Below are 72,089 nucleotides of genomic sequence, written 5' to 3' on the forward strand. Positions count from 1 at the left end.
ATTATTTTCGGATCCAGATGAACGGTGGATAGTGCAACAAATTAAGAAAAGCCAAAACTTGAGTGCTCCTAAACTCGCAACAGAAGTCGCCCAACACCTTAATATAAACTTTAACCCCGAAAGTATGCGAGTACGTACAGTGTTACGAAAGAATAATTATAATGGAAGAGTTGCACGAGAAAAACCTTTCATCAACGAGATTAACCGACGCAAGAGAATAAAATTCGCAAAGCGTCATGGGGATAAGGATTTTGAGAGCTGGAAGCACGTTTTATGTGCAGACGAAAGTAAGTTTAACATATTTAGATCTGATCGGCAATCATATGTGTGGAGAAGACCTAATGAAGAGTTGCTGGAAAAAAAATTTACGTCCTACAGTTAAATATAGTGGGGATCGGTAATGGTATGAGGTTGTACTATATTATATGTCCGCTGCTGGTACTAGAAATTTGTGCCTCATTAATATGGCGGCGGCCGCCGTAGCCGAATGGGTTGGTGCGTGATTACCATTCGGAATTCACAGAGAGACGTCGGTTCGAATTTCGGTGAAAGCAAAATTAATAAAAACATTTTTCTAATAGCGGTCGCCCCTCGGCAGGCAATGGCAAACCTCCGAGTGTATTTCTGCCATGAAAAAGCTCCTCATAAAAAAATGTCTGCCGTTCGGAGTCGGCTTGAAACTGTAGGTCCCTCCATTTGTGGAACAACATCTACACGCACACCACAAATAGGAGGAGGAGCTCGGCCAAACACCTAACAGAAGTGTACGCGCCAATTATTTATTTATTTATTTTTTTTTTTAATATGATAATAATACAAATATAGACCGCAAGCAATACCTAACAATTATGAAAGAAAATTTGTTCCAAAGTGCTGTAAAGTTGGGAATTAAGTACAAATTCCAGTACTAACAAGACAACGATCCCAAGTATAAGGCACTTGATGTCCGTCTATGGTTTATGTACAACTACCCTAAAGTACTTGAAACACCTCCACAATCTCCATATATCAATGTAATTGAACATCTGCGGACTCGTTTGGAAAACCAACTGAAAAAGCATGTTATTAAAGACTAGAAAGACCTAGAAGTTGATATTAAAAAGGAGTAGGGGAAAATAGATCCTTTAATATGTAAGAAGCTGGTCGAATCCATGCCAGGAAGACTGAATGCTATGAGAAAAAATAAAGCCTTGCCGACTAAATATTAGTTGTATCGTTTTTTTTAACATTATTTTCCTAACTTTACTTTATATAAATATACACGTTCTTTTTTGTCATGTATTTTGCAAAGTATTTGTAGATCGTATTTTCTATGTACGAATGTGTTGAAGTTTGTTTAAGTTTTTTTTTTTTTTTTTTAATTTTGAAAAATACACTTGAAGAACGGAAATAAATGTGACACATAAACGCATTGGACTTGAATTTTAAAATATATTTTTTGATTTAAAACCATATCACGTGTGTGTCTGAGTTCTTTATTGAGCCACTGTATGCAATTAAACCATTTTTTTTTACTAAACCGAGACAAATTTCAAAAAATTTCATTAAATTTTACACATTTTAATCTGAATTTTAAAAAAAATGTCATGATCCCAGTGAAACTTTAACAAAATAAATTAAATTGAATTTTTAATACTTACTTGTATCTTAAAAAAAAACGTATCTAATCTTCAAAAGAACATTGTAATTGCGCAAAAAATACATACCAAAATAATCGAATATTAAAGGTTGCGATTGGCTGAGGCCGCAACTTCAAGTGCTACGTTTGCTTCTCTAACTAAATGACACTTCACTTCTTAAAGAAATTTTTAAGTTGTGAAGGTTGGGCCTTTTGATTATAATTAATGCGTTAGGTCAAACAGTGAAAACCGTTATTTGCATAAATTATAAAAAGTGTAAAGAAGAAACTTGTTGTATTCCTTTAATAGGCAGCCTGTCACCTTCCGTTTCAATGAGAAGCTTCTAACAACGAAATTTTAGCACAAATGAATACAAAAAGAACATCGCTTAATAACACAGAAAAGTTTTCCGAAAATCTCTACTCAGTCAACGTTTCAATCTTCATGTCAAGCGAATGCGGTTATTATGCAAATTAAAAAGAAATAAAATGTATTCAGTTCATTGCCAAGTTTTTTGCTATTTTTTTAATTTTTTCACCAACATATTTTTTTCGCGATCTGGCCTTCCAGAATAGAAACTATTCTCCGTATTACCCCTCTTTCGGTGAGTTACGAGTATGAGTGATTGTGTTGCTTCGACATGCAGTGGGTTGTTACCAATTAACTACAAAATTGCTACTGTAGAAGCGAAAAGCCAAAAGGACGAAAGCAAAAATTAGTCGTACTATGGATCAAAGTTGTCAGCAAACGAATATGCAAATGAGCAAAAGTTTGATAAGAAAAAAATCTAAATATTCAGTAAGTGAGTTTTTACCGCGACCACAGAGAAGAAGAGTTTTGATACTAAAAAGCATAAAAAAGCACCCAAAAGGCGAAATTAAAGTAGCAGCAAAAATACTCTGAAGAGCAGTTTTTATTAAAAAATTTCCAAATATTTTGTGTTACTGTTTTCAAGACAAGAAAGTAAGTTTGAACGCTCAGAAAATGTGGGTTTTCACATAGAATACGAGAATCAGAGGGGAAGTATCGATAAATGGTTTACGAGCAGCGGCCATAAAGCTTATTTCACTCAGAGCTCACGTGTTACGTAACTATATACTAGATTCACTTTTTGTGATATAAGCCATTTCTCACTTGAAATTTTTGCTCGAGCATTCGCTTCCACATTTTTGAACGCTTAGCTTAGGTATTTAGGCTATTCAGCGCGAAAAGATACAAAGCAAATATCTCCGATTGATTTTGTAACTCTAAACATATTCGTTTTCGTTAAGAGATTAGAGAAGAGCTCGCATAAGACTACGATTCGATAGGAAAATAAGAATTTGACAATCTTAATACAAAAACTTGGGCATAAAAGTCAAAGAGTCAAAACCTTAGAAACCAAGCCTTTCACTATGTCAACGTTTGTATTGTACAAAATTCATAGCTTCTAAGGTCACAGTTACAAATTGCCTGCCAGACCAGAACTTAGGCCATTTTCACATCACACCAATAGAGTACGACTTACTAACCAAGACGATGAATAGCTCCTCACTTTAAGGTGCCTTTGACTATTTTCGGTTTCTTAGTAATCCGTCAAATATAAAATGTAAATTACGGGAATACACGAGAAATTTATCTGAAAATTATAATTTGAACTCAAGATAACTAACAGCGATTTGTCATTTGTAAACAAATTAAAAAAACTAATAATAAAATTAAAATCAAGAGACAAATATAAACCTAGCTAAAAATTTTTAAAGGGAATATCAACTGGCCTTTAAATATTACATATCGGCTCGAGAGTTTAAAAAGCCCTTGAAAGAACGAAAATGCGTTTATCGCTATGGTAAGGTGACCCGTAAAGTTTGAGGTTAAATGCGATAACGGCCCGTAATATTTTTGCAAGTAAGCCGCTCGTGTGGAGCAATGAGCTCTCGAAATTAAGGGAAGAAACCAGAAAAAAATTTAATCTCAGCTACTCAACAGGTAATTGGCAACTATACAGAGATAGTCGGAGACAGTACAAAAAGGCAACTAGGGCCGCCAAGACGGAGAGCTGGAGAGATTTTTGTTCTTCGATCGAATCTACCAAAGATTCTGCGAGGCTCAGCCGTATCTTGTCCAAAGATCATTCTACGGCTTCTTGGGTTAAGAACCCAGATGGCACTTGGACTTCTACGGCAGAAGAGTCTCTAGAGCTTATCTTAAATACTCATTTTCTGGAATGTAGCGCTCACGATACGGATGTTGGGAGAATTCGGCGGACCTGCTATGACCCACAGCAACTTGCGAATGTAATAGTCACAAAAGAGAAGGTTGCATGGGCAATCAGCTCTAGTATATCAATTACACAACATGCTTACCTCAAAGGCAAATCGACACAACCGAACAACAGAGGGGTCTCTAGCGATCAAACGTTATACCATGGCGGTATTCTTGGATAAAGAAGGCGCCTTCAACAATGTTAGTACAGATGCCATCCAACGAGCGTTGATAGACCTAGAGGTGGACAGTTGCATTAGTAACTGGGTCATGTCTATGCTAGAAACCAGGATCATCAAAGCTAATATGGGTAATATCAACATAACCAAGAAGGTCCACAGGGGTACTCCACAGGGGGAGTATTATCTCCACTTCTTTGGCTATGTGTGATCAGCAAAATCTTGATAAAACTTAATAGAAGTGGAGTAAAAGTGGTGGCGTACGCTGATGATGTCGTGTTAATGGCATAAAAAAAATGATTTTGATTTAATAAACAGGTGGTAACATCAAAACTTACGTGCGCGCACCTTCGGGTCATTCGGTGACCATCAGCTGTTTTACATATAAAGTGTATATTTCGCGCCTTTTTTGTGGTTAGGTTTTTGCTGCAAAAGCTTGTATTTGTTAAATTTTTATAAAAATGGAGAGATTCCAAGCTTCTGTAAGTATTTTTATTATAATATTTAATTATTATTGGTGTGCTTATTTATGAAAATTTGGTTTAGTCAAAGCCAAATAGAGCAAATTATTGACAATGATGACGATTTTGATGAGTGTAGTGAAGATGGGGATAAAGATTATATAGTGGAACAATTTGAATCAGAAGGATCTTCTGACGAATATTTAGATTCTAATAACGATGAAGATATAGTACCTGCATTGGAAAATCAAAGCAGTGTTCCTATGTATTATTGCAAGGATAGAGCTATTGAGTGGTCAATGGAACCAGTTGGGCACAATAGGGGCAGGTCCAGAATAGAAAATATAATCCACGGAAGACAGGGAGTTACTGCATATGCAGTACATCGTATTTCTACTATCAAGGAATCATACGATCAATGCTTTACGTACCAACTAAAGCAAATTATAATACAATTCAGCAATATAGAGGGCGAAAAAAAAATTGGAGCTGGATATAATATAAAAAAATAGATGAGATAGAACTCGATGCATATTTGGGTATTTTAATTTTAGCAGGTAGTTAAATCAATATAATTTTCCGTATTTATGGCTAAAATGAAGACATAAACGTATTTTTTTACAGGAGTATATCGTTCACACGGATAAAGTATTCGAAGCCTCTGGAATGAAGTACACGGCCGACCATTATTCCGTGCAACAATGTCACTTGGCAGGTTTCCTGTTTTGAGGTTCGATGACAGAGACAATCGAAGGGCTCAAAGAATGAACAACAAACTTGCTCCGATTCGCGATTTGTATGAGAAGTGGGTGGCTAATTTACCGCTACTTTTTGTTCCATACGAAAATATTACAGTAGACGAGCGTTTAATTCCTTTTAGGGGCAGATGCCCCTTTTTAGTTTACATGGTAAGTATTGTAAACCAAGCAAATATGGAATGAAAGCATGGGTAGCTGCGGATGTGCGTACAAAATTTTGCCTTAATTTCCAAATGTATTTAGGGAAGGAGTCAGCTTCCGCTCCACCGGAACGGAACCAAGGCCAGCGCGTTGTGTTGGATCTCGTTAGTGGGTATGAAGGGCGGAATATTACAACCGACAACTTTTTTACTACTCGGGATTTGGCACTGGAGTTATTGAAGAAAAGAATTACTTTGGTAGGCACCGTAAGGAGTAATAAACAATTTTTACCGGTTTGTGGTACTAAAGTGGAGTTAAGGAGTCTACCAGTGCTAAGCAGTCGACATTTCTTTAATGGATCAGTTACCCTTGTGCAATACATACCCAAAAAATATAAGATGGTGACTGTTTTAAGTTCCTTGCTCCATGATAAAAGCGTTATGGAAAACCATCCAAAAAAGTTGCCAGATATCATCAATTTCTAGAACTCTACAAAATCTGGAGTGGATACTATTGATCAACTTGTAGAATCATATACATGCAAGAGACAAACTAATCGTTGGCCTGTAGCAATTTTTGCAAACATCGTAGATATCTCAGCGTTGAATGCCTTTATATTATGGACAGAAATTAATCCTTCGTGGAATGCTGCAAAAGCATATAAACGTAGACTTTTCCTCGAAAATCTTGGCTTAGACCTTGTTCATGGAGAAATTGAACGCAGAAAAACGCTACCAAGAACTCAACAGTCAGCAGATATTGTACGCAATATGAGAGCGGACGCAGAGCAACCAAGCAGCTCGGCAGGAACTGTTCCAAAAACAGAAAACCTAGTCAGCGAGCCACCTGTGCAGTTTGCCCTGGCTCAATTCGTCGCAAAACGTATGAAAGCTGCACGGTTTGCAAAAAACCTGTGTGTCCACAACATCGTTCAACGGTTACGGTTTCAAAAACTTATTGTTTGGAGCATTCAAATTAAAAAAAAATGTATCTAATGTATTTAAATATGTATATATAACAGCTTAATAATCAATAAAACTAATGAATTTTAAAAACTTCTATTAAAATTATAAACTTTTATACTGATATCTAAGCAAAACACAGGTAAGGTCATTTCGTGACCCGAATATCACATGTGTAAATTTTTTTGAATGTAACTTAAGGGATAAACAAATTTTCAATAACACTGAAATTTTCTGCATTTCAGCATTAGCTTTAAAAGCAAAAGTGACATTTGTTAGCTTCTTTTTTTAGTTATATATATATTTTTTTCACAGTTTTGGTTGCTTTATATTAAATTAAAGAAGAGTTTGGGTATAAAAAGCCACTAAATTTATTTCGAAAATCAAATGGTTGGCAACATTGCACAACTAATTTGACGTGACACAATCTCTGATGGTCACTTGTTTCTATAATTTTTGTCGTCATCTTATTAAAACAAATATATCATCATTTATAGAAAGTTAAAATTTCTTTACATGCTGGTTTTTCTAAAATGGTTTATTTGTTTCTGAGTAAAGTGGGACTTTAACTGATAGTTTTTCTGCACTTTGCATAGTTGATTTAGAAACTTCTATAGTTCTAGCTATGTCGGATGACTTGCCTATTGCTTTTATAATGATTTCTCCCTCACCTGTGGTCCCTCACCGGTGGTCATTAAAACATTGTATTGAAACTTTAATGGCCTTTTAAAATATTTAACTATTTTTAACAAACTTATCTTTACAAATATGTATAGTACGTGTGTATGTATGAACATACAGCTAACCATAGCATCCAATTACTGCAATTGTTCCCTAATAAATTCTTTATCAAGTGAAAATTTGCTCTCCAACAATGAAACAACACTCCGACCACAGGGAAACAAAAGCAAAACAGCTAAAATTTAAGTACAATAACATCCAGCAAAAAATGAATGCTAGTTAAAATGTAAATCCGGTAAACATTTAGCATAATGAGACATTCGAAAAGCACAACTACATATAAAATGTCATTCTACAAACACGAGTAAATGTGTAGTATGCACCAAATCTGCAATGCTCACTTGTATAGCATTTATATGCATGCATTGGTTATGCGAGTATAGCCGCCAAGAGATGGGGAAAAGTCGCAGATGACTGTGGAGTTACATTTAAAAGTTTCAGCAGTTTAGTGCTTTGCTGTGGAAAAAGGAACTATTTCGGAGAAAATGTGGCACTTTGGGCACAAATGCGAATGCTTCAAACGCATGCACCACCATAGCTGCTGCCTTTTTGCTCAACCAGCTCTAGTTTTGTGCTACAAAATTTTCTACAATTGCAAGTTGCAAGTTTCATTGTAATTTGTGACAGCTTCGAGCGACTTGCGTTAACTAGTGTTGACTGTTGTTTGCGACCTCAGGGGAAATTTTTGCTAAGTACTTTTGGATGTTAAGAGTGCACCCACATAAACTGCAACGTACCTATTGTACATACGCATATGCAGACATACAGTAGCTGACCAGCGAATTATGAACGATGAGTAAAATTAGAAATTCAAGTTTCGCTTAGTGATAAAAATGAGTGATGTGAAAAAAAGTTTATTTGAGTTTTATTTGTTCCTTATATAATCAAGAATAATTTTTGAAAGAATATTTCGAACGGTTTAAGCGCCCATACCATAGTAAAACTGTTATAAGATCGATTATGTACATTGAAAATTATTTAAAAGACTGATCGCAGGTAATTTGCAGAACGTAACATAACATATCAGTCTGTTTGAGAAAGCATTAATACTGCTATATATTTGAATAGGGCTGCCACCTTTCAGGCAAATTAAAATGAAATGAATTAATGAAAGTATTACAAGATGTATAACATCTTGCATTTTAAGCCTTATTCAGTACAATACATTTTTTAAATATAATTGCCACCTCTTTAAAACATTAAATCTAATAAAATTCGAAAGTTAACAAAATAAGTATGTACTACAATATTGATATCAAAGGAAAGCTGTTATGGGAAAGTATTAATCCATACTTAATTTGGTATAGCGTTCCGACCAATCTAAAAATATGAATTAAATAAGTGTGACATCTAGAGGCAGGCACTAAACGTATTTAAGAGTAGCTTAATTTATTAAAGTTTTTGACCAGAGTAGCCACTCTATTTCAAATAACCATTTTTGTTTTGTTTTATTTAAGCATGAAAACTTGAATCACAAAAGCGGGTTGTATTTCGCTTTTTCAAAAAATTGTACCTTTTTAAATATAAAAATAAAAAGGGAAACAGGATATTATACACAGGGTTTTCCAATAACACGTGTTATAAATGAATAGATTGCGCTATGGAGAGATGAGTAATGATTTTTTGAGGCCGAAATTGGATGATATTGATCTGGGCAACGTTTATTTTCAACAAGACGGCGCTACGTGCCACACAAGCAACGAAACCATTGATCTTTTACGGGAAAAGTTGCCGGACCGTGTTATCTCTCGAAGAGATGATCACCATTGACCACCGAGATCTTGTGATTTAACATCTAGTGCCTTTTTTCTTTGGAGCCACGTGAAAGAGAAGGTCTACGCCAACATCCCAGGGTCGATTCAAGACCTCAAAGATGGAGTTCATAAGGCTATCGAGGACATAGGGTAGCCACTTTGCAATTGGGCTGTTTAGCGTGGTCGTGATAGTAATTTGCCTGATGGTATTTTCCTTTATTAACGGCATATCGTCCTCTTCATAATGAAATAAACACCATCTTTGAAAATAAAAATAACACCTCTTATTGGAAAACCCTTTATATATATAATTGGCGCGTACACCCTTTTTGGGTGTTTGGCCGAGATCCTCCTCCTATTTGTGGTGTGAGTAATGATATTGCTCCACAAATGGAGGGACCTACAGTTTCAAGCCGACTCCGAACGGCAGATATTTTTTTATGAAGATCTTTTTCATGGCAGAAATACATTCAGAGGTTTGCCATTGCTTGCCGAGGGGCCACCGCATGTTTGCTTCATTTTGGTGTTTTATCGAAATTCGAACCCACGTTCTCTCTGAATTGCGAATGATAGTCACGCACCAACCCATTCGGCTACGGCGGCCGACAGAATATTATAATGCGTAAAAAATGAAAAATGAATGGAACCTGAACAGGTCATGCAACTTTCTCAAACTAGAAATTATAATTCGATAGCAAATGGTGACATTTATACACTTCAGCTAAGTGCACTAGAACTAAAGATCCAAACTGCCTTTGAAAGCTTAACAAACTTCGGATGACCCCTCAAATTTGGGTTCTTCAAATAACGGGTAACATTGGCATTGAAGGAAATGAGGCTGTTGACAATATCCATAATTGGACAATAAACTAAGTTTTAAGCTCTTCAGAGAAATTTTGGGCTTTTACAATCGAAAACGCTTTAAAGATTGCAGGAGCTTGCATCACAACAACTTGAGTATTGTCACGAAAGTTTTCAATACACCTAATCACCTGGGAACTCTCCAAAATTTGCAGAGCAAAGAACAAAATTGGAAGGCGTGACCGATGCACAAATGCAGAAGACTACTAGGTAACCATATAGTAGTCGACTGCATAATAAGTTCCAATAAAATTCCTTTGGGAAGTGTGATTAAAAGGTATTCTCTAAATCCTGGTTGATAACAGCTGAACGTCTGCTGGGTAAGTAGGATTTTATCCATTCCAATTAGCAAAAATGAAAACTGAGGTAGTCAATTCGATTAGTATCATATGTATGACTTTTTCAAATGCTTTCGAGAAGTTCTTATGCAATAGTCGTTAGACCGCTTAGACACAGAGCAGTGCTGATTATGTCGAATAAAATACTTAATTAGGAGTAAAGTACAGCGTTCGACATAGTTTACGTTAGTACCAGCACAGTACAGTTAGTACCAGCAAAGTACCTGGAAAATTTATAATTGGTTGAGAGCTTTGACAGGACCTGTAATTCCTATCATTGTTTTTTCGCCACTTTTTAGAATTGAAAGTGTGGAAGTAACTTTCCTTTCGTCAATAAATGTACCTGGCGTAAGATATATTTACCGATGATGTGAACTGAGTCAATATAATATGAAACAGGCATTTTTGTAAAAACAAATTAGCAAAAAGTTAGCCACGTTTCCTGGATCCTCTGCGAGTTTACCGTTCAGCCAAACCGAAATAATTCTTTAGATATTTGTTGATATATCAATAAAAAATATTTTTAATGAACAGATTCTTATTTAATATAGCAACAAAAACCAAACTTAATTTTCAAAGCTTTTCTGTTTGAATCTTTAATGTAGCAGGATATTTCATAGGCTAAGTTTTTTTTTATGGGTATATTTTTGAAGCAGAATTCATCAATAAATTCCTTTGAAGTCAAAAAATCGTTAAAAGTAATATACTTAAATCAGATAAAAGTCATCTTGGTAGATGCCAAGCGAGAAATTCTTCAAATTTAAGAAATCGCAATTAATAAATTTGAACGCGATTTTATCCGTAGAGGCTTTACAAGTAGAAGAATATGCATAGAAATCAATACTTATTACTAAATAAATATGGAGTTTTTAGCGATAAACATTCACAAATTGTTTAATCAGTATTATCGAGATGTAATCATCTGCGGAATATTCCAAAAGTAGAACCTCATTGCTGTTCATTACCGCAAGGGACTACTTATACTGTACTACTGTACTGTAGTACTGATCCAACCTTTCTACAGGAAATAGAGCACTAGAAGTAGATCATCACCGATGATGGATGTTTCACTCAAGCAATAGTATACCTATACTTCTTATTTCATTTGACACCTGCGGCATGGTTTTAAATAAGCATTCATCGCTACGAGTACAGTTGTCATATAAATGATAAATGTATGAAACTTTCTTACTTTTTGCATAAAAAAAGTAATTTTCAACAATATTCAGCCGCATCCTTTGTGCAGTTTCACCCACAAGGAATCTATAAGTTTAATCTCTAATTAAACAAAAAAATACGCTTGCCGTTCGTAATAAGTCGGGCAGATACTGTACATGCATTTGTAAGCAAATGACAAAAATATTGTAAATTTTAGATGAGCACAGCAAGTTTTGCAGCATATGTGGTACATAATCATTTTTTATGTACGTATGTATGTACACTTGTGCATATATAAATACTTTGTAAAATTATTCTTCTGAATCGTATATAAACTAATGATGGCAAGTGTACATGTGAAAGGGTGCATTTAAATACCAGATTATTCGTAATTTAGCAGTTTGTCTCTTGAACTTTTTAAGCACGAACACCCCATACAACAACTTTCCTCTTGAAGCAATTGTAAGGACAATAACTTTTTATAGCAATCGATTTTGTGCATTCTTACCCAATCAGCATTTTACTAAAGAATGATTTTTGGAAGCAGAGTAAATCCTAGGTTGAGCTGGTTAGTCACTAAAATGATGAAAAATTGTAAAGGCACATTGGAAGCAGGTTTATTTAGAATAAATTTGATGTATAGCACAATTAAGAAATACAAATTTTTTCTAACCAGGTATTAGGTAAAATATTTGGCAGTAAAGAGTCACCCAAATAAAATTAAAATATTAACATATTTTATAAAAGCAGCTAAAGGTGGCCGCCGTAGCCGAATGGGTTGGTGCGTGACTATCATTCGGAATTCAGAAGTAGGTTCGAATCTCAGTGTAATAGCGGTCGCCCCTCGGTAGGCAATGCCGGAATCGGCTTAAAACTGTAGGTCCCTCCATTTGTGGAACAACATCAAGACGCACACCACAAATAGAAGGTGGAGCTCGGCCAAACACCCAAAAGGGAGTACGCGCCAGTTATATAAATATATGTATATATATATATATATATATGTATGTATGAAAAGTGTACCAAGTGTTAACACTAAACCTACCGGTATTTTATGCATTCCTATTCCTACCAATGTGGGTCAAATGACCCGTCTTTAAAATATTATATACAATATATTATTAAGATCACATATATTTCTCTATGAAACAATTAGCGAAGAGTAAATCTTGAAAAATACATCCGATGTATATTTTAATAAAAGTCGTGAAGGCAAACGACGATTTAATAATATTATTTCTAAGAACTTCTGACGTTTAAAATGGGTCATTTGACCCGTCCATGGTAGGTTTAGTGTTAAATGACAAAGCTTTTGGGTATAAACTTTTATTATTTGACTTCAAAAGAGCTAAAAAAGTATCAGGAGGCTAATTGAACTGAAGCAAAAAGTGTTGCTTGCCTCGCCAGTGGAATAGGAAATGGTAACCAAAAAGGAAGAAGCAGGTAAGGAAGTCAAATTAACGATGTCGGCAGTAGAATAGGAGAGCAATGTAATGAAAGAATTAGTATCAGCCTTTTCAGTTTTTTCTAAAGAATATTTTTATACAAAAATATATCTTATTGATTGAATTGTTGCACACGTGAATATCGGCATCAAATGCTTTAGAAAAAATATTTTTTTTTCGATGATGAGCCACACTAACTGAAGTATAAGTAAACAAAACGAAGTTTTTCACGAATAACTTTTTTTGCTAGCTCGCAGTGTTCAAATAACTCTAAACAAATTTATTATTAAAAATGTTCAACTTTCCAGTGGAAATGTTGCACATTATAGATAATGACCCTCGTACTTTTTCCTTATCTCCCTTACCCTTATATAAATGTATAAGCAGTAAATTTGAAAACAGTTCCAAACAGAATTTGAGCTCAAGCGACTTATATATCTTTCCACATTTTTTATTTTCAAGTTTCACTTTGTTTTACTTCCTCGATTCAATAATAAAAGGTTTGCTCAGTAAGCAGCTTTCTGGGTTGTTAACTCTAGACGTTTTGAGTAAAAGTGGAGGAAAAGTAAAATTTGTAGGAAAAACATTTCGCTTTCAATATGGTGTGCTTATGAACAAGAACTTTCTCGGTATGTCCAGGACCAAAACCATATGAAATACATCCTGACATAGCGCTTAAATCAGGATATCATAGAGCATTTTCTTGGGAGAATGCGCGTGAAAAATGAACCGATGCCTAGGTTGCGGAAGTAACGGGTGATTTTTTAGCTATTATCTTTTTAAACAGTTGGTTTAAACAGCTAGCGCACGTTTCGTGTTTTGTGAAGATGTATGACACTTCTGTTTGGTCTATAAATTATCCATGAATCGTCTTACAAACGAGCAACGCTTGCAAATCATTGAATTTTATTATAATAATGCGTGTTCTGTTCCATTCCATTTTACGGTCAGTTTAATCGACCCACTGAAGCGGCTATTCGAGATACTGTGACTAAATTTAGTACCAATTTGACAATATTGGACATCAAACCACCAACACGCTTACGTAGAGTGCGAACTGAAGAGAATATCGCAGTTGTATCGGCCAGTTTTATGAAGATCATCAATTATCGATTCGTCGACGTTCGCAGCAATTGGGCCTCTGTTACTCAAAAACGTGGAAAATTTTGCTAAAGGATTTAGGTGTGAAGCCTTTCAAAACACAGCTGGTGCAAGAATTGAAGCCGAACGACCTACCGCAATGCAGAATTTTTGGTGAATGGGCTCTTGGAAAGTTGGCCGAAGATTCACTTTTTTATCGAAAAATTGTGTTCAGCCACGAAGCTCATTTTTGGATCAATGGGTACGTAAATAAGCAGAATTGTCGATTTTGGAGTGGAGATCAGCTAGAAGAATTGCAGGAGCTAAAAATGTATCCAGAAAAGGTCACAGTTTGGTGCGGTTTATGGGCTGGAGGAATCATTGGCCCGTACTTCTTCAAAGATGCTGCTAATCGTAACGTTACTGTGAATGGTGAGCGCTACCGTAAAATGATATCCAACCTTTGTTTGCCCAAAATGCACGAGCTTGACTTGCATGACTTGTGGTTTCAGGAAGACGGTAAGACGGTGCCACATGCCACACAGCACGCGAGGACTTTTTGAGAGGCGAGTTCGGTGGACATTTTATTTCATGTTCGGGACCTGTCAATTGGCCACCCAGATCGTGCGATATAACGCCTTTAGATTATTTTTTGTGGGGCCTATGTTAAAGCTCATGTCTATTCAGACAAGCCTGCGTCAATTAACGCATTAGAAGACAACATTAAAGCTTTTATATGTGAGATACCGGCCGAAACATTGGAAAGAGTATGCCAAAATTGGACTAAGCGGATGGACCATTTGAAGCGCAGTCGCGGTCAACATTTACATGAAATAATCTTCAAACATTAATTTATATGGACTATACTATCGATTTAAATAAAAATTTCATGCATTTTTCTAAATTTTACGTGTGGTTTTTTGAAAAACTTTCCTATAGCTCTTAAAAAATCGGCCTTTGTAATATACTTACCATTATTATCATTATTACCATTATTTTTGTTGAGCACGTGGTATTGAATTCGCTGATGACTTGTAAAATTTGCACTACGTCCTCAAGTATGGAGCGATCAAACGCTTTTTTAAGATCAACAAAACACATTAAAGCAGAATTAACGAAATCGATTGACTTTTCCATAATTTGTTGGAAAATAAATATACAATCCAGCACTGAAAGCCCTAGTAGCCGGTGTGCTAATTAAGGGAGGGTTATATTGTATATAACCCCTATAAATAATAATAATAAATATACAATCCGTTATGGGCCTGTTTTGACGAAAGCTTTACTGTTCCTCCTGTTCTTGCAAGGACGGAGTTGCAGCAACAAAATCTTAATGAAAAGCTTTTGGACTGAGCTTAGCAGGGTTATACCGCGATAATTCTGTGGATCATCTTTCTTGCCTTGGTAGCGCTTGATTTCCACTCTTGTGGTATTTTTTCATTTTTCAATGAAATATTGAAGACATGTGCAATCTCTTGATGAAGATACTCTCCGCCATATTTAAGCATTTCATTAGCAATACCGTCAGGAGCAGGAGCTTTTTTTATTTTATTGCAAGTTCAATCTACTACGTATGTATAAATAATAACCCAGGGCTTCCGGAGAAATCAACGCAAGTGTCTTGTAACATTTGCAAAGTACAGGCGTCATAAGGTCCGTTACCCTACAATTCTGTACATATTTGATAGTTACATAAAAGGCCCACACTCAACTTTATATTTTTATGAGCTAGTTGTTCAGAGTAACTACTATAACATTATAAGAATGTAGAAGACCTATTGCAGTTACTTCAAAAATTGTATGCGACAGTTTTCTTTTAGTATAGCCCACTAATCTAATATACTGTGAGTATAAATAGGCCTGCCAAACTAAGACACCTTCAACTACAGTGTTTTAGGACCTTTTTTGATTACTAAATATGCCAAGCGTTTTTATAGTTCATAGCTGAAGAGATTGACTGTGTCAGCACTCAAGTATAGTGGTGGGAGCAAGGCAAGTTCGCTAATGTAATGTGAACTACTTGTACCAACCTATGAAGACGTGATGGCGTACTATCATTCTTATTGACTTCTTAATGGACTATTTAAATTCCATTAAAAAATATTTTCTTCTTTTTTTTAATGTTTTAAGTACATATTCGTATATTTCGAAATTCGGGGCTAATTGCTTCTTGGGAAATATTGGACAATACATAAGCAAGATTTATATGAAAGTATTGAGAGTGTCGACTTTCTGTAACTTGTTAATGATTATAGTTAGTTGATATAAAAATTCATTTATGAAATAAATTTCATACATAGATATTGTAAAATTTTAAATCTAGGGGCTAGTTGTGGGAGACTCCTGTAAAATTTTGTAAAAGTCACGTTTATTCATATGATGTAAATTGATATAAGTGTGTACGTATTTGTGAATCTAGTGAACCTATTTATTCACTGTGTAAGAGATTTGTAGAAAATTTTGCAAAAAATTAACTCATAACGCGTGCAGAATAAATTTTTGCAAAGTATTTTGAACAAATTGGTTACAGCAGTAGTATTTATTTATCTATATCAACTATTCGCCACTTAAGGATAAAACATATAAAAAGAATTGATCAAATAATTGAATTCAATCAATGTTTTGTGAGGCATTGACACTTAAGATAACCAAAAAATTCATTCAAATTCAGGTTTATGTAAACAACCCAGAAAAGTAGAAATGTGCAACTGAAAAAATTTGATTAAAGTTTATCAATATTGACTTTAAAATAAGCGTTTTAATGATTTCCGAGCGTTTTATAAATTTTGCTTTGAACAATGTGCCGCCTTTCTTTGCATTAAATGCTTCTGGTCTCCGGTAGAACTCGATACACTTTGACAACAATACCACTTTCTTTGAAGAGGCTGCTTAGCCTGGACTCTTTGAAGCTTTACTTTTATAGTCATTGTCAAGTAAAAAAGTCTCAATAATCATGGGTCTGCAAACTTAGAGATATTCATACTTGTTCTTAGCTCCTTTGTTACTTGCATATATTTCTTCTTATCATAGTAGGCTGATGTTTTGAAAAGTGGTTTACAAATCCACTTACTATGGTTGATCATACTAATGTTGAACTAGCCGACATGCATTTCGTATATGGTCGTACTATTGAGATTACCACCGAAGCTGAACGGTAAAACAAATATGGATCTTTGTCCGGTTGGCGATTATTTCTTTGAAGACCTGGGAAATTTGCAAAATGACTCACTGGAGGGAATAGGTACCTCCTTAAAAAGTGGTTGAAGGAACTTAGTTAGATGATGGAAATCCAATGCAGGTATCAAAATAGGTCTTAGGGCCACGGAGTGTCTTGTCTTAGACAACCAACCTGGCTAACGTAACCTAACCAATTATTCGGAGCCTCAAGATCGGAGTCTAGGAAGAGCAGAAGGTTAAATTCTGCCACGGGTGGAGCCACTGAAGTGTCTTGCGAAAGCTCAAACACCCTTCAGGCAAAAGTGTCTTACCTGCTTGGAAATGGAAGGAAGGCACTTTGAAAATCTTATATAACTTTGTTTGTTTATGTGTTAAACAAAAAGAGCATTCGCACTCTCACAGGTGCCCTCACGGGTCACTTCACTTGCAACAAACACTTACAGAAATTAGGCATAACTAACACCAGCACCTGCAGATTCTGCTGCGAAGATGAGGAGTCTATAGAATATCTCATTATTGAATGTCCAGGGTTGACGCATAGAAGGAAAAGGTTTTTAAACAAGTTCATGCTTACAGATGAAGACCTTCAATCACTCCCTCAGAAGGAGCTGATACAATTCATAAGCATACTTAACAGTCAATAGACAGCATAGGGTGCACAATAGATCAATATGGTCGCATTGCTAAAGGGCCATACCTTAACCCTTTACAACCATTAACCATTAACCATTGTTTATGTGCACATAATAAATAAACGGGCGATTGTAAAAATAAATCTTTCAGAATAACTGTAACTAATATAGCTATATCTCCAAATTGCTAGTCTGCTGACCCTTTTTGCTTCGTCCATACTTTTACATCCTTTCAATTAAATTTACTTTCTTATGCAACACCCTTTATATGTATGGAAAATTGTATTGAGTGGGCTAAAATAATTATTCATGAATACATAAATATTTTTCGAGGAAACTAAAAAGGTATGTCTTTGAACCAATCTCATATATCTAAGAATTTTTATTTGATAATAACAGCTCTTATTCGATTACCTGTATTTCCATAATAAAAATTTAAAATTTGTTGCACTGTGTTATAAAGGGTTTTTCAATAAGGGCGGGTAGATGTTGAAATGGAATAAAACAGCGTTTGCTGTGTGGCACGTAGCGCTGTCCTGCTGGAACCACATGTCGTCTAGGTCCATAGGGTTCAGTATGGGCCATAAGAAATTGGTTATCATCGTTGTGTAGCGCTCGCTGTTGACGGTGACCGCCTCACCAACGTCGTTTTCAAAAAAGTACGGACCAATGATGCCGCCGGCCCAAAATCCACACCAAACGGTAACTTTTTGAGGATGCATTATCACCTGGTGAACCTCGTGTAGATTGGAGTCGTATACGGTAATTTTGTTTGTTAGCACAGCCATTCATCCAAAAATGCGCCTCGTCACTAAAGATGATTTTTCGCCCAAAACTGGGGTTCTCTTCCAAACGATTCGAAGCCCAGTCAGCGAACAAACGGCCTATGGTCATTAACTTTGAGCTCCTGGGTCAGTTGGATCTTGAACGGGTGTAGGCCCAAGTCCCGACGCAAAATTCGCCAAGTTGAAGTCTGCGAAAGGCCAAGTTCTTGTGCACGGCGAGGAATAGACTGCCTCGGGTTCTGCTGTACACTTTCACGGACCGCGGCAATGTTCTCGGCTGATCTTGCGTTCCTTGAACGTACGGGTGTTGGCTGATTGTTTACTGACCCGGTCGTCTCAAATTTGGCCACCAAACGTTGAAGAGTCGACTTTGAAGGGCCACCACGTCTACCGAAAAATGGGCGCAATGCGCGCAACGTTTGCGTTAATGAAGACTCATTTTGATAATAAAGTTTTATCATTTGGACGTGCTGTTCAATCGTGTAACTTTGCCATGATAATTTGGCATAAACAACTGAATAATAAACAAAAGATTTGACAGATGTCGCCAAAACAAATTGGCTGCCACAGGGCGCCAAAATCGACCTGTGCCAATTGAAAAACCCTTACATTCTGTATTCGGCCACGTCAGTCTGAGGGAGAGTATTGAACCTGTAAATCCTTTTCTGCCATTTTCTTACCAATGCGTAGGTGTAAGAAGACTCTGTGCTATTACGCATTACCATAAATACCTTTCAAACATTTCTTTTATTTTCAAACTAACAACACCAAAACGCCAATAAAATATCTCAAATAGCAGTAATGCCGTTATATTTGCAAGCTAACCTAAGCTGAATCGCACGAAATGGCCTTCAATTTAGATAATGAATGGCGATTAAGGAAGCGTTTGCATGCGTTTGCGATTTTCTGCGATGATAAGAATTACATGAAGCAAAATATGTGAATTATGGTAGACAAATTACAAAAATGGATTTCTGGCAATAATAAATTCATAGCCAAACCTCACATGCTGAACGTAAACACCAATTCAATTTTGTGAAAATTCGATTTTTATGCAAAAATATTCGAAATGGGCAAGAAAATTAGTTTTTATCAGCCACATATGAGATGAACAACGGTAAATGCTTGGTTACTGTCATGTAAAGGAAAATTCGTTTGATAAAAGCACAATTCGCACAATCGCTATCGTGATGGACGCACAAAACTGGTTTGGTTGCGTGAGTATGCGTGAGGATACGTTGAATTTATGCGTTAAAAAATTTATTACGTCAATTTAATAAATGGAACGCATACAGCGGTCACGCACATCACCGTCATTCATTCATTCATTCATTTATTCGTTTTGTAACACTCTCAGGCATATGCAAAGGGTGTTTTTTTAGAGTAGACATATGTAATTTTCACATAAAACACAAAATCAATGAAATTCACAATATTTTCGCTTTATTGGCTTCCAACTTTTATCACCTGTAAAAATTATGCGGAACCATGCAAATTTTGAATGCGAGCGATGATCTTGTGCTTTACCTGAAGTGACTCGATATAAAATTATTTTGAGTTTATGAAGGAAAACGGCAAAAGTTGTTTTTGGACAATAATGCAGATTACTGGAAGATTAGTAGAGAGACTTAAATTGTAAATAGTGCACTTAACTAGCGAAGGAATCAACGGCCTTAAGGCTTTAATTACGTACCAAATACATCTCAAGGAATAGAGCTTTTAATCAATGGGTTTATAAGCATTGCTCTAAGGGCATTCTGCCGTTTCAGCAGTAATATTAAAAAAAGAAAACACTGTGGAAAATTCTTTGGATGTAACAAAACTTTTGACCCGGTCAAAGAAAATAATGCTTCGAGATTTGGTTTTTTTTTTTGGTTCACTGTAACTTCAGTCCCACATCAAGACTTAAACCTTCTCTTAACCTTGCATGACCTCGACGTTATTTGAGACATTTGATTTGATTTGTGTCATTTGCCTTATTCGATTCCAGTGGTTTTATTCAACTGAAAAGTAGGATGGCAAATACACTCTGCTCCATGGAAAATAAGTTAACTATAATTCATAAAATTTGTACGCCTCTATCTTTGGGTAAGGAAACGAGACATAAATCAAACGATAAATGAGCGACCGTGTGGAGAAAATACGACGCACGTGAAGCGGGGTCCTCAAACATACATATATATAAATACATACCAGCTCAAAAAGCTATCAGTAGTCATCTCGGCGATGCCCTCTCTGCAATGAATTGTGGTTGCATATGGATATGCGGAAAATTACCACTCTAAAATGCCACACTGCCCAAGACTTCGGAAGTTACTTGAGCAGGGTATTTGTTATTTGTACAAGTTCAAAATTTTGTAAGTTTGTTCAAATCAGCAAAAGAAAAATGAGTATACTGTATTTTAATTTTGAACATTTTACCCTTAGCAGCCTATTGACTGGCGCTCTTCTTAAGATTACCAAATTTTGGTCAAAAGATATGATGACCCTCGCTCTGTTTGGCGTGTCAAACTATCTCATTGGAAACATTTTTAATTTTAAACTAATTTACCCACAGCATACACTCCTCCGTCTTTAGCTCTTAATAATTATGAACCAGCAAAGTAATTGGAAATCATTACTTAGCTAGAAGTGAGCCTCATCACTAAGCCAAATTTTACGGCTAAAATAGTACAAAATGTTTTCCCTTTTATGATAGTTTGCCAGCAACAAGAGTACATTTTAGAGATATGAAATAAAATATGCGTGAGAGCATCCCCACCGAAAATGAAGTATGTGTAAAAAACCACCCGTTATACGTGAGGAGGATAACAACCGTAAATTCATACATTTTGTCTTTGCACGCCAACTTCGCTCACGGTTGATGAAAACCATTAGTTTTGTGGTTTTACATATCGATAACATCTCGTACATATCGACATGCGTTATGCATAAGGATTCATATGCGATTATTAATTTATTTGAAACAGCTCTGTCAGACATATAGGCATATGAAATAAATGCGTAAGTGCTACTATTAATTCAGGAGTAAATATTTCGATTTGTAGCAGAATAAACGGTTGAATAAATTTTTGCAAGATGTAGCGATAAGACCTTGAATATATATGAGTAAATTAATACTCAGGTCAATTAATTACTAATGAAGGAAAGTCATGCATATACACACGTACGTACATAGTAGAGATATACCCTTCTTCGATTTTTACGATACCGAGATCTTCGGCAGCTAGTTATTGCAATCCCGAGATTTCGGGATTAGTCTGAGGATTTATATGAGCATTATTTTGCAACTAGCTTTAAGAAGCCTCTTACCATGCAATACCTGAAAAATAAATGAGTTTTAACTATATTTTTTTAAGTGAAATTATTTTATTAGTTATAAAACAAATGACGATTTTTATTGGTATGAGAATAAGTTTCCGTCCTTTCTTAGTCAAAGTTACGAATTATTTAAACAATTAAATAATACATGATATTATGTGAAGTCTGTGCCATTGGAAGCTACAACTTTACTCCATCTTTCAGGCAGCATACGGATTCCTCTTGCGAAAAATTCAAGTTATTTTGACTTCGTTCATTCATTGAGCCAGTTTGCGATGCTCTCGTAAGAAAGGATGGTAATCCGAAGATGCAATGTTCGGGGAATATGTCGGGTGTAGCAAGATCTTCCAATTCGGTCCCTCTAAATATTTCTGGACCGATTTAGCAATGTGTGGCCTGACGTTGTTATGCAGCAAAATCAGTTTGTCATGTCTAACGTCCCATTCCGGTCATTTTTCTTTGAGAGTTCGATTCAAATGCATTAGCTGCAGTCGGTAACGATCTCCAGTGATAGTATCAGATGATTTAAGGAGTTCAGAATAGATGACCCTCTTCTGATCTCACCAGATACACAACAGAACCTTTGAAGCATGAATATTTTTTCGTCCAGGTCCATCGGTTCACTTGGCAGGATCCAACATTTTCGACGCTTAGGGTTATGTTTCATCGCCAGTGACAATGTGATGCAAAAAACCTTCTCTTTTCTGCCATTCGAGGAGCATCACACACGCCACTAAACTTCTCTCGGTATCCCCTCCCATGGACCTGCTTTCTGGATAATACCCATCGCGTGCAAACGTTTACCGAGGGTTGATCTGTCAACATCGAACTCTTTAGACATATCATAAGGGTTCGACATTTCGAAATGCGTCTTCCTCCAATAATTGGTGTAGTTGAGTGTCTTTGAATTTTTTCGGTGCTCCTTCGCGGTCTTTATCACTCACGCACTCACGTCGCAGTTGCCACTTTGCAAGCGTCGAAAGCACTCTTTACAAGTATTATTTGATGGATCATGATTACCATAAGTATTTATCAATACACGACACGTTTCAGTTGCACTTTTGTTAAAAATGGAATAATGAGGCATTACTTCCTGCAAATGCTGTTTTTCCGGACGAGCGTAGACATTTTTGACGTCAGATAAAAAAGGATATTTACGCTTCAAACGAATGTCAACAACTGCGATCGAGACCTCACCAAAAATAGTATCGATAGCGACACCTCTTTTATGAGGGCGGAAACTTATTCCTATACCTAAATTCATACGCATTTAATAATACTTTATAACATAAATATCTTTATACTAAATATATGTTAAGATATGTGTATTGAAGTTTTTGGTTAAAAGAAGTGCATACAGTTCCATTCGTGGAACAACATAAAGACGCACACAACCAATAGAAGGAGGAGCTCGGCCAAACACCCGAAATATATACATATATATATATAAGTTCATATAATTTGGTATCTCGCAAAATTTAAGCTGAATAAGTGGAAGTCATTATCATCTTCATCGTTTCGTTTGAACTTTTTGTGATCTTTAACCTGCTGAACGGTACACCTCTACGATATTCTGTACGTTGCCGTTTCCTTTCAGTTCCTTAGTTTAAGTTGATTCATCAGTTAATCCTATATACATCCTTCCTTCACTTCAACTATCCATCTCAATCTTAGTCTTCCTCTTGCTTTATTTGTGGATGCATTCGCCTCCAGTATTTTCAGTTGAGCAGTTGAGCTGTTTATCCTCATAGCGTGGTCTAGCCATTATATTCGTTGCGCTTTAATATAAGGTACTACATTTTCGTCTTTCCTTAGTTCCTCCAGTTCATCATTCCATTGTATGCGCCATTCGTCTTGAGCAATTTTGACTGTGCCAAACAGAACTGATAAATTTCTTTTGAAATGTTTGTAGTTTAGTCTCATATTTTTCACTCAATGTTCGTGTTTCAGCTCCATAGTACAGGACCGGTCGAACAACGGTTTTACATAGTGTCAGCTTGCAAGATCTATTAGGAGTTTTGATTTGAAAAGTTTTATAAGTTCTTCTATAGGAGGACACATTGTATTATCTGTTGTCAGTTTGCAGCCTAGAAGAGTAGGTTCTAATACATATACGAGTGCATTTATATGAAATTAAAAATTCGCGTAGGTAGGTAGGTAAGATGGCAAGAGTACCCCAGGTACGCTACAAGTAGCCCTTACGTGCCGTTTTAATACCATAAAGTGGACCACTACCTGTGAAAGGATTAAGGGAGGAGATAAGACCATCTACAGCCATCCAGTTCTGTTGATGTAGCGGAGGAGAGAAAAGGGATCTAGGCTGGAGAATTTCATCAAGTCATCCCCAAAGGGGACGCTGAGGAATCTCAAGCGCCTAGCCGCCAAAGCCGGACATCTACAGAGAAAGTCTCTTTCTCTGTAGGATCCCCACAGCTTCTGCAATGGGGGTTGTACGGAATTCCAAGCTTCTCCGCGTGAGTGCCGATCACCCAGTGGCCAGTGATCACCGCAATGAGTTTTTACCCCCACCCCCCCTGTTTAAGCGAGTTAAGGCTTCATCTACAGCTACTAGCCAAAGGAGAGGCGAGAGGACGCCGCCCTGCGGTGTGCCCCTATGTACGAATCTGGTGATTCTAGCCCCTCCTGCCACCGCATTTATTTCCCTACCACCAAGTAGGGACGAGATCCAGCGGTAGATAGGTCTTTCCACCCCTAGCCTGTTTAGAGCCGTGACAATTGACTCCGCCGTAATGTTATTAAAGGCGCCCTCTATGTCTATAAAAGCCGCCAAAGTGAATTGTTTCCCCTCCAGAGATTTCTCTACAGTCCCTACTACCTCATGTAAGGCTGACTCGGTAGATTTCCCTTTCAGGTAAGCGTGTTGGGCTGGATAAAGTCTGGTTTCACAGTGCTCTCGAATGTGACAGTCGATTACTCTTTCAAACACCTTGAGAATAAAGGAGGTAAGACTTATAGGTCTGAAGTCCTTGGCCAGGACGTGGCCCCTCCTTCCTGTCTTAGGAATGAAGACAACTTTGGTTTTCTTTCAGCTAGCAGGAACGTGGTTCAGCGAGATACACGCCGAGAAGATCTTTTGAAGAACCACCACGGTCTTAGTCTTCTGAAGCATTACTGGCATGATACCATCGATGCCTGGAGATTTGAAAGGGGAAATACTCTCGATTGCCCAGTTTATTCTGTTGACGGACAAGACCAGTGTCAGGGACATCACAGGTAACCCCTCCTGCCGGTTCGCGTCTTCGTTACAGACCGGATCAATAGAGTTTTCCGGGAAATGGGCATCAATAAGGATTTTTAAGGATTCGCCTGCAGATTCAGCCCACTCCCCGTTCTCTCTTTTGACAAGAGTTTTACAGGAGTGGTCCTTGGGATCCTGCTGAGTCTGGCCGAGTCTTTTACGGATTCGATGGATTCGCAGTACTCTTTCCAAGAGTTGCGCTTCGCATCTCTAATGGCTTTCTTATAAACTTTCAAAATTTCCCGGTAATCTTGAAAGTTCCTTATTTGGTAACATTTGTTGAAGACTCTCCTAACCTTCTCTTTCAAGTCGGTCAGCGTCTTGCTCCACCAGGGAGGAAAGTCTTTCTTGCTAAAGGATACTGGACAGGCCACTTTGAAGGCAGTCTGATAGGACCCTTCTAAGTGCCTAACTTGCGTGTCCAGTTGTTCCTTAGTGGTAGTCAAGAACTTATTCCTATTCAGCTTCTTGCAGAAAACCCTGTTGAAAAGAGACCAGTCTGTTAGTCTAGGGTTCGCGTAAGTCAGTGAAAATTTTATTTAACTCTTGGTTTTTATATTAAAATGAAAATGAACACAAAAACTTTCAATCATATCCAAATTCGCTAAAAATTAAAGTTATAGTTGCTGTTTTTCTATCAAAAAGCTATTTTTTGCTTCCATTCATATGTTCCGCAAGAAACTTAAAGCCCCGAAAATTCCGGACTTAAAAAATACCAGAACTTCGATATCTCGGGTATGACATTCCTAATGAATAGATATATATTTCCGGTAACACAAATATATTCAATGCTTCACTCATATATAGTATTTACAGATGTGCATACATACTTACATTATAATTACGAGTATAGGCAGTTCGAACTTCAGGTAACCTCTTTGATTCAATATTTGAAACCACATACATGAATCCAATATACTTTCACGTTATATGTTTACCTGGTTTTTATAAATTTTTCTCCTTTTAATTTTTTCCCAGTTCCGCCTTAATCTCTTCCTTAATCCTCTAGTGCCTGTCTTTATCAGTGAATTGCGATCATTTGATGCGCAAAAGCTTTTAGGCTACGCAACTTTTAACACCATAATTTTTTTTTAGTAGATAATTTACATCCGCACAGGAATCCAATTGGAAAGGCGAGCCAGTTAATTGTTATTTTATTAATACTCGTACCAGCGAATTTGAGAAATAAGTAGCAGAAGCTTTTTGCTCCTAAAAACAAAAACAATGAAATCAAACACCTATCAATAAAAATATGCATATGTATGGACATACTGCATATGTATACGTGTGAATTGAATAGTGCAATGGTTAAATGAAAGACTTTTTTCATGCTGTCATGGCACATTCCATTTTCGCTTTGAGCGAAAATATGAAGAGAAGCACCAAAATGTTTTCACATGAAAAAACAAACAGGATGCAACGAAACTTTTTCACTTCTTTAGAACCCTGACGACTCTCGTTCTGCCATGCAATGTAAAAAGTTGCCAAAAAATTATTCGCAGCCTATTTATACAAGAAAAAAAAGATGAAATTCTTAATACTTTAATAATTCATTAATTACCAACCTTTACTGCACTTTAAATAACGAAATATTTATTGTATGAGATGCCTAATATATATGGCATGTGAATTAGTAATATTTGTTTTTAATATTTTCCAAACGTTTAGGAACATATGAAGCCTTTTGTACCCGCACATAAGGAAATTGTAACGAAATCTTAAAACTTTTTTAATATGGAAAAAGTGCAGCAAAAAATAAAAATAAAAGAATGAACTTGCATTTTGAGCCACTTTAAATTGCCGTAATACCAGTATTATACCAAAATTAAGTACGAAACCGAATGCCTCAATTTTTTTGAAATTCTCACTAAAAAGTTCGAAATTTTGTTGGATTTTTTTTGAAAAGATAAGAAAAAAAAACATAGAAAAGAAATGAATGGTCGCTGCTATTACCATGTAAAGTAAAATCTCATTTTTTCAAATTAACTTGAAGTGTGAAAAGTATGACAATTGAAATGGTTTGCAAAGAATGTCTCAAATCACTTTTGAGTCGCCGAAACAGTCTTGAATTGGCGGAAAAAAATGAACTGCGATCATTAAACGATGTTTAGTCACCTTCATTATATGGGATTTTCCGAAAAATTGGGAGCCTCACGAGCTCAACGAAAACAACAAAGAAAGCCTTCAAATTTACTCTCAGTATCTCGCTCGCCATCGAGGAACATACGGTCATAAACAGTGCTTTTTTGTACCAAATCGTCACGGGAGATGAAAAATGGTTCCTATACATCAATATGAAACAAAGAAAGGGGTGGGTGGCTCCAGGAGATACGCCGAGGCCGAGAAGTCAAGTCAAAGAAGGTCATGCTAAATGTTTCGTGGGATATGGAGAGCATGATGCACTCGGAAATGATCGAAATGAGTGCCACGGTTTACAAGAAGCTCCACTTTGCCCAGCTACACCGCGTGAATGAGGCTAATCCACTGAAAAGACCTTATCGACATGCTCAAGCCATACTCCTTTACCCCATGTTACACAAATCGTCAAAGCCGCACTCCAAGAACTCGAATGAGAGGTCCTTCAGCATCAGACGGATTTTTCTGACCTTGCACTGACCGATTAGCATCTTTTCCGCTCCCTTTCAAACCATATGAAGGGCGTTACCTTCGATAACCAAAAGGCCTTTAAAAACTGGCTCAACAACTTATTTGACACCAGACCAGGCGAGTTTTGGTGGAACGGCATCAACAAATTGGTCGAGACGTGGGAAGAGGTTGTAAGCAGCAACGGCGAATATTTAATTCAATCACTTATTGATATAATTATTGCTTTTTATTTAAATAAAGCTCTTCGGTGAAAACGCTCGAACTTATTCCCCGTTCCCATAGTTATTTTTAATCAAATAATTTGGTTATAAAACATGATGCCCTAGGTAAATGTAATAGTTTTCGAGATATCCGATTTTAAAAATTATTTTAAAGGAATATTTTTTTTTACAAATTTTTTTTGTGTTTTTTCTAAATATTAGTTAAGGGCTTGATTTATGTTTTCACTTTTTAGTAATTATTATAGTCTATACTTTGCCTGCCTATTCCAGCTGCGTGGAGTTTGGCACATAGCGAACATATCAGGTGTTGGCTCCTTCCAAATTGTGGAAGTTTACTTTGAAAAAAATAAATCTGCTCGCGATTTTCATAGGGTTCTGGCGGTACTATTAATTAGCTTATAACAACAGAATATTCATTCCAACAATGATTCCAATTCTTAGTATCATTTACGTTCTCAAATTCTAAAGGCACGCATTACAATTGCTGTTTCTGAAATATTTTGAAAAAATGTTACTTTTGTTTTGAAAATTTTCATAGTTAAAAAAGATTACTATTCAGTTTGATTAATGTAGAGTAGTAGTAAGGATTTTCAAGGTAAAATAATAAGACTACAATCGGTTGAGTAATTTGTGATTCGTTACAGTTTGAAAACGAGTTTTATGATTTTTAACACATTTCAGCTCACAGACATGCGTCTTTTGTAAGTTTATGCAATTTATGTACAAAAAATGCAGGGGCGATTAGCTGCAAAATATCAAGCAGCAGCATTCATTGTCATGCAGCCAAACATAGAACAGCAGAATTTCTCATTTAATAACGTTTATCTTCATAACTGAAAAGAAATTGCGCACATTCTTCTCCTAAGTGGATTTGTAAAAATAATTTATTAACACAGCAGGATTTTAAACACTTAGCTGAGAGAAAAATTGCCTGAAAACTAGTCGCGAAATCCTACATAGATTTTCCTTTACAGTTGAATTAGTTGGTGCGCAACTTCTCATACATTCACTACAATTTTGTCAGGATTTAGGCTAATGGCACAGATAATACGTAGTGTCAGTTGTGTTGTTGTCGAAAGTATTTGCATTTGCATTTCGAATTTGCATTTGAATTCATGCTTCGCCGCTACACATTGGCAGCTGCAAATTTTCCAGAATGTTACGCTATCAACAGGAATCACGCTAGTAATCCCAGTGATGAGAGTAATCGCATTTGACAGGTGGATTAATTAAAATCACAACGGTGACAGTGCTAGTTCCAATGACGACGTCAACGCCAGTGACGGCCAGCTTTGACCAGTAGGCAGCACTGGCGCGCAGGTGTGTGGCATAAACGCATCTGTAAAATCGTCAGTTAGTCAGTCATCGGAGAGTATCTGTTTGCAACATAGTTTCGATCGCCGCCTGGTTTACCACATCGGTTGCTGCACTAGCGAACGCTTGAGCCAAGTGAAAGATAAACGAGCTGTGGTGACTGCATCAGCAATAGCCTTGCCTGAGCTCTACACCGACAACACTGACACGCCGTTGTGGCCACTTAGTACAACTGACAACGTCACGTACATCGCAAAGTGTTTCTACTAAATGTGTGGTTGTTGAAATTTAATTTCAAATTAACTCTACACCAAAGTCTATTTGCTGGCGCGCCGTTGGTTTAGCGCCGCTGTTAGTTGTTGCTTTTGTTGTTGCAACAGCAGAAATAGTTAGCAGCATTTACGTGTATGTATATGTGCATAGCCAGAGTTTTTCATGGCTTTTATTGCAGCTCTTCTAGTTAGCATTTGCATTAGTAACAGTAATAGTAACTAGAAAGCGTTATCTAATTTTATTGCATATTCATTTGCGTGCCACGCGCAGTAAAGCGGCAACGAGCAAAGCGTCCATTGCACAGCTGACCGACCGGCCAAATGGGCATTTGTACAATGCGGTTAACGCGTTAGGTTTAGCAGCAGATAGCGGCACTGACTGATTGGCATTTGACAGCTGCATGCTAAACAAGCTGACACCACAACTGACAGACGTGACACTTAACGTGATTTAGTGACACCAGATGTCATCGCTGAGTATCCCCGTATGCGGTTGCCGCCTTAAGAGCCTTAACCGCGGCGGCTAGCAATTCCGTGAATTACTGCGGTCCATAATTTACCGTTAGCTGCAGTTGGCGTTCTTATGCAGTAGTTTGCGGTTACTTAGGCACATGAAATTGACAGGCTCTTGACTTAATGGCCAGGTGGAAACATAGAAGTGATAGCTTGAACAATTATTTTTTATTCAATTAAAATTGTTTTTTACTCCACTACTTGCATATTAATCTTGATTGAGTTGCACAAATAAACGGAGACGTTCTATTAGCGAAGCAACAGCTTTTATTATATTTCATTCAATGCATAGACTATGATGAAGAAGTAAATTGAAATTGCTTATAGCTTTTAAAAGGTGTTTTACACTTCTAAATCTATTCAGAGCGTTGAAGCCTCTGACACCATAAATTGCACCTTACTTACATTTATGGAAAAGACTTCTCCAATCCTCGAAATATTTGTTGAAGTCGATTTCCAGATTGAGAATGAAAGTGCTCAATAATCTGATATTTATTTTTTCAATCGTGTCTAAACGATGCTTCTGAAGGAACTTCTTCAACTTAAGGAAAAAGTTGGGCAGTTATATATGTATGTATATAATTGGCACTTACACGCTCTATGGTTATTTGGCCGAACTTCTCCTTTCATTTAGGGTGTGCGTCTAGGTGAACGTCTGAGGGACCTACAGTTTTATTCTGCCTCCGACCAACAGATGACTTTTTATGAACAACTTTTTACACACTCGGAGGTTTGCCATTGTCTGCCGAAGAGCGACCGTTTTTGGAAAACAGTTGGGTGTTTTTTTTAGAGGTTAGGTTTTCAAGATGAAATAAAACGTATATAATTTAATGTTGTGGCCAAGAATTTAGTTTTATTATTGTATAAAGATAAGGGTTTGCCATTATGTTTTAAAAATGATTTCGGGCAAGTGGCCGCCGCGGCTGGCTCGAATAAATTCCAGCCGAGAGGCCCAATTTTCGACCACTTTTTGCAGCAATTGGGGCCGTATGTCAGCAACAACGCGCCGAATATTCTCTTCCAAGACGTCAATCGTCTCGGGCTTATCTGCGTAGACAAGCGACTTCACATAGCCCCACTAGAAATAGTCCAGCGGTGTTATATCGCACGATCTTGGAGGCCACGCCACAGGTCCACGGCGCGAGATAATGCGCTCACCAAAAGTTTCCTTCAATAAATCGATTGTTGCGTTGGCTGTATGGCATGTAGCGCCGTCTTGTTGGAACCAAAGGTCGTCCACATCAACATCGTCCAATTCAGGCACGAAAAAGTCATTAATCATGGCTCTATAGCGCTCTCCATTGATTGTAACATTATGGCCGGCTTCATTTTTAAAGAAATATGGACCAATGATTCCCTCTGCCCATAGAGCACACCAAACAGTGACTTTTTGAGGATGTAACGGCGTCTCAGCAATGGCTTGTGGATTATGTTCACTCCAAATGCGACAATTTTGCTTATTGACATACCCATTGAACCAAAAGTGAGCTTCATCGCTAAACAAAGTTTTCTTGTGAAAATCGGGATCGGTGGCCATCTCGTTTTGGGCCCATTCACCGAACGTGCGACGCGCTTGATCAGGTGTAAGTCTATTCATTATGAAATGGCAAACTAAACTGAGCATAAATCAAGTGACAGCTGTCAAAAAGACCATCTACGAAAAAAGTAGTGCCAACTTGAAAACCTAACCTCTAAAAAAAACACCCTTTATCTATGGTGTTTTGTGCCCGGAGTTTCGAACCATTCGACTATATCGGCGGTGTTAGCTGGAATTTGCTGTTTTTTTTTAACTTTTAGAGAAATGCTTTCAAAGAAGCTATAGAGTATAGGTGCGTGTATTGAATGTTTTGGGCAACAAACAATGTTTCACTTTCAGGCACAACAAGTCGCTAGTTGTCAATAGCCGTACAGAGCGCGTTTTCTCTTCACTTTTACTAACCCCTTTGAATAAGTCAGTCACCGAATGTTTTCTGATGCATTCTCAATACTTCAAACTCAGAAATGGCATTCCACAAACAAAATGTAATATAACATGAAATCAAATATTGGTCAGTAAATGAAGTAGAGTCTGTACGAAAATATTTGTAAGGTGGTTGAAATTCAAATATATTTTTAACATTTCTGAGGTGGGTTTTTCGTGCGTGGAGTTGAAAGGTAAGTCCCACACTTTTTAGCTTTCAATGCTTTGTACTACCTCTACAACAACAACAAAAATATTACACAACACGTCTAACAAGCCAATGTGTCTAATAACAAGCACAGTTATCGCGCTTCGTGCGAAAACATCGGTTATTTTATCGGCTGTGCGCGACGGTGTGCCAGAGATCGAAAAAGTTAATGCTTACAGGGCTAATGATTACTCCGCTGTGCGAATCCAGGATATCCGCTTAAAAATGCACCCAGCGAAGCTTCGATCGAACTGCAAACTGACATAATACAATATATGAGTACTTCCGACGCCAGTTGGGCACACTAAGTGAAGACAAGTCCTTCTCCACCTGATCTTTCCAACGCAGAGAAGGCCTCCCTCTTACTCTTACGTCGTTCCATTGCCTACGACTCTCGCCGTCGCCACCGTGCAAAGATCCAAAAATCTTCCGCAGAATCTTTCTCTCAAACACTCCAAGCGACGCTTTATCGGATGTTGTCATCGTCCAAGCTTCTGCGCCGTAAGGTAGAACGGGCATGATGAGAGCCTTGTAGAGTGTTAGTTTTGTTCGTCGAGAGAGGACTTTACTGCTCAGTTGCCTACTTAGTCCAAAGTAGCACTTGTTGGCAAGAGAGATTCTACGTTGGATTTCCAGGCTGACATTGTTATCGGTGTTAATAGTAGTTCCTAAATAAACGACAGGAAGTACTTCGTTTTATTAATTCACACGACAGCGAATAAAAAAATGTACCAATAAAAAAAATTAAATTTTTGTTTCCCATACATTTTTTTAAACTATTGTATATTTTATCTAAACAATTACAATTTATACAATAATTTTCCACTTTGAATAAATTGAAAAACTGTAGCATATTTTTTAAAATTCCTGTTCAGTTCTTATTACCCTCGAGCCCATAAATAAACCAATTTTCAAGTCCAGTTCAATATTTTGATTTGGAATCCCTCTACACTTAAATTCTCGCCAAACTAAAATGCATGTTTTGTGTATCTTAAGAAAATCGCCAATATGCGCACAGTTTAGGCAACGCATAACTCCACCTTGGAAATAAAAATGCAGCAGTTCCCAATTTTGAAACAGTAGAAAACAAGAAAGGTAAGTAGAAACAAAGAAAGGTTTGTTTAAAAAGTGTATGTGTATTTGTACCCATTGTATGATTTTATCCTTTACGCGTAGTAGCTGAGGCGATTGAGCTTTAAATTGCGATATTGGGTTTGATGATCACTCACGTACAATTTGGTGTGAGAAAAACGGAAAAAACTTAACTTTAGAACAAATTTATTTATATGGATACATTTATATAAGTATAATTGGCGCTTAGACTTTTTCTTCATTTTGGTCTTTCGCTGAGACTCGAACCTATGTTCTCTCTGAATTCCGAATGGAATTGATTTGTTCCCTTATAAAAACCTTAATTTTTGTGTAATTTAACCACAGAGTTTTGTTAATCTAAATATGTAATTAAAATATTTCGAACAAATTAAATTTAATATTGATTGACAATAAACTAAAGTACTAACTCACCAACCCACAAGTCTTTGACAGACACATTAGGAGAATTCAACAGTATTCAATGTTTCAATATTTCGAGATACGATAGGGAAAATAGATACTTCCGAAGTAGCAGTAATATTACTAGTCTTCAAGTTTCAAAATCTTTGACTGAAATGGACATTGAGAAAAAATAAAGCTTGTATACCAGCAAATTTTGAACCCAACATAAATCGTGACATGAAATCTAACGTCTTTAGTTTTTATAAAAATATGATATTGTTTTCGTATGTACCAAAAAAATCGTTCAGTAATCTTCTTGTCTACTATGCATCATTCGAAAGAAATAGATGTGAACAACAAAAATAAATAGAAAGTAAATGTGTACTATAATTCCACAAAGGAGGTGTAAATACACTCGACCAGATGGTTAATGAATATTCAGTTCGGCGAAAAACAAAAAGATGGCCAACCGCATTTTTTTCAAAATATTATAAAACCTGCGTGGTTCTGTCAGTCAAAGTGATATGAATATACTTCAACGACTCCAGAATAAATTCCTTCGAGATGTTCTAAACTCACCTTGGTCTGTCCGCAATAAGGATATCCATCGTGACTTCAAGATGCTTGGGGTCACTGAAGAATTTAAAAAACAAGCAGAAACGCTCTCAGGCTCAAAGGCATGTGAATGATCAGGCATTATGGCTGTTAACTTAAGGAAGGGACTATGAAGATCTCTTCACAAAATTCTCTTTATGTTACCAAAACAACGTCAAAACACGGCAGACAGACCGACAGACGATTGAAAAGTGTTGAGCGTGGCAAAACGAGCAACTGCTGATGGTGGCCAGGACTACATTATCCAAATCAATCAAACAGCGCAACCCGGCAGATGACAACCACAACACGCTCGCTGCTGGGGAGGTGGACAAGGATCTCGGTATAGAAGAGATCCTGGAAGCCTACCTCAATATACAGGAAGGGGAGAAGGGTGACTTGGAGGTAATATCCAACCCCGAGAAGGTACTGAGGCAGATGCTTCAGATAAACCTCCACAAAAGTAAGAACGCCTCAGCCGAGCTCCTGCTCAACATAGAGGGAGTCGGCTACGATGTGGCTCTAGTCCAGGAACCATGGATAGCATCGGGCAACATAGTCTCCGGTCTAAAATCACACAACTACAACACATACATCCCGATTTTAAAAAATAAGGTAAGAACAGCGATAATGGTCAAAAAAAGTATATGTTCTTATAATGATCATAATCTCTCTTTAGAAGATCTGACAGTGGTGGCGCTGGAGGGCTGCAAGGATGAGACACTACTCTTTGGGTCCTGCTATATGCCACATGATGAAGAAGCACCACAGACGGAACTTCGGAAGCTGGTAGAAAGAAAGAAGCATGCTCTGGTGGTTGGAACGGACGCAAACGCACATCACACGGTCTGGGGAAGTGCAGACATAAACGACCGAGGTGAGTCACTATTTACCTATATTCTTCAGAGTAGCCTAGAAATAGCTAATAGAGGTGAAGAACCAACATATGTGGGACCAGCCTCGAAGAATGTACTCGATTTAACACTCTACACAAGCAGGCATGTTATGGTTCAGGAATGGGAAGTATTGAGTAGGCTCTCATTCTCTGATCACAGATACGTAAGCTTTCAGGTTATATTCCGCTCAAAAAACAAGCTTACATCCTTTAGAAATCTTAAGAATACGAACTGGGACTTGTATAGGGATATACTATCAAAAACACCAATGATACCCCGGAAATACAAGTCACACGTCGCGCTGGAGAAAGAGTTTGAATTGTTTGCAACTACTCTTGTCAAAGCCTTTAAAAGATCCTGCCCTCCAACACGAAATACACGCAAGGTGAAGCCTCCTTGGTGGAACAGGGAATTAAGAGCACAAAGGCGTAGAATACATGAATTCTATACGTTAGCCAAAGTTGCTGACAATGAGTTCTGTTGGAAAGAGTATAAGGATCTACTAAAAGTATACAAGAAAGAGATACGTAAAGCCAAGAGAGAATCTTGGAAAGACTTCTGGAGCAGTATGAAAGGCACTAACGATGTGGCTAGACTTAGGAAACTGTTATCCAAGAATCCGTCTATGCCAAGAACAATACGAAAAATTAACGGGGAGTGGGCTGACAGCTGTGAGGACTCTCTAGAAGACCTAGTCAGTACACATTTTCCAGGGTGTGCGGACACTGCAGATCTCGAACCTAGAGGAGATATTGTGCACGAAATCTCGACAAACGTAATTACAACCAACAAAATAGAATGGGCTATACAAAGTTTCGACCCATATAAATCGCCAGGACTGGATGGAATCTTCCCAGCTATGCTCCAAAAGGTAAGCCATCTCGTGGTACCATGGTCAAGAACGATATTTAGGGGATGCCTGAGGTTCAGCTACGTTCTTGTATTGTGGAGAGAAGCGAGAGTTGTGTTTATTCCAAAAGCATATTGCTGTATGGAACCTTAGTATGGTGGACTGCGACAAAAAAACTGACATACTTAATGCCGCTGGAAAGGATTCAACGACTCGCTGCTCTGTGCATAACAGGAGCGATGAAGACCACTCCAACGGCGGCGCTGGAAATGATACTCAGCATGCCACCTATTGACCTCATGGCGGAAAACCTGGCAGCGAAATCCGCGAGGAGGCTAATGGCTGCGGGGGTATTCAGCTGCAGAACCTTCGGTCACAGCTCAATAGGAAAGTGGAGCTCAGATGGTACGGACTACATGACTCCGTACTTTAATTGGGAGAGAAGGTTTCGCACTACAATTGAAGAGGAGGGATGGCACAAAGGCATGAAGCCTGGTCATAGAACTTTTCACATCTATATAGACTGCTCGAAAACTCCAGACGGAGTGGGAGCGGGTATTTACTGCTCAAAACTAGGAATAAGGCAGCCTATTAAGCTGCCAGACCACAGCAGTACTTTCCAAGCGGAAGTTTTTGCTGTGGGGAAGGCCGCGGAGCTAGCCTACACTAGAACAAGAAATAACTCAACAATTAATATATACGTGGATAGTCAAACAGCAATAAGAGCAATAAGCTCATATTGTATTAAGTCCAAAAATGTTCGACGGAGCAGGGAGGCCATAGAAAGGCTAGCCGGAAACAGTAGGCTGCATATCTACTGAGTTCCTGGTCACAAAGGCATTATGGGAAATGAAATAGTAGATGAGATAGCAAAAAGTGCTGTGAGACTACCATTTAAACAAGAAAACGACATACCAAAACCGCTTAACATAATATACAACGAAATGGACGACCACATGAAAAGGCAAGTGGAAGCTAGGTGGACTAACCTGACCACATGCAAAACAGCAAAAGTCATGTGTAGAACTAATGACAAAAAACTGACTCAATTCGCACTTACGCTCTCGCGAAAGGAATACAGAACTATCATAGGTACGCTAACAGGTCACAATCTATTGGCTGCATATGCGTACAAGATAGGGATTGCTAACACGGACAAATGCAGAAAATGCAGAGAGGATGTTGAGGAGACTTTAGAACACCTTCTGTGCGTTTGCCCGGCATTATTAAAAACGCGACTAAGATGCCTGGGAGCCCCACCGTTTGAGGGTCTGGAAGACGTCTCAAAAGCGGAGCTCCCAGTCCTACTTAGATTCGCCAAAAGCGCTAACATCCTACACGATGTCTACTTTAGGTATTCGTAGAGGTCGGTCTCCATCTGGTGTCGCTAGGGACCAAAAGGTCTATGTGTGGCTTGTTGCCAACCAGGCTAATCTAACCTAACCTACCAAAATTGTATTGTTGGTATCAACTACATAGTTGTAGTATCAACTAACATTGTTATGTATTTTATCACCATCATCAAGAAGCGATTACAGCTCAGCGTGAGCTTTAGCCTCATCCGCAATCCTCTTCCAATCTTCACGGTTCTCAGCAATAGATTTCCAGGTTTTAACTCGTAGCTTTTTCAAGTATTGGTCAAGCCAGGTTAACCTTCAACGTCCTCAGGCTCAGGACGTTGGACAATTCGTTGTTAAAAAAGATTTTTGGTGGCGGCTGCGTTCTATGCGCACAGTGTGCCCTAACCATCGAACCATCGATAGAGATTTAATGTGTTTCACAACATCTTCTCCCTGGCATAAGCTTAGCAGCTCATCGTTGTAGCGTATTCGGTACGTTCCATCGTTGCAGCGGGCGTTGGGGCCAAACATGCTTCGGAGCTCTTTTCGATCAAAAACTCTTATACTCCTTTCGTCGTTGCTTGTCAATTTCCAGTACTAGTAGCCGTAGGGCAGCATCGGCAGTATTATTGACAGGCAGAGGCGGAGTTTACATTCACGCGTTAGGAGTTTGGAATTCAGCCATTTTGTGTGGGCGTGATATGCTTTATTGGCTGCCATTATTCTGTCTAGTATTATGTCGTAACTACTGTTATCATTTTTTATTAACACTCCCAAATATTTGAAGTGTTGAACACCTTCAAAGGTAAATATCCCGATTTTGATGTTTTCAGGACTTCGTTTTTCTTCGCTGCGGGAGACCTTCAGATATTCAGTTTTGCCTTCATTTATTCTACGGCCTACTGCTTTTCTCGGCATTCAATATTACAGCAAGTTTCAAAGAGATACCTTTTGTTGCTACTATAGCACCAGTTGTAAAAAAACAAGTTTTAATTTCAAATTTTGTATGGCAAATTGTGTTACAATTGAGACTTAAATTGCTGAAATGCTTTTAATTGCCAATTAGGTGCCTGTTTGAATATAGTTTAATCTAAGTATTGACATGAGATTGTACGTAAACGTACGTAATGCGCTATTCGTAAATCACTAGCCTTAGCAAATTGCTGATCTCCGGCAGTAAAGCTTTGTAGTCAGTCTTGCAAGCTTTAGAATAGTGTTTGAAATATGTGGGTGTAGCCAAGATGTGCATCAATCTCATGGAGAATTCATAGCAGCTGTGCAACTGTAATCTAAGATAGCTCAGAGAGGGGTAAATGTGCGACTTGTTTCACTAAAGTTGCATTTACCAATTCCAAGCACGTTTTTTTCTGCGGAGATTTGGCCTTTGAATATTTTTCAATCCATATTTACGCTTTGATTCAAACATATCTAGGCAAAACGAAATCAAAACATGCAATAGCCATAATTCCTATACTTTATAAACGTAGTGGACGCCATTAATAATTTGTAACTGTGAACAGATTGTAGGTGATGTTTTTGATTACCCAATTTATAGCCCGAAATTCGCAGCTAAGCTAAGTACCATTTTAAATACAAAGTAAATTTTTCAGTAAAATTTTTTACGAGAACTTTATACTTTTCCCAAATTTGTTGCCATTATTTGTGCTGCTTTTTATGGTTTACCACCAGCGGGTTACCTAATTATGACCCAGACGCTTGCAGTTTGTACAACTTTTAATTGAGTTAGTTGCTCTGTGTGTGTGTATGTACTATATGTGCGATATTTTTTCATCGCTATGATGCCTTTTTATGCAAATTATTATGTTTGAGGACAACAACAATTAGGACACGACTTTGTGTCGAAGCAGCTTATTCGTTCCATGCACAAGTATATCCATTTGGGCAAAATAGTGTAGGAAGAGACATTTATGTATGCGGTTGCATGTACTTTTTTTTGTGGATTTATCTCTGCATGCTGTATGTTTACAAACATATTATGTTGCGACAAAATATTAGAGGATACATGCAGAGGTGCATAAAAATTTGCATTTACGAATATACTCGTTGTACTTACATATGGACTGTGTATTACAGCCAATCATAAATTGCCCAGTAGGTGGCAATATAAATTTATAATGATATCATAACAAACCACCGAAACGTACTTAGTTCGATTTTTTTATTGGCAAATTTGGTTCTTTTAGAGGCAATACAATTTTGGACTCTTAAAATGCTATAAAAAGGGGAATGATTCTTTAAAAGGCTTGTAAAATATTAAAATACCCCATTCAAGGTATAGAGTACCAGTCGAATGAATAGTCGATTATTGCGTGCATTTGTGTGGGAGAATTATGAAAATTAGTAAAATATTTTTCTTCTATGGTAACCGACTAAGCGATTAGGCCGCGTCCAATAAAGCGGCCCAGTCCGTTTTACTGGTCCTCATCGCCGTCAACTTCACTGAAACTAAGCTCTTCTCAACTTGGCCTCCCAAATAAACAAGGCAGGTCTTCATCTTCCTTCCCCACCGCCAGCGAATATTTTCAGAAATTTTTTTTTTTCTCGATTTGTGATGGCATGACTCAGCCAGCAGCATTTCGTTATTGAATCTTCTGCGATAAACGTCAAGTACGGTGAATTCTCGTTTGGTATAAAGTTATTTTGTAAAATCTCCTCCAATTTATGAAGTAATTTGGCAGGGATACCAAATTTAGACATCTATGCGCAAATTCTGTTTATGCTGTCGGCTTTAAAATCCATGAAGACTCAAACTGCAAAAGTAATGGCTTTGCTTTCACGAATGAAACTCAATGATATGTACTAGCGCCTTTTGAACACCACCTCGTTTCCCACTATCTGACTTCATTAGAGGATAATCCAAAAAATTGTGCTGCATTTATATCTACTAATATTATAACTACGTTTATAATGCCAGTCTCTTAACATTAATGAACATATTTAAGGTATCTGCAATGCAAGATGTTTTTCTTCTCTTCTACTTTTGCTCCGTGAAGCTCATACAGTGTAAAGGTCCCTCTCATTTCACAGGGAAACCAACTCACAAGTCCCCTGTCAAGCTTGCTTATCAGCCCAGCAATTCCTTGCAACGTCTCTTTGGCTAAATGTCTAGATGAGCTTAATATCAAAAAATTTGGATGCGATCGAGAACGACGCCAAAAATATTCCGACCAGTTTCGAGTGCAGCATCGCCCAAGCCTAGGGCCCGAATGGCTGTTTAAATTTCGAAGCAGATATTTAATTCTCTGACAGTTGTGTCTAAAGTTAGCAGCCAATGAGGTGCCTCTTTGATTGGGGCTACCTCCGCCTGAAGGTACCTCCGTATTTGCCGGAACTTGAGTTTGATGGTGGGGGTATATTGGGAATATAATATAAAAAAAGTATGCTGTTATCATGTATATGCCACCAGTAGCTCGTCATTTTATGATACCCCAAATTTTAATCAACCTTTTTGCTAAAAAAAAAACAAAGATATGAAGCATAATTAAAAAAATGTACTTAATTCTAATTTTAACCTGCGAACGGCATATGCATATGTACAATTTTAATAGTCTATTAACTGAAGGGCTTTCCTTTTCCATTGTTTACGGGGAACTCCTGAAGTGCACAGAATAAGGCTGTCAATGAGAGATTAACAAATATTCCTGACGACCTTAAAAATCTTTTAAGCCTATAAGTAAATTAGATTAGATCAGATTTTCACAGTGCCAGTTAGTATTGAATGGCAACGAAATAATATACCTCAGCCTTAGTAGCTATAATTTCGAAGTTGGGACAAACTTTATGCTGGCCTTTGGTAACAGAGCTCTCTCTAAACGAACAAACAATAAGAGCAATAAACTTTCCTACAGGTTTCTCATCATGTTCCTTATTTTATATGGTGCAGAATTCTGGTTGAAGAGCAAAGATGAGGAGGTGCTAGGAGCATTTGAGATACTTACTCCAGGTAAGATCTACGTCGATGCACAAAAAATACAAAAAGTACGAGCTTTACGCTCAAAGTAAGTGCGCCCACAAACATAATGGAAGGTGCAAGTTCAAAGGGTATGTCAGCACTGCAACCCTACAAACAGTTGTAGAGCCTCATCAGGCGATGAAGAGGCAGTGAAGGAATTGAGATTATGTACCTTCAGTGAATATATATGATAATAATAGCAGAACGTTTTTTGACGTGATAACGTCTTATAATTCGATTTAACAGGCTGCACGCACGAAAAAATGTGTCGATACCTTGCTCATTTGTCGTTACCTTGCTCATTTATAATTACCTTGCTCATTTATCGTTACCTTGCTCATTTGTCATTACCTTGATTATTGCCGTTACCTTGAACGAACTGCAAGCGAAAGCGCGGAACGAACGACAAAGCAAACAAAGCAAACGAAAACATTCGACATCTTGCTCTCTCCTACTTAAGTGAGCGTATATATGTATGTATATGCGCAAATGTACATATATAAATTCACGTACAGGTATCCCTCGTATAACGCGATAGTTACGTTCCAGAAGAATTGCGCGTTATGTAATTCCGCGTTATCTAAAACATAGTTTTCATATAAATTTGGGGGTTATGTTCCAACAGGTTTTTTTTAAATAAAATACATATAAATTAACAGATGCACATATAATTCAACTCAATACTAAAGTTCAGACTTTCTTATACAATTAAAAACACAAGATATGATTAATAATACATATGTACATATATATTTCAAAATTCAAAAAACAAAATTTAAATAATTATGTGCACATTAAAAAAATTAAAAACAAACTAAAACAAATTTAAGGGTTATCAAAACTTTATTGTTATTCTTCAAACTTCATATGGTAATTAATATGTTTCGCTGTCTTCAAAGATCTTTGCACGTGGGCGTTTTGGGGGAGCAATAGCTTCATCAGAAGATATTTCTTCAACATAGTTTTCGCTATTGGATAAGAAACTAGTTGTGGGACCTTGTGGTTCTTCTACTGGTTTAGTTTTCAGTTTTTGGTGGGTGGTTTTTTTACGCTCCTTTTCAATTTCGTAATAAGGTGATAGATTAATATCTATTTCCCTTATTATTTTGCTGGATCTCTCCAGCGAAGGATCATTAGTTGTAAAGAAAGATTTCATTTTCTCAACCAAACTTAAACCCTCTCGTATGCGCTTCAGAGTGAAACTGGGAATTGATTCACAGATATCTTCTACCGAAGTGACGTCATCTTGTGCGAGATTTGAGACGGATGGAGATTCATTTGTTAATCAAGGCCTAAATTTCGCGTTGTACTGAAACCTAATTTTTCCAAATCGCGTTATATCGAAACCGCGTTGTATAAGACCGCGTTATACAAGGGATACCTGTATTTGTATTTGCATATGCCTTCTTATTTATTATTATTAATTTGATTTACTTGAAGAATTTAAAATAAAACCAAGTTTGTTAATAATACCTGTTATTTTAATGTTATTATTATTAATTTTTTTATTATATATGAAGGAAGAAATGTATGGTAATATTTACCATATACCTTATAAGATATGTTGTATACTAATATATGTATATAAACATGCATATTCATATACAATTTCGCGCAATTTTCAAAAAGAACAAATCTATATGTAAAGATGCATACAAGTCATATGGACATATCAAATATACGAATCTATTCCGTATGCAAGCAAATGTAAGCTAATGTGCTTGAACTGCAAGCGAGAGCGCGGAACGAACGACAAAGAGCACAATCGGCCCCCGCGTTCGGCAACGTTCGACATCTGGATCTGTCCTACTTGAGTGAGCATATATATGTATGTATATGTATGTTTATGCGCATTTGTATATAAATTCACATATTTGTATTTGCATATGCCTTCTTCCTGTGTGCATTGTAATGAACCATTTCTCTGTTGAGAATAGGACGATGATAGAAAAAGTAGGAAATGAAAGGGAGTGTTTCGAGTGTAAAGTGTCTTGAAAAAGGCAAATCGATGATGGTGCCTCTTAGTGTTGTTGACTTATTAACGTCTGATGCACAATCGAAATTGAAGATATCTTTCATGAAATTGATATTCAATTTGCAATTCCATTTACCTCCTCCTCTATACCCATACAAAATATCTATCAAACAAGTAAAATTAAAATTTTGTTTTGAAAATTGCAACCATTCCATCAATATTTTCTTATGACGTTGTCACGTTAAACTATCGTCAGTAAACCGACTTTACAGACAACCTCTTTTTTTCTATTTGCTCGCTATATTTAGCAAAGAGTCTGTAATGCTTATGGTTATGACGAACTGTGCTACACTTTCAGCAATCGCAAAATGTATCAATTAATGCCACTAAATGTTTATCTGTACAAAATGTACTATACAGCCATTCCAAATTAAACGTACCAAGCAGAAGTTGTAGAGGTGGAAAAAAACTCCTAGAACCTTATCTAAGTTATAATTTTCTCATCCGATTTGCATAAATGGGGTATCTATGGTTAGGTTATAAGTTAGACTGCATTTTAGTTTTATTATTTTCATAAGTTTCCGCTGAAAATATTTCTCTCAAATGCTCGACTATTCAATTTTCGAAATGTCGTTCCATATTCCCAAAAGTACCTATAAACTATGTAAAACGTACACGAATTTATAATTTTGGTAGCAGGAAGCGTTAACGCAATACTTTGGTAAAACCGCAACATCTGTATGTGCCTTTTTTGCAATAATAAATCAATTTTTGTATGTCTTTATAAAAATTACTGTTGTTTATTGGCATTCACACAATGACAATTGAATATATTAATATAATTTATAATTTTAAAATACATATAAAATATCAATCCCATCTCGAGTATATATGTATATATGTAAATGATATGTGTGTATGTATTAGCGCCCACTTGGTAGCCCAAGTTGTTAAACTTGCAAGCAAGGCGTTTGTTGTCTTACTACCAGTTTGCCGGCTTGCCTGCTTGCGGTTTTGTTATAATTTATGGGGTGTAGATGAAATTTGTTGAATGATGCCTCAAATCCACTTCAATTCTGTTCTTCTAATAAATTGTTAAACCACAATAACAACAACTACAATCAAGCAAAACAACAACTACATATCTCAAGAGTTCATTTGCCGTGCTAATGTTGAGCTTTACATAATTTTCCGCATTGATTTGCCAAGCTGGATGCTGGAGCATTTATAGTATGGCATTGTTATTGCTTTTATATGGCTCCATTAGCGGTTTTGTTAACAACTTTTACTTGCACTATAATTTGCAATAGCAATTAGGTAAATTATTAGAATAATTGTCTCATTTATTTTATTCTGTATTAGATGGAAATAATTCATTTGATTTTGTGGAGATGAGAAAATGTGCTCACTAAATTGAAACGATTCAATAGCTGCATAAGTGCTCTTACAAATTAGCTTTACCATACACCGTTGAAATTGTTGTTATAAATTTGATTATATACCTATACATGCATATGTATGTATTTAGGAATACTTTGAATAAATGACTTAATTTTCTTTTCCTGCAAGCTCTAACCAATGAAGAAATTATTTGATTTGCACCCTGTCAATTGGGAATGAGTAAAATTGGAAATCAGGAGAGTTCACTTATTCCGTATAATTTCAGGGAAACAAATTTTAAAATGATGTAACTACTGATATTCATATCGTTTTTATAGTTTTAAAATCACGATTTGGTTTTTTTTTCTAAGCTTTTTTTTAGAAAGCAGTTGAACTGCCAGTGTTATCCAAATTGTAACATTGATTAGATTTCTTGGCTCTTGAGAATGATGGTACACTTTTTTAATGTAACTTTCAGGCTTTGATTCTTTATTTGTTTTTGTTTTTATGGGGCCAGAAAGCATTGCGATATCAAATCCAATCTAGTCTATTGTGCTTGACTGCGAGCCTACAAGTGGAGATTTATAATACATTTCAGCACTTCAACATTCTATTTTTTTAATATGCCAATGGATTTAGAGTCGCATCACCGAGGTGTGTGAGACTTTGTCGAGCGAAAACCGCGGACGCTTTTCTACTGATCCTACAGGGTCCGGCATTCGAAGTGTAACCAATTATATTAAAAAGGCCATACATTTATTTTGGAAAATTACTTTTATTCAATTCAAAGTAAGGAATGTTTGAAAATAATATAAAATTAAGAATCAATTTACTTTTGCTCGATATGACCACCTTTTGGCTTGAGTACGGCTTATAGACGGTCCAGGAACGAATCGCAAGCTGCCCGAATGTCACTTCCAGGTATTTTGGCCCACTCGCAGACAATGGCTTTTTTCAACGCCTCGAGACTGGTGAACTTTTTAGTTCGGACCTTGCTCTCTAAAATGGCTCAAAGAGAATAATCCATCAGATGTGTGTCTGGTGAATTTGAAAGTCATTGTATAGACGTTATGAAGTTCGGAACGTTGTTTTTTTAGCCATTCTTGGTTCATTCGAGCTTTGTGAGACGGTGCCGAGTCCTGTTAAAACGTCCATGGTCTGCCACCGAAATGTTTGTCTTTCTACGGCTTCAAAGCAATCTCAAGAGTACTTTCCCTAAAATATTTCGCATTTACCTTGACGCCAGATTCGTTGAAAATGATTGGAGAACGCCCATCTGCGGCCATTACCTGTGACGGATGCTGCATCCTGGTGGCCAATCGATGACTCAAATTCTCGTATGAACGGTCGGTCAAATAAACCTTATCGTTTTGGGAGTTTACGAATTGCTCAATTTGAAAAATTTTCTCGTCAGAAAACACAATGTTCGGAAATTGAACGCTTTCGGCCAAGCAAAGTAACTCCTTCGCTCTCTCAAGTCTAACTTGTTGGTGCTTTGGTGTAGAGGAACTTTTCGGATCTTGTAAGGCTTGACTTTGAGATCATTTTTCAGTATGCGGCGGATGCTACGCTCAAATGTATTTCCAGTGTCGTATGAAACTTGTACCTTTTTAGTCGTTGATAAATTCCTTTATGTGAGCTTTGATAAGTCCGCAAAAATGTTCTGATCCTACTTCAGAAGACACTTCACTAATGTCATGACTTTAGTCTCCTAGCACTTAGGACAGTAAAGCAAAATCAGTTCAATGAGCTTAGATATCAAAACGTGAGACTGCCAGGCTGTCTGACAAAAAGCGAATGTGACTCAAAGTTGTACCCCGTTAATGCTTCTATGCCACAAATTTCTATGTCATGGACCTCTGCTAGAGAAACTGTGCCCATTGGTAAAGATATGTACTAGCAACAGTCCTGCCATCCACAAGCCTCGACCCATCTGTATATCAGATTTCCGAGCCAAGTTTAATGTATGAGTTACTTCTCTCCAAGAGCACCCGATATTAAACACACGTTTTGGAATTTTTTACTCCCTTACAACAACAAATTTGAGGTAAAATTCCAAAAAATATCAAATGGAAAGAATTAAGTAAAGAAATTTTCAGCTACTTAAGAATAAAAGTAATAATATTATAACTATTAACTGGCGCTTACACATTTTGTTGGGCCACTTTCTTCTCTTATTTGTAGTGTCACTTTGTGATTTTCAACAAATAGAGGAACCTACAGTTTCATGCTGACTTCGAAAGGCAGATGATTTTTTTTCTTTTATGGCGACCTTTTTTATGACAGAAACATACTTGGAGGTTAGCGAATGAATACGATGGGTGACCGGTTTAGAAACAACTTTTTCTATCATTTGATGATGCCGGGGTTTTCAAAATGACTTTATCGGCACTCTCTCAGATTCACCCATTGAAAAATCTTGAAAAAAGTTTTTTTTGCGCACAAAATGCATAGGAGGAGAAGCTCGACCAAACCCCCAAAAAGAGTGTAGGCGTCAATTATATAGTATATAAAGGGTTTTCAAATAAGTGGTGTTATTTTGATAAAAGATCAATGATTTTGTTGTTGTTGTCGATAGCGCAATCCATTCACCGTAACTGTTGCTCCAGCTTCATTTTCGAAAAAGTAAGGTCCAATGACTCCGCCGGACCATAAACTGCACCAAACAGTCACACGTTGAGGATAGAGAGTCTTTTCAAAAATAACTCTTGGATTTTCTGAGCCCCAGATCCGACAATTTTGCTTGTTGAATTCCTATGGAATTCCGGATCATTTTCATGCATTTCAATGACCCCATCCAAAAAGACACGACGTTGTTCTTGTGTTAACTGGACTTTATAAGCCTCAAGACCCACATCTTTATGCAAAATACGGTTTAATGACGTTTGTGGAATGCCTAATTCTAATGAACGACGAAGAATGGACAAACCTGGGTTATTTTCAACACAAACACAAAAATGTTTGAGTTTTACGAACCGTCTCTGCCAAATTTTCACAATTTCTATAGTGAATTTTAATAATTTCAATGCATTGTTTAAACGTGTGTCGTTCCATTTTTATAAATGGATTAATTTCTATTTGTCAAATATTAAAAACAAGACAGCTTCAAAAGCGGCATCTACCGAGATAGCGGGCTATTCAAAATAAGACCTGTTATTGGAAAACCCTTTACATATAATACAGGATGGGCCATATAGCGTTTGCTTTTTGAACGACCTATTTTTTGAGAATGGTAACACAAATGACATGTCAAATGTGTTCATAATTTACTTAAAGGTTTGACATTTACGAAATGAGACGCTATACGCTTGAACAAAATTGGGAAATATTGAAAACCTATTTCCAAAGTGGTGAGTCTTCTTCTTCTTCCGCGGTTACAGTAAATGGCGAGCGTTACCGTGACATGCTCAACGAGTTTTTGTTTCCAAAAATTGAAGAGGATGACATGGGCGACATTTGGTTTCAACAGGACGGTGCAACTTGTCACACTGCCAAAGTTACATTCGAACTTTTGGCTACCGTTTTTGAATTCCGATATCAATTGGCCGCCTCGGAGGTGCGATTTAAGCCCGTTGGACTATTTTTTGTGGGGAGCCGTTAAGGGCAAATGCTATGCGAACCATCCAAAGACGATTGATGCTTTAAAACACAAAATCGAAGTTGCCACTCATGAAATTGGAGCCCAAACAATCGAAAATGTGCTTAAAAATTGGGTTGATCGAATGGCCTACTGTAAAGCCAGTCGTGCCAGTCATTTGAACGATATTATTTTTCATTCATAAATGACAATGTTCAATCTTTAAAATATAGAAAAAATATTGATTAGTTTTGTTCTTTATAGCCGATTCAAAAAGGAAATTTTACATGGCCCACCCTATATTTATAAGAGCGTCAATTTCTAGCCTACATTTTTATGGAAAAATTAAACTAATTCTGGTTTTCAGTAATTTCTACTAGCTTCAAAGTACTCAATTTTAGGATTTATGCTGGAGATATTTTTTGTGATGTGAATTGAGATGATTCGGTTATTCAGTAAACTGCAGTCAAAAAATGTGTCAATGTGTCAACTCCTTGAAATAATCGTTTTTAAAGCATCTCATCTAAAATTAGAAAAATTGCACAAATTTTCGTCAAAATTTCAAAATTTTTTAGCACATTGAATTTTAGTATAATAAAGTTATAATTTTTAATTTTTATATTGTAATTTTGACCTCCAACGAATCCAAGAGAAAATACGCAACAGGGAATTGCTTAGCCTCTTCAAACTTGTCTTTTGTTATACCGAAACTTGACGGACTATAAAATTTTGATTAAATATTTCGAAAATTTTAAGAAAATGCAAAGATTTTACCAAATTTGAATCTTAGAATAATAAAGTATTTGTAATATTTTTATAAAAAAAAAACTATTTCAATTAAAAAATCAATAAACAAACAGCGATAAATTGTCAAAATGTTTAAGTTCTATATATCTATTTTGTACGGGCTATATGGCCAATTTTCTGTGCCACTGTATGTGTAGATACACTCTTATTCAATTGCTTTCTTTAAATTATTCGCAAATTTTATGCACCAAGATTGAAATGTGTGTTGAAAGCCATTAAAGAGAGTTTTCTAGGCTTAACGTATGTGCGCTTGCATGCTTGTGTAACCTAAAATTGTATATGCTCGATTAAATACTGGAAGCCTTTTCCTTACATTTATATTTAATCGACAAATATTTTGTTGAAGAAGAGCAAATAAAGGCAGTGTGCCCGCACCAGTTAAAAAGGGTCTTTCAAAAGATGCGCCTAGGTATTGTTTTAAAATAAAACATATAAAAGCTTAGATACTTTCAAGTTTCAGTAATTTTATTTAGAATAGGGCTCTTAACAATTTTATGTGAAAAAGGACATTAGTTAAATGTTCACCATGAGCACGTCTACAGGTAAACTCTGCCAAACAGTCGGTTCATGAATGCCTAATTGTTGGAAACGTCGAGGTATCGATGTTGAAGGTTGTTCAACAACATTTTGCGCTACAACAGCAATATTCTCAATAGAACGTCCAATTTTTGCTCAGTCAGATTTTTTTTCATTCTCGGCAGAACCAGCTTCTTGAAGTTTTTTCACCAACCTTTGAATTTTCGACTCGTTCGGACGATTATTTCCACAAAAAAATTACGAATTTTGTGATATGTTGTTCCCAAAGATCGATCGTTTTTATAAAAAGTTTCAACTATTTTTAACGCGTTCTATCGTGTAAAATTTTGCATCTGTCTGCTTGATAAATGTGCAAGATAACACAAAGAAGATACCGCCTAGGAATTATTCACTACTCACACCTAAGCGTCTCTTTTGAAATACCCTTTATTTTCAAATTTAGCTAGCAAAGTATGCACTTACATAAGAAAGCTTTGCATAGGCAATAATCGAATGAGCAGCAATTGTTTCTAGCCTCAAATACATATACGTACATACATATATGTGTTTGGATATGGGTATCTTTGTGCAATTTTTGGCAGCACAAAAACTCTTGAAAGCAAATATTAAGAAAATTGACTTTTTGCATTGCTTACGGCCAATGAATCATACACCAGAAAAAAAAATTAAAAACTTGCATGGTATTTTTTAACCATACGAAGTACATTTATAGGCATCTACACACACTGAATAATTGCAAACAGTCCGTGTAGGTGCGCTATGGTAAGGGAGATGTTTTAGATATTAATAAGTTTCTTTAAGTTCTCTACTAGCCGGAGTTTGGTTCCTTTACAATGTTTATTTACCTATGTACACACACATTTTTGGATATATGCTCAAGGGATGATAACTTTATTTTAATACTTAATATAAAATAATTTCCAGGTCATGAACATTTGTTTTTTCGGGACTGTAGGAAAATTTTATTTTCTTCAAAGTAAATTTCCATAATTGGGAAGCATTTTTATGGCGTTAAACGATTCATGTGGTTTGATAGTGCAGTCCCTAGCAGATGAGACAACGATGCACTTAATTTGATATTAGCAGATTTTCTTCCAGATATTAACCTCCCCGAATGTAGACTAGAAATGCAATAAAAACTATGATTAACGGATATGAGCATGGAATACACTCCTTGTAATGAAGAATTCGTATCAAAGTAAAATTTAGCTGAAGAGAAGGACTAGAAGCCAGGAATAATCATAAAATTGTGCTTGACTTCTCTAACGTTACGGTGAGCAAAGAAGACATATTTGCTCCAACGGTTAAATTCAACTTCGAAATTCAAACACCACGAGGAAGCCTCCAATAGCGGATAGCCATTTCAATGCGGCGCACAATGTTTTGACCACAAGGAGGTAGGTGCGAAAAGTCAGGTAGAGAAAGATTGCTTAGAGAGGGAAAGCTAGAAGTCGTAAATACAAAATTCACAGCATTTACTCGCTCTCTCTGTCGAGAAAAGCTACTTTCCCAAAGAAACAATAGAATCGGCGCGATATCGTCTGTTTAGTTGCGAATGGCTGTCAATCATGTAATACCAAGTAATTTTTTTTTCACTCTATATCAATTCTATGAGGGGCATGGATTTTTTGCGCGAAGGTATTTTTCATTTATCTCTTCTTTTGTACTTTGTTTCTTTTTCATGAAAAAGCGATATTAACTTTGTTTCACTTCAGCAATAAAGATATTCATGTTTTAGAACGGTTCGAAACTTTTTCCTACCACATTTTCAACGGGTATTCGCTATTAGATGATAACCAAAATGATTTTCGATTAATTTTGATTGTTTCTTCCACTTAACTTTACATGGTCGTAAGCTGAGATAATATAGATGGAAATTACGCTTCAGGCTTGCTTGACTTACATCGAATCCAAACGTCAACATTGTTTCGCATGACTACCAGGTTGCTGTCAAAGTACGAATACATATCTGGAGAATAAAAAAATGTGCATAACGAGAGTGTGACATCGAGAGTTTGCAATCACGAAGGGGGAGCTCAGAAATTTCGCACTCAACTTCTAATCCTGCTTAAATAAGTCATTCCTCATCGACCGCATATAAATGAGTAGCTCCAATTCATGAGTTCCTCTATCGGATACCGCAACCAGGCAGGAACACTCTGTACGATAAAGAGTGCATCGTCATTGGTGCATAGAGCGCTCCTCTCTGGTCAATTAGTATGGGAGCAACATTTAAGTGATACCGGAAGAAGCGCAGGATGGAGAGACGTTTTTTCAAGTTGAAAAAAAAGGAGATAAAAAGACGTGAGAGGGAAGAGTTTGAAGTGATTACAAGCACCAATGGTTTTTGCAAAGACCTGAATCGAAAGCTGGTAATCTGGCAATTGATGCCCAGAGTGTACTTAAGATAAAAAAGAATCGTATCTTATGTTTGCTGAAGGAAAATACTGGTGAAACGTTTGACGAAGAAAAAGTGAGACTAAGGAAAAACAACTATGTCCCTACACTCGATCAAGGCAAAGTGAGAACAGCAATAAATTTCAATTGTAATAAGGTTGTAGGTGAGCGGACATTTTTTCCAAATACCTAGGTAATATTACCAATTGCACTTAAGGTCCAGAGAGGGATTTAAATAATAGGGAAGGGCAGGTGGGGTTGCAATTCATTATTTCTCAGCAAACATCCGAAATTTTTTTTTAAGAATCTTAAATGCATCATTTAAGTCTGGTTAAAGCGCCTTTCAACATCCACAGTCGGCTGTTCCTAATTTCAATTAGTTATAAGAATCGAACGGATAAATAGCCTTTCATGTATATTAAATTTTGAAAATATAAAATTTCGCCTGCTAATTTTGATACTCGTATTAGAAATAATGGTAAATTCTGAGTTTAAGCTGCGCACATTGAAATGCCAAAACTGCATATCGAACCACATATCGAACACAGAGGGCATCCTACTATACAATAAAATTCTAATAAATCCAACTCAAAAGGATAAGTCTCTAAATTTCATTGAAAAGCTTTTGCAAATAGCACTTTTCAATATAATTTAAAAATAAATTTCTATACACAAACTGCAAGCTTACATTCCTAGGAGGCTGCAAGTGGTATGTAATTTGAATTTAACTACAATCTATTCGATTGGAAAAAATATGAAATGTAAAACTTAAATAAAGATAAATGCCTATACAGTCTACCCTGGACAATCTACAAATAAAGACTGTAATCTTACTTTGCAAATATGTATGTATGTGGCAGCAAATTATTGACATTGCTGCAATGGGATTCAATTCTCTACCCATAACCGATATATTGTTTTGGGCTGTGTAATTTGCTATTTGGAATTTTCACAGAATCTTGGAATTTTCACATATAATTGTTTTTGTTCATTCATGAGCGTAAATATTCTACTCACATATCAGATGTCTGTAAGTATGTATGTGTGCAGCAAATGCGTATGTACCGTGAAGGGTTGTGCGTATAAAATAATTAGTTTGAGACTCAGTACTTCTGGTTATGAAATGTATTAAATCTTTTGATAAAGTTTAAAAGAATGGAACAAAAGTTGTGGCTTTATTAGAATATAGTATTTTGTTACTTATATTATATTTATTTTAATAATGTTCAGTTGTGGTTTAAAAAGCGATCATTTCCATATTGAAAAAAAATTTAAATTCTTGATTTGGCGAAGTATTAGATCATACGCAGACTGACGCTTTTAACTTATTTCTGGCATTTGCTTTGCAGGATTATATTAAGAGATTTGTAGTGAAATTTTTTGATAAATATTTGTATGGTACATTTTAAGCCGTCTCTCTGGTATGAGCAGTTTTGAGGCTTTTCCGCAAAATAGGAAAAAGAGCCATTTATTGAAGAGCTAGAGGGTTAAATTATGTCACAAATATATTTCACGTTGCCTTTTACCTAGAAATGATGCACTCATCATATATAAAATTGTAAGGATTATATAATTTCTTACGGCGATTTATCACAAGAATAATCGAAACAAGATTGCGCCCATCAGAGATTGCGTGACGTCGCATTAAATTAGTTGTACAGTGTTGCCAACTATTTGCTCTTCGCAATAAATTTGCTTTTTTATACCCAAACTACGCGGCCGTCGTAGCCGAATGGGTTGGTGCGTGACTACCACAAGAGAGCGTTGGTTCGAATCTCGGTGAAACACCAAAACTAAGAAAAACCTTTTTCTAATAGCGGTGGCCCCTCGGCAGTCAATGGCACAAACCTCCGAGTATATTTCTGCCATGAAAAAGCGCCTCATAAAAAAATATCTGTCGTTCGGAGTCGGCTTGAAACTGTAGGTCCCTCCATTTGTGGAACAGCATCAAGACGCACACCACAAATAGGAGGAGGAGCTCGGCCAAGCACCCAAAAAGGGTGTACGCGCCCATTATATATATTATACAATATATATATACACCCAAGCTGCGAAAATTTTTAAGTTTGGCGTTTTTTTTTTTATTCAAAGCTACCGAAACTGTAAGTTAAAAAAAAACTGTGTTATTAAACAAAATAAAGTTACAAAAGGTCACGCTAAGAAGATTTTAGTGCTAATGAAAATTTGTTCGTTCTTATAAAATTTGATATTTTAAGTGAAAATTTAATTTTTTGCTCCTTTTAAGGTAATGTTAGACTATTAAATCTTTTCTATCAACTCTTCTTAACATTGGAAACCTTTTTACACATTTTAAAAAGCATTTGATTTACTGAATGCGAATTAAAACCATAGAGGTGTAATCGTTTCTTCCGGTGCTCAATTCTTAGTGGGACTTAAGGCATCAAGAGGAGTATTCATAGTAAAAATTAGCAACAAAATACCAGAAAATGCTGAAGAAACTATAACGACATTTTCACAAAAAGAGTACGTTACCTTGTTACATAATCTGAAATATAGCAAAAAAGTCGTTCTCTTAACAAAAGAGTTTCTCTTAACAAAAAACTGATAAATTAAATTGTACATAACCATAACACATTTATTTAAAAAAAAAAACGTACATTTTAAAGACAATTTGTCACGCATACAAAGTTCCTTAAGTGATTCAATAAAAATTTAGTGTTTTATTTTCTAAAGCTAGGCAACACTGCAGTAGCGAGAGAGCGATTTGACTGCTGAAAGGAGAAGAACACCAACAATAATCGCAATCGCTTGCAATGCGATAAGATGTTAAAAAAAAGTAAAACGAAATAAAACTGAGTGAATTATTGAACTAATTTTTAAAAAATGTATATTTTACAAAATTATAAACATTACATTTTAATTAGAACAGGCTAGAAAAATGTCATGAAGAAAGAACTAAAACTCCGAGACTAAATAACAACAAAAATGCTAAATTAAGTTACGCAAATGGTAATCTGGCCATACTGGTACTAATACGGTGGCACTCATTGTAAAATTTGCTCAGAGGAAAGTAACGGTACCACGATAGGAGCCATCTCATTATTCTTCCCATCATGGGTTTACCATAATAGTGTGCAAAAGATTGAGTTCTTTCATATTAAGTTGGGGAAAAAGAAATTCATTACATTTATTTTTTATTTGGCGCAAATGGTTAAAAAAAATTTTATAAAGCTCCTGGAAGATGGTAAGACCACTAACATGCCGGTAAACTTCGATTCATTTTGTGCTTTTATCGACAATTTTTTTCGCATAAAAAATGTCTGAACGGAATCGACGAAACCAAATTCGTAACCTTCTTCTTACTTATTAGTGCGATAACCGCTTACGCGATTTTGGCCGAGTTTGCAGGTTATATTGGATCAAAATTTATTGATCTATTGTACACATATCAACCATATGCATTATTCTACTATATATCTACTTCGTTAATAACTTTAAAACTTCATTTGGTTGCAGGGAGATCAGCTTCTACGGTATGTCTGGCATGTAATCCAGGTTTATTATGTAGATGATTCAAACACTATGAATAAAAAAATATTTCCTATAATTTTTGTAACTTCTTTTTCGTAAATAATATTTGAATAGTTATATTTTGTTAAAGTATTTTTTCCTACACTTTTTCATACATTAAAAAATGGAGCACTTAAAGCAACGAGAAATACACAGAACTGAACAGGGCAGGGGCTTCTACCCGAATTTTCGTATGATCTCAAACTTATAAATTTCTGAAGATTCATTCTATAATAATTTAACAAGATTTAATCTGCTTATCTTAGTATAAATAGTCACTTAAGCTCCGATTTTCTCCTAATTTCGACCCTCCTGCCAGTCTGGCAATTCATTTTATCGATTTCACGAGAGTATCAACTCTGATATACCAGCAGTTTTTGGCAATAGGGTGCATTTTTTACGTAGAGCACTTCTTTAAATATCTTCTGAGATGTCCAAAATAAATTGAAATAAGTTTGAAGGTGGTTTGTGTGGCTCTTTATGAATTTACAATTGGACACTAGTTTCTGAAATTATGAAGTTACTATCTGCAAAGGAAGTCAACGTGGTCTTCTTGCTGGAATAGCAGACGCAATGCAAGCTACGAAGTTTGACGAATGATCAACTATAATTTTATAGATTTCTGTAATTTATTATTTTATATTTGGTGTACATCTTTTAAATTCTAATTTTCGGAGCAAACTTTGTGGTTTGCTTGCTTCACAGCAATATAACACAGAGGATGAAAAGTCCCGGGCCTAACAAATAGATGGCACTAGTTTTATTCACCTCACTTTCAGTTAGTTCTAATCTCAAAAAGACAGCTGTTAAAATTTCATAATATTCTTTTCATTAGTTCGTGAGTTACTATACTGAAGGCGACGCTACTTTTGCTAATTTCAAAACAATGGATCAAAAAGAATTTCGCGTTTTAATTTTATACTGCTTCTTGATGGGGAAAAATACCATTCAAGCATAGCAATGGCTTAAAAAGTGACTCCGCTCCACAAAAAACAAAAAAAAAGCAATAAAACGATTGCTTGCTGACTTCAAACGTGGTCGGAAAGACACCGATGTCGACGTCCAAATGAGACGGTAACACCAGAAAACATAAAAAATTCACAAAATCGTTTAGATTGATCGAAAATTGAAGTTGCGTGAGTTAGCTGACATCGTAAAGATATCAAAAGAATAGGTATGTTGGGCTTATATTGCATGAGCATTTGACTTTGAGAAAGCTCTGTTCAAAGTGCGTGCCGCGTTTGCTCACTGTTTTGTTTCATCAAGGCAAAGCACCGCGTCACAAGTCAATCAAAACAATGGCAAAACTACATTAAATGAACTTCGAATCGCTCCCAAAATCACCGTATTTGCCAGATTTGGCTCCCAAAGACTACTGGCTATTCGCAAAAAAATACTCAGGGGTAAGAAATTTCGCTCGAATGAAGAGGTTACCGCTGAAACTGAGGCCTATTTTGAGACAAAAGATGAATCGTTTTACAAAAGTGGAATGATTACACTATTCTTGATGGAAATCACATTGATGAATAATGCTAATTTTGAAGAAGGCCCGGGACTATTCAACCAGTGAGCTAAGAATGTCATGCAACTTTATAGTGGTCAATTTTAATTTTTGTAATTCTAATTTTCGTGGCAAACTTTGTCGAATGCTAGCGTCACAACAATATAGTTGCTAAATTCTAGATTTTTGGTTCTGTTTAACATTTTAAGATCTATTTTTAGTTTTTTTAGAATACAATATATTAAAATATGTATTTTTTGGTTATAAATCTTTAAGAAAAAATCGACTTTTCTCTTATTTTGTCCATTAATAGCTGATTATTTACTTTTCAAGTTATATTCAAATATGTGCAGCTAAGCAGCTAACGAATCACTCAATATTAATTGTTCCAATGCTACCGTACTTTTCCCACTAATCGGAATTGTTGAGTAGGTATTATTGTATGTTGATTGGTTTAAGTAGCAACATCTTCTCAAATCGCTTTGAGATGCAGGGCAATAGGCTTATTGGACTGTATACTTACATACACTATACGATGTGTCATGCTTTGCTTTTTAAATCTGAAAAATCTTGGTAAAGCACATGAGGGAAAATGTTCAACAAGTACTATGAAATTATTTAGTTCGGTCATCATCACCTGTTTTATTTTTTGTTTTCGAATTTAGCGCCTGCTAAATATTTTCAACTCTAGATATTATTGCTACTATTGGAATGACACTTTCTAACACATTGCTGCATTAATGCTTTTTCATTATGAATAAAATTAATAAGCTTGCAACATAATTGCTCTTAATTAATGAATAGCATTTAAATGCATATAAATGTAAATACACAGCGATTGACTGTACAACATTCCAAATTCTCTACAAACATAACTCATTAAATCGTTTTTGCATTCTTCAAATGCAATTGAAATGTTACACATAAATACATACGAGTATGTACCGAAAAACCTTTATAAAGTTGACTACTTTGCATACCTAATTAGTTCCAATTTGTCCTACTATGAATAGCGCAGAAAACTGACACACTATATGTGTGGATGTACGTACATACATGGATGGCATATGTGTGAATGTGAGTGATTATATGTTTTATTATGTTAGTATGTTTGTTAGGAAGACACGACTTTTGTAAGATAATATGAAATTAACCGGATAATTGTTGTTCGTAAATTTTTCTATACAGATATCATCTGTTCGGTGTTTGCCCGAGCTCCTCCTCCTATTTATGGTGTGCGTCTTGATGTTGTTCCACAAATGAGGGAACCTACAGTCTTAAGCCGACTCCCAACGGTAAATGGTTTTTATGAGGAGTAACCGTCACCAATAACCTCACATTTTAATAACTGTGTTTCAAACGAATCTCTCATAAAATAAAATTAAAGCCTAGAATGAAAAATTATATTATTTTTGTGTAATACCGCTTATCACCCAAAGAAAATGAACTTAAATAACATAATTTTTTTTTTTACTTTCAAACACAACACCAGTTCGAGTTCTTTACTCATCAAGGTAAAATCCAAAATTCAAAATTAAAAATGTATAAAAGCTTACTTTTAAAACACCTGCTACTTCAAATTGACATGCCAAGCTCAGCCTCACAGTTATCAAAATCTACTGATGTATTTGGAACTGTGCTTTCCAACAAAATATTTCGGGATATAGTAGAAGTAACAACAATCAAAAGCTCTTTCCGTTAAGCAGGATATTCGGAAATTGATGGAAGTATTCTCGTAGATGACACACCACTTTCAATCTGTACAAAGTTCCCAAAAATATTCGATTTAGGTAATGGTTTCGACGGTTTTCTCCAAAATGATCAATACGGCTGTGCTAAAGCCTACAACATAGAAATTCGATTTGAAATGGTTCTACTCGATTGAACAAAGTGATATTACAGACATAAGTATTTCAGAAGAAGAAACTACTTTTAATGATGAAATGATGGGCCGATCATATCAATTTGCCAAAAATTAATTTGTAGCCTTTTAGCACATCATCGGGGTGAACATTTCAAATTAAAACAATTAATGCTTACGCAATCAACGTTAATTAATTTTTTCAATCACGGGATCTCGGAATTTAGATATTTACTAATTAGCAACCAGCAACTTAAAAAACATTCGACCATATGATTTGAGAAGCTCTCCTACGATAAACGGAGGTTTCCGTACATATCACTAGACCATTTTTTTTTAATTTGCATTGTTGAAATACCTCAACTAAAATTTATTTTAAAATTTTGAATTGCTTTGCCAACACAGAATCCATTTTAATAAGGAGAAGTAAGTTTTCAATTTTTCGAATCGTTGTTCAAGGGTAAAGCTACTTATTTAGAAACGTAAAATAATGGTTACGAGCTTTTCTGAGTACCCGAGCGTTAAAATTACATGTTTAATTTGTCTGCCGCGAAAAAAGAAAAAAATACGATTTGTATTAGCAATTTGACAATAACAATATTTTTAGAAGGCATAGAAATAAGCAAGGAGAAAGAGTAAAGTTAGGTTAGGTTAAGGTGGTTGCGAGTTTCCATAAAAGTGTAGAGGGACCTCACTTAGTAGTTTCAACTCATGTTCCTCCTCTAATTCTCAATGCGGTGAAATCATTTCGTCTCTGGGCTAAACGATAAAATACTTTGGATGGCTTGCAAGTGTGGTATATATCCAAATATGTAAAAGTTTAGACAGCGATATCACTTTGTGGCGAACGGGCACTGTCACAGAGTCCCTGTCACACTGTCAATAACCCAGATTAAAGTCATCAGATATTGATATGGGAATACAATAAAATCTCATTCGGGTACTTGGTCCAATGGGTTAAAAAAAGACAAGCCGTTTATTCAATCTTTACAAACAATTGTTGTATGAGGACGAGTCGATGCGGTACATTATTTGAAGTGAAACTTCTTAGGCGTCGTTGAACGAGCGAGAATGGATAGTAAAATTTCAAGGCCATGCAACGCTTTGGTCATTTTCGTTCGGCGAGAGAGAAAAAAGATATAACGTAGAGGAAAAGGAGAGAGAGAGAAAGCTATACCTTATATATATCTTAGATGCACGTTAGGCTATTTTTCCTGAGTTTTTCCTTGTGGTTGCGTATTTGGGGCGTTTTTTGGTTCCAATTTTTTTAGTGCCTATTTTTTGGCGCTTATTTCCGTTTCCTGGCTAGTGCTTGTCGTATTTATTGGTATTACCTTGCGGTAATTTGTGCCATTGCTGCGGTCCTGGAATCGCTGCATTTGTGCGGGTGATAAACGCTCGGAGTAGTGCGCGTTGTTGCCACGGTTTGTGTCCGGCGCTTACGTACATCGGTCGACCCTTCTCCATTTTTTGTAAATTTTGTCTATTTGTATTCTCTGTAAATCTTGTGATTTTTTTTCAATTTCAATTTCAATTTATAACTCAATTAAAGTATAACTCAAATAGATTACTAATACTAAAGCTTAAATATAATATATGGTAAGCAATACTGTGAGATACATTAGTCACAATTCAAAAAGTGTATCTCCAGATTAAGTTTTGATTTGAAAGTCTCTCGTGAGTTAGAGAATATATCCAAATCTTTGCATAATTGGTTGGACTGTCTTATAAAACGTGCAAGCGGTTCATTTCGACTTAAATTGGTCTTGTGATAAGGTAAATGAAACATATTGCTGAGTCTTAGGTTACGAGTGGGACAATTAAAAAGTATTAGCTCCAGCAAGAAGTGGAATTTGATATGATTCGTAACTATGCCCCTTATAAACAGTACCGATGAAATTTTTCTCCGCATTTTTAAAGTTGGCAATGCTAGCAAAAGACATCTACTTTTATATGCAGGCAAACTGCAAGGCCAATGAAGTGAATGAATAGCAAATCGAGTGAAATGTTTTTGAACCTTCTCAATTCTTAAAGATGAACTCACATAGAATGGATCCCAAATAATGCTGCAATATTCGAGGTTTGATCTCACAAGAGAAAAATACAAATTCTTCAGGCTACAAATATCCTGGAACTCCCTTGAATTCCTTATTACAAAGCCAAGCATAGATCTAGACTTGACAATCATAAAGTCTATATGTTTAGAAAACGACATTTTCGATGTAAATATGACCCCCCAGGCTTTCTTTTCATAAATTTTTGTGAGGGTGGTTGTGCCCAACTTGTAATCGAAATCAATCATAACTTTTCGTCTACTGAATGACATGTGCTGGCATTTACCAGCATTAGGAGTTAAGGAGTTACCATCACACCAAGCTTCCAATCTTGTTAAGTCTTCTTGAAGTCTTATGCAGTCAGTTACGTACTATACCCGACTGTAAATTTTCAGGTCATCTGCATACATCAGGTAACGTGTTGTCTTGAAAACGTCTGGAATGTCATTAACAAACATTAAGAACAATAGTGGCCCAAGATGGCTACCTTGAGGTACGCCTGACGTAACTTTGATGACACCAGATTTTATATTATTTATACGAACGAATTAAGTTCTATCTGTTAGATAAGATGCAAGTCACTTGAGTAAGCTAGGATGAAGACCAAATGAAACTTGCTTTTTAAGTAGGATACTATGGCCGTAGCCGGTCGGCCGCCGTAGCCGAATGGGTTGGTGCGTGATTACCATTCGGAATTCACAGAGAGATCGTTGGTTCGAATCTCGGTGAAAGCAAAATTAATAAAAACATTTTTCTAATAGCGGTCGCCCCTCGGCAGGCAATGGCAAACCTCCGAGTGTATTTCTGCCATGAAAAAGCTCCTCATAAAAATATCTGCCATTCGGAGTCGGCTTGAAACTGTAGGTCCCTCCATTTGTGGAACAACATCAAGACGCACACCACAAATAGGAGGAGGAGCTCGGCCAAACACCTAACAGAAGTGTACGCGCCAATTATATATTTATTTATTTTACTATGGCTGACTCGATCGAACGCTTTCGAAAAATCGGTGAATTGGACACCGCATTGTTGGCCTGTTTCAAATTGGTTTAAGATATAATTTGTAAATAACCCTAAACTCGTAACAGTAGATCTCTTAACAAAGCCGTGCTGATAAGCGATATGAGATTTGAAATTTGGAAGAAAATCAAATTATAAGCTAGCTTTTCAAATAGTTTACTTATGCAAGATATTTTGCAGATAGGGCGATAATTTTGGATTTTCGACTTGCTTCCAGACTTATGTATCGGTATGATAAACAATTGTTTCCAATTATGTAAAAACTCACCAGAAGCTAGTGATTTATTGAAGATAATTGTTAATGGTTTTGCTAGCGATGTAGCACAGTTTTTTAGTAATATAGGAGGGAAGCCATCTTCTAGAGGAGTTGGCTCATTTGCCAAGGCCGATAGGCTCTTGAGTACATCATTAGATGAGAGCTGGAAACCTTTGTTTGTTCGTGAGCTGTTGAAAGAGGTATCTTCTATTCCGGTGTCGGATTGACAAACCTAAACAGGTCAAAAAAATCTGCAAAACGGTTACTAATTTTTTGAATGTCCGACAACGTTTCCCCCAAATAATGCATTTTATCGGGAATTCCAGTGGTTTCCTTTTTACCATTAATTATTTAGATATATATTCTTTCTCTCTCTCTCTCTCTCTTTCATTCTCTCTCGGGACTCTCCCTCTTTCTTTGTCTGCCTTGAAGGTTTAACTTCTGTTATGTGTACTACGCCACACGCACTTTTTTTACTTCCATTCAAGTTGAAACTTAATTATTCACGAGAAAATAGCAAATGTTTTTTTGAGATAATACGGCAATATAAATGTCAGGTGCATAATACAGCTATCGTCAATTTTCCTTCTACGGCAAATAGCGAATTGCTATGTTTTACATTCTCTTTTTTAAGAATATTTTATTTTGTAACAATTTTTTGTCTTCATTACTACTCAGCGTAATCTGTGGAAAACGGAGCCTTCTTAATGCATGTAGATACTTACATATGTAAATACTTGGATGCAGATTTTTTTGCCGTCAAATTCACACCACGAAACGCAGCGGAATGCTACCTGTAATTTTGCAAAACAAGAACACACATCGTGTTTATAAATATGCATTTACGTGCCTCTGAAAATAAAGGACTACACGCACTTACATATCCATACAAGTGAGTGTAAGTTGGCAAGTAAGTAGACACATTCGAGTACACTTGAGTGTGGCACAACAACTTTCGCAATTCAATGCAGTTTGCTATTACAAAATTTGCATTCGCAGTGATGATGATTGCAAATAGGCAAACTGTGCATCAGCATACCGACGTTTTTGCTTTGCATACATATCTATGTGTTACTGTTACGCTTTCATACATATGTATATCGCCTGGTTGCTTGCCTGTTCAAATACATATGAACATAAGTGCATGTAAAATGTTTGTTTGTATGTCGAAACGTACTTTGCGCAATTGCTGCCACAGTTCTTGAAGTATGCCTATGTATGTACGTAGGTATGTATGTGGGGTGTGCTTGTTCTATTGCAATATCTTCACCTAAACACACATACTTATACATACATGCATAAATACAAAAAGAGGAGACATTCTCAAAATGAGGTAAACCAAGATGTACGGAAATTGCCATTAACATACCATTTGGTTGACATAATTATTATATCATACAATAATCTAGTAGTAGCACGTAATTGCAGCCAGTTTTGCACAAATATGAGCTGATTGAAGGCGTACGGAAGGATATACGTAAAACGTACCTATTTCAAAAGACGCGCCTAGATATTATTTTCAAATAAAATATGGTTTCAATCTGGTTTCAATATTTTTATTCAAAATACGGCTCTTAGCAATTATATGGGAAAAATTACAAAATTTAAATATCCACCACACATCGCATGTCTGCAGGTAAAATCCGCCGAGTAGTCGGTTCATGAATGCCTAATTGTTGAGAATGTAGAGATATCGATGTTGAAGATTATCCAGCAACACTTTGCGCTACAGGAACAACATTTTCGACACAGCGTTCAGTTTTTGGTCTATCAGTCGTTTTTCTATACTCGAAAGAACCATTTTCTTAAAATGTTTTAAATTGGCGTCTCATTCGGCTGATTATTTCCATCAAAAAGAATACTAATTTTGTGATATGTTGCTCTTAAAGATCTATGATTATCATAAAAAATTTCACAAATTTTAATTCGTTGTTCTATCGTGTAAAATTATGCATCTGTATACTTGACAAATATTAAAGATGATACAAAAAGAGGTATCACCTTGGAAATATTCACTACTGATACCTAGGCGTCACTTCTGTAAGACCCTTTATAAATAGCGCTTATATAGCGTTTTCAATAGGTGCGCTTCAACTTTTTTCCGATAGGGAGGGCGAACGACGCAATATTTTTTATTTTTCGCTTGTAGTTTGTAAACTTCATTAGTATACATTTCATAATAGAACGCTACACACTTGAGCAACGCGTTAAAGTTATTCAGGCTACTTATGAAAACGGGCGTTCAAATCAAAATGCATATCGCGCATTTCATCTTCAGTGAGGACGCACATTTTCACCTCAGTGGATTCGTCAATAAGCAGAATTTCCGCATTTGGGCGAAAGATAATCCAAGAGAGATTGCCGAAAAACCAATGTACCCACAAGGAGTGACTGTTTGGTGCGGTTTACATGGCGGCGGCGTAATTGGCCCACATTTTTTCGTTGACGAGAACGATCGCCATGTTACTGTGAATGGAAATCGATACCGCGACATGATAAACGATTATTTTTGCCCGCAATTGAATGGTATGGACTTAGACGACATGTGGTTTCAACAGGACGGGGCCACAAGCCACACAGCACACGCTACAATTGATTTGTTGAAGAGTAAGTTCGATGAGCGCATTATTTTCAGAAATGGACCGGTCGAATGGCCGCCGCGCTCGTGTGATTTGACGCCTCTAGACTATTTTCTTTGGGGTTATGTGAAGTCATTGGTCTACAGTAACCAGCCGGCGACGATTTGTGAGCTCAGAGCCAATATTGAACGCGAAATTGCTGGAATTTCGGCCGATTTATGCAAAAGAGTGGTCGAAAATTGGGTTCAACGATTGGATTTCGTAAAACGTGCACGCGGTAGTCATGCAAAAGAAATCGAAATTCATACTTAAATGTATATGTTCAAACTCGATAATAAAAAAAAATTAGTTAAAAAAGTCAAACCGTTTGTATCTTATTCAAAAAAAAAGTTGAAGCGCTCTTACTGAAAAACGCTTTATCTTTTATTTCATGTCAATATTTAGGCGTGATTCTCGACAAAAAACCAAATTGGATCTTGAATGTAGAGGACATAGTAAAGATAGCTGGTGTAGCTCTAATCTTATGCAAAAGAGCAATATGACGCAGGTGGAATCTTTCTTCGAAGAACACTCACTGGCTGTATATGTATGACCGTTATCAGGCCAACCCTCCTTTACGGGATTATAGTCTGGTGAATGCCTCTCGACAAGACAAAGATTAAAAACAGGATTCAGAGGGTTTAAAGTACGGCGCTTATATGTATCAGGGGTTGGACAATCGGCCATAATACGCAGTCTGGGTCCAACTAATCTTATTGACTTTTGTTTGAATGATTCATACTCTGACGGGTTATTTAGTACTAGAGTTCCAGCTAGAGGCTAGTGGGTTGAAAACATACCTAGTCGGAAAAACTGCCTACGGTTCTTTACAAATGACTCAAAGCATGACAATGAAGTAGGCTTCGGTGTCTGCTTTAAGAAGCCAATAATAAGCGTTTCGGGTCGTCTAATCACTTTAGCGTATTTAAGCTGAAATGCTAGCCATTAATGAGGTAGTTTCCTAGTTAGTCAAAAATATGACTACGTTCAGAGAAATCTATATCCGATAGCCATTGTCACTAATTCTATCATTGTTCGCAAATGCCGGGCGACTTTTAACGAGATGGCGGAATATTTCCGTATCCATTTGATATGGATACCAGGGCAAACAAATTTACTAAAGAAGGCACTACCACTCGCCTCCTTCTCGATATGGGGATTGTAGGTATACCCCTCTCAACCTACAAACTGCGTGGTAGAAGTAGCATTGTTACCTCAGTCAACACAAGATGGGTTGATAGTCTGACATGTAATGCCAATAAAAAAGAATTTAGTGCTACTTACTCAAGGAAAAACGTCTTTATGTTAGTTGCTTTGATCACAAGTCACTGTCTCCTAAGTACGCATACTCAAAGATTGAACGTACCTCATTTCAACTATGGCAGAAGCTTCAAGAATGCAGAGGAGGAAGAACCCATTAGACACTTTCTCAGTTACTGCCTCGCGTGACGTGTCACTAGGTTTACCTATGTAATGAGACTTTTTTTCAATTTCAAACGTTTATTAACAAAAAATGGCTAGAAATTTAATCTTCAAAATAATAGCCATCGCTAGCGACACAGTTTTTCCATCTCTCAGGCAATTTGTGGATGCCGCGCCAAAAAAATTGGCCGTCTTTGGCCGCAATTCCCGGGTGGATCTTGTTCGATGTGGCGGTGCATTGTCATCAAGAAAAATTACTTTGAGACGCCGATCGGCATATTGGGGACGTTTTCGGGGTATAACGCTGTTCAAATCGGGGTATAACGCTGTTTCACCTGGTTTTAATAGCTCGTACCAAATCATACCACGCTGATCCCAGAAAACACGCAGTATTGCCTTGCGGCCGAAGCAATTTGGTTTGCCCATTGTTTTTGACTTGTGGCCGGGCGGACCATACGATCGTTTACGCTTGGGATTGGAGAAATCACCCATTTTTCATCAACGGCACGAAATTCGACATTTTTAAGAGCGACAAAATTGCATTGTTGTATGAAACGTAACAAACAATGAACTGAATATTGTTAAACGATGACATATGAAAAAACAAGACATTTGGGAAGGTTTAAAAATACTCCTAGCGACATCTATTAACTAATAGCTGAACGTCTCACTTCATAGGTGTATACCAGGTAGATACTTTGACTCATCATTTCTAAATGATACTGATGACTTAGGGATATAAAAGTCAGCCAGATCAATCTGTTTGCACTTAAAACGAAATCGTTTAGCTAGGAGTAGCACAATAGATCGGCAACGGTCTAAGTGAATTAATCTAGAGATCGAAGTGGCCTTCTACCTACCTACCTATCTATCTGACCCTGCAGTTTGTGGTATCTTGTTTGTAGCATGGATATTGAAATTTTTTTTCTGTATTATTAAAATAAAAATATGTTGTCTCAAAAATGTGCCTTTTGTTTCCGTTAACCTCATTATTGGGTTCAAAAAATTGACTGCATGTTATCCCATATCTATGTACCCTCACATAATAGTCGGCTGAAACTTATTATTTATTTATATTATTATGGCTCTTAAGGAACCTCGGAAACGGCTTTAACAGGTCAGGTCGGTCAACATCGCGTGGGCCAACAATAGATGAGCGGAGCACACTTGTGAGATAATTAGACAAGTTTGTTTAAAGCAAAATGAGCACAGATCCCTCATCAAGCTAGATTAATCATCCATTAGTTCATGTGCTAATATAACCATCGAAATGTGAGGGTATTCCCTTAAGTGACTTCTATCGCAGCTGCAGGAACGAGGAAGAGGTGGAGTGCATTGAACATTTTCTTTGTCACTGTCCCGCTCTTGCCAGAATACGAAATCACTCCCTAAACTTTTACTTTTTTGGATCTCTGGCAGATTTTGCCATCCACAATATCTGCAGGAACGAGGAAGAGGTGGAGTGCATTGAACATTTTCTTTGTCACTGCCCCGCTCTTGCCAGAATACGAAATCACTCCCTAAACTTTTACTTTTTTGGATCTCTGGCAGATTCTGCCATCCACAATATTTTATCGTTTATCCGAGTGACGAAGTACTTTCACCACTTTGGGAATTGGAGTGGGACCTTGAGTCCAAACTATTGGTATCACAATGGGTCTCCAAGCCGAAGTGAGCCTCTACTAAGCCCTTATGGAGAGTGGCAACCGATGAAACTTAACTGACCTATATTAGAAAACGTGATTGAGTTAGCTTGAGTATATATTTAGAAAAAAAAAGTTTAGTATTTTTATTTCTATTTTGTTCTGAATAACTGTACCTGAGTGCGATCATTAATAAGTTTTCTAAAATATTTGGTATAATTAGACAATACATAAAATATGCAGAAACACAAAAAGGTGATTTTTCGACCGATATAAAATTCGTTCCCCACAAATTTCTCAAATAAAAGAAGCAATACTCACAAACGCGATTTAACTGTTGTGCAATATCCCACGCACAATGAGAAAAATGCACTCGCATTATTCAGCGCCAATGCAGCAGTATTTAACAATCAGTCAGAGGTAGAAAAAATAATAAAACATCGACTAGTTAAGAGAATTGTGTGAATAGGGTCGAGTACGCAGAGCATAGACGCAGCGCTAAATAAAGAAAAAAGCTAAAGAAAACACAGCTAAACAAAACTTTTGTGCGATCTGTTGAATTTCGCTGGCCACGGGTGGTAAAAAATAATTATAAACCAATAAACAAACACACAAACAAGCACATATGGTATGTATACAATATACATACACACCCCCTCACCTGTCGCCCTAATGCATCGCTGCGCCCAGTACTCGTGCTTAGTGTTGTTCCGATACGAGCACATGCAGAATCGATACTTTATAAAATTACTGAGTACTTTTTGTACTCTAGTCCTTCACGAAAGTACCCAGGTGGGTATCGAGTACGCCATTGCAGTTTTTATTTGCTTTTATTTCCCAAGTTTTGTTCTGAAAATACATGAATCCTGAGGTAGTAGTTTGACAATACTTTTACATCGGAGCTAGAACAACGATTCGGCTAAGTAGAGTCCATTAGTATCATTGCTTTAGATATAACTTTGGACACAGCGTACTCACTTGAGCGATGACGCTGCTTATTCAAAAGCAATCCAGTAATCCAGAGCTTGTTACGGCTGAAGCTCTCAATGTTTCAAACAATGACTTAGGTTTTTCGAGAACATCGCAGAGGTCTACTGCTTACGCAAAAAAATATATGCAAAATGAGATCTTCACAAATTTCTGCGATATGCAGCGGCACTAATTTCGGCCATAAACAGTAATCCGTCAGAAAAAGTGAAAGATTTTAAAGACATATTTTCTTATTTATTTCAAGTTTATGGTTTTGCTAAAGAACTAAAAATAATTTGTCAGGAAGGTAAGTTTAAATATAGCATTTACATATACATATATATATTATATATATACAGAATATGCATATATGTGGCTATAACTTCCCGAAGCCAATATTTTTCGTTTTCCCCTTTCTCAGATAAGACATGGGGAACTACAACTTACGAGGGCGATCCAATAAGTACAAGTATTTCATGACAGAGGGCGTTCCAGAGGAAAGTTGGTGTTAGCATCCATCAAACGACATTAAAACAAATTTCAGACTGATTGATAGGTTAGTTTGGATTTCGAGTCATACGTGTTTCGTGATTTTCGCTAAGATGGAAAAAGAGCAGTATTGTTCGGTAATTCGCTTTTTGTTTCTGGATGGGGAAAAATGCGAAGGATAAAAGCAAAGTTGGATGCTGTCTATGGGGACGCTTCGCCATCTATGACCACTGTTGGATCAACAAATTTAATCGTGGCCAGAGGCCATAGGTATGTCGACCGGAACGGCAATTAATATTTTAGATGGCAAGTGCGCGATGACAAATTGTCGGCCCAATCGGTGCTCACGGTGGACAACAAGCGGATGGGGCAGTTAACTTCGAACGAGATCCGAAGGAATTTTTGCATCGAGCTCTCACCGTTGATGAAACCTGGATTCATCATTACTCACCACAAACTAAGCAACAATCAAATCAATGGACTTCTTCCAGTGAATCTGCTCCAAAACAGGCGAAGACAATCCATCGGCCGGAAAGACCATCGACGATTTTTTGGGATGCGAGCGGCGTCATGCTCATGGATCTTTTCGAAAAAGGAAAAACGATCACTGGACAATACTGCAGTGAGTCATTGAACCATTTTCCCAAAAAAGTGAAGGAGACACGTCCGTATTTGGCGAAAAAGAAGGTACCGATTCACCACGATAACGAATCTGCATATTCATCCGCAGTTGTCGCCGCCAAACTGTATGAATTGCATTTTGAATTGTACCCCTGCACCCCCCGTGTTCACCCTATCTGGTTTTCTGCGACTTTTTCTTGTTTCCTAGCATGATGAAACGGCTCGTCGGAAAAAAATTTTAGTTCAAACGAGGAAGTTATCGCCGAGACAGAGGAATATTTTGGAGAGTTCGACAAATCCTATTTCTTGGAGGGATAAAAAAATGGCCGGAGCGTTGGAAGAAGTGTGTCTTTCTAAAGGGATATATAGATATCTCTAATTTTCTTAAGGGCTATCGTTGGTTCGCTCATAAGATTCGCCGTAAATTGAAAGCATCAGGCAGCGATGCAAAATCTGTTGCAAACCGCAAAGACCACGAGGAACGTTTCGATCTGCAAAATCAATGACGGCCTTGGCGACGGAGCTTAATGTTTCTGAAGGTCTTATCCAACAATTTGTCCTTGAGGATCTGTAGTATAAACCGTACCTTGCACACAGAAGAAAGTTTATGCCGGAGCAAACGCGAAAACAGTGAGTTATCTGATCAAAACGTCTTCCAAACAAAATAAAAAACACAGAAGCGCCAGAGATAATGAGTTATGGTGCTTTTCTGACCAAAAAAAAATTAAAAAAAACGACAGATGGATATATTCTAATCCTTCAGAGGTTTATGTTGCCAAGCACATGAAGTTTCCAGCCAATGTTATGGTTTTAGGTGTTGTGAGTGACAAAGGACGTGCTACACTTCTTAACTCAAGAATCTCGAGTGAATTTTACTGCAAACATTGAGATTTACGAGATAGTGGTGAAACCCTGGATTGATAGTGTACGCGATAGTAGCTCATACATATTTTAGAAAGACTCTGCTCGTTCACACCAAGCGTTGGCAATACCAGATTGGATGGCTGAAAATGTCCATGACCACATAATACCTAACTTATGGCCACCTAACTCCCCAGATCTTAATCCGCTGGATTACTAGTATAGGCCGTAGTAGAGTGTGAAACCAATGAGCATACTCATAACACCATTTTCTCTCTGAAGGCTAGAATTAATAATAATAATAATTAATTGAAAATAAGACTTAATTCAAGCCAAAAAGTTAGCAATTATTTACAATACTTTATAGCGGAAAGCTTTCTCTGTGTGTATTTTAGAATGAGTCTGATATGAAAATGTATCGAGTATTCCTCTCCAATACTTTTGTGGCATGTCACGTTTCTTAAATACTTCTAAAGAGTACAGGTATCGAGTACATGGCGGTATTGGAAAAACACTAACAGTCTCGCTATTGCTGTGTAGTGTTTCTATTGCTTTTGCTGAGGAACTGCACAAGTTAGTGTGAAAAATCACAACTTCCCTCGTCAAAATGTTTTCAGCATCAAAATTTAATTTTATATTTTGAAATAACCAAAACTGTATGTCCATACATATACAAATATATGTATGTATTTATAAATAGGTACTATAAAACGCGCATAAATAAGAAACAAAAACAAAACTTTGGGCGAGTGAAGGTGTTACCGAGAAACAAAAGATAGGTAACTGCGGTTTTTCTTGATTTGAAATATATGTGTGTATGTATGTTTTCTCAAGACTTTTCCAACGAATTACAAAACAATTAAACAATATTAGAAAATCTAACTTCGACTAGTAATGGAAGTAGAAATGATTAGGTGTATGTTAAAAAAGTTGAGTTTTATTGATTTCTGATACCACATACGAGTATATATTTTGCGTCCCATCCTTTACTCTTCAATACAGCTGATTCTGGTACTTTTGCAATTTTTACCAATTCTGCGACCGCTATTAGAAAATATCTTTTCTATCGTTTTGGTACTTTATGCCGGAGGTTTCGAACCAGGATGATAGTCGCGCACCAATCCATTCGGATGCGGCACCCGCCTGTTTTGCTACATATCCTTATATATTTCACATGCATATCCTCCCTCTCGTTGGCCGTTTTCTCCATTTTCCAAGCACTGCTGACTTTATATTTACATGTGGGGGGGGGGATTAGAACTTCGACTAAACTTAAAAGTATGTTTTCTTCAGGCATATGTGAGTGGTGTTCGATAACACAAAGTTTGTATTACATATATATATACAATTGGCGCGAACACCCTTTCTAGGTGCTTCGCCGAACTCCTATTAGAAAAAACTTTTTATTAATTT

Source organism: Anastrepha ludens, chromosome 2 (assembly GCF_028408465.1).
Source record: "Anastrepha ludens isolate Willacy chromosome 2, idAnaLude1.1, whole genome shotgun sequence".
Lineage (NCBI taxonomy): Eukaryota > Metazoa > Arthropoda > Insecta > Diptera > Tephritidae > Anastrepha > Anastrepha ludens.